Consider the following 69,959-nt stretch of genomic DNA (forward strand, 5'->3'; position numbering starts at 1 on the left):
AGGTGTATCTGCACGCGTGATTGTTCGCGTTACAAAGCGAGCGAGAACATCGTGTTCGTGGGTCGGATGAATTCTTTGTGAAAGCACCCTTCATCCCTCCTTCGTGTGATACCGGGTATAAAACGTTCGAGTATGTGGAGAACAGGATAAAGGCGTTGTGAATCTTTGCTGAATTAGACTCTGAAGGATAGACAGCGCGATTTTAGGATCAACCGCTGCTCGTAAGCGCAAACGTTCTCCCTATCATGCTCGTAAAATCTCTTCTCGGCCGGCAGATAGCGTCAAGCTCGTAAATAGTCGAATTACCTTTCACAAAGGTGCCTGTCGCATTTTCCCCTCAATAGTTACTAATCGACTTCAGGACCCTCCATAAAATCGCGCGTTCTTCTCCGCGGACGGAAGAAGGAACGAAGGAATGAAGGAAAAGCGAAATATAATATTCTTATCAAATTTTTATTCTTACATTGTACTGTTTATATATTTCTTTTCTAAGTAAGAGTTAATAATATTCAGTGGACACACCGTGTGTGTGCGAGTAGCGACGTAGGGAAAACGCGCGTTTCTTCACTCGGACTAGACTTTTTGATGCGAACGCATTGTCCCAGATAGCCACGCGTCGCGAGACAAAAGAGAGCAAAGTAGTAATCGCGGACACGTGAAACTGACTGGCACTGATCGTCCGCGAAAATGTTGCGTCGTCTGTCACGACGATGCCAAAACACTGGTCAGAAGAAAGAAGCGGCCGGGCGGAAAGCACGAATTTGCACGACGGCTCGCCAAGTGAAAAAACTTCACGTCGCTCGTCGTCATTGCAGCGCAGCCCGTTTCAAATCCGCGAGTCGAGCTGAAACAAAAGTAAGGCTCGCAAGTGCCGCGGAATACTAAGTAGAGGATGCCGCGCGGGGACTCTCAACGAGAGTTAATTCACTGAGGAAGTGAAGGAGCCGAGCACAAACGCGGCGTGCCGCGCTAATGGAGATCCTTGTGCCGCTTTTTCCACCGGGCGCGAAGTGCAGGCTCGTCGTATCATTGTCGCGAACACAATACCGGATAACTAGATCACCGGAGCGACATTTCGCGACGGGATAAAAATATTTAATAATTTTATTCACGTGCACATACTCTCTCTCCCTCGCGAGCTCCTCGCGCGATTCGTTAAAGCGCGCATTATACATCCGCGAATTGTACAATACCGCGATAAAGTGCCCCTTTTTTCTCCGCACTTCTCTTCCTCTCGTCGCGTTATTCGACGAACGCAACGTAACGTAATGAACAGCGAGTTCCTGCCACAACATTCACAACGTGGTCGTCTATTTTTCACCGCGGTTACTTCAATGCGGCTCCCGCTGACGTCGGTCGACATTCCCCACGTTCGCGTAAGTATCATACGTTCGCGGACGATACGGAAGGCGGCCTTTTCTTCTTCTTTTTCTACTTTCTTTTTTTTTTGAGGGAATTTGTCTTTCGCGGGTCAACAGTCAGCACGCTGGTACGTATAGTGAGAGGCAGGGACGAAATCGGGAAACGCCCGCCGCACCCGACTACCGCAATTGTTGCACTTCGAAGGATTTATACTTCATTCGCTAACTTGGCACGCCTACTACCCCAATAAAATGAACCGCCTTCCCGGCTATGTTCCCGGATTTATGTCTATGTCCGCTTGTGTATGTGTATGTGTGGAGTTAGGAGTATTACAATATATCTTTTTCAATTAGGAATACCCCCGCGCCTCGTTGCTTCATTTACTCTCGCGAATCCCACGTGCTACTTTCGAGCACGTGCAGCTTTCTGCAAAATTAGGGAGGAGACGAATGCGCGCGACATTTCTGCGTGCGATTTCCTCCGAGCGTGCAAGGATTCAGTAACCAACTACGTTCTTCGATGGTGGTCAGTGCATTAAAAATTAACGGACATAAAGGCGAACTTCAAATTTAGCCAGATCGGACCGTCTGAGTCCCTCCTCGGATTCTCGATTCCTCCGGCCGCTGCCGCAATCGGATTTCTCGCCTCGGGAGAGACGAGCCCGTCGTTATTTACGCGCCGCATCGCAAACCCGCCGCGTGCATTTATTCCTGGCGCACGCTTGAAAACTAAAGCTGTCGCGCGTATTAATAGCGCGGCGGCGATACCGCAGGACTATGAATACCCTCAAGGTGTCCGGCATGACAGACGACGGAGGCCGCGTCATTACGCAGACCGGTCTGACGACGCATAGTCGGCATCGGCATCCGGAAGTTGTCATACGTCGCCACGGAAAATCGATCGACCCCGATCGCGGGATTCGGCGGACTTTCTGTCGCGTCACTTCCGCTCGCTGACCTTTTCGCGGACTGTCTCCCTTTCTTATTCTCCGCTTTATTCAAATGCTTTATTCAAATTTATATCGGGCGTTTTATCTCCAAAAGCACACAGTCGTCCCTTCTCTCCGTTGTGTCCCCCGCACAGCTCAGCGTCTTTTCCGCTAACACGTTTTAGGGGGTGACTTTAGATATGCAGGGAAATCTCGGAAAGGAGTAGTCGGGATTTGGGAGAATGTATCCTGGACATCCCTCTTTTCTTCTTCTCCCAGTAAAAATGCGCCGAAGAAATTATTTTAGTTTTGGTTTATCAATGACATGTCGTCCCTCTCTCTCTCTCTCTCTCTCTCTCTCTCTCTCTCTCTCTCGCGCTCTGTTACATTATTTCTTTCTGCTGCTTTGAGCGAGTCATATGTGGTAGGAAAACCGAGCGCGGATACAACAAGAGATGAAAGCTCACGTACGCAAAGCTCACGTAAGCAAACACATGAAAAACGCCACACGACATAAACATGACGATCCACGAGCGCTTTTATGATAAACAGCCGTCAAGGGAGAAAAGTTCATAAACTGCGAGGTAAATTCGAAAATTGCCGTGCGCGTGTACGCTTTTTTACACAGAGATTATAACGCATTTAGAATTCCAGCTCGCAACATCGATTAGCTTGCAGTTTGCGTGCGTTCTGCAACCTTGCACGAACAATTAGCATCATCCTGCGACGCGCTAAACGTTTTTGCGAGAGAGATACGATGAACATATACCGTCTTTCTCGCTTCGTTACGGCATTTCTAGACCCTCTGGTATCTCGAAGTACCAGCGACAATTGCTCTCGATTAAAGGTCTCATACGCCTCGAGGAAAATCCATTACTTGATTACGCTTTCCGAAAGAGACACCGACGCGAGGACACACGGGACGGCGATTTTGGCAGCGGCAGCGAGATTCGAGCTTCGCTATCCGATTAATTAATTCACTCGCGGTTAAATACCCCTCAGTCGGCATAGCAGTTCTTTACCATATTTCACACTCACATCGGCACTTCGTGGAACCACCTGTGACATATTTGGCGCTCTATCCGGTCCGTTTTTATCGCGAGGAGTCGTCGGAGGAGATTATACAGAGTCACAAATATAACTCCCGGCTCAACGCGGCTATATCTCTCCTTCGTGTGTTTTTTCTTCTCTTCATTCATTTTTTTCCTCTTCCGGAGAGGAAGTTTAATTTTATCGAGCCTTTCGGTCTATCGCGGGAGAATGTATCAATACCCGGCGTGCGCGTGATAGCTATCGATATATTCAGCCCAATAACGATATGTTACTCCGAACGGCAAGGTCGGAAAGCAAAGCGATATATTTCTCAGCCGAGCATATCTTGCGTTTCCGTAAATGCCAGTGGCGAGAGACATTTAGAATCATCAGTGTCCCGTGTTCGTACAATGGGAATTTTTGCAGTTATTAATGCAGAGAACGCGCGCACGCGCATATTTCACGCGCGAAGCGGACCTTCCCTTTTCACCGTTTGGCCATTCATCTTATTTTATGGTCAAAGCAATCTTGTGTCAACGATGTCTCCCGTATCATTCCGCGCAATCAGATCAGCGATCGACCGCGACTTTGTCATTTCGCCGCTGATTGATGCGAAAGCGTCAGGTCGAAAAAATATCGTGCGCGCAGACTCGTTCGCGTTAATGCGGACGCGCGTTCAAGTTCTGCGTCGCGACCTTCGGGCATATTCGTCGCAACTGGTAAACTCAATGCCGCGCTTTAATTACATTCTATTCTCGTCATGTCGAGCTTTTACGGAGATCGCCCTAGCTCGCTCGCCCGTCCAAAAACGAGTGCGACTCGTTGAATAAATTATTTGTCCTCCGTCGTTTAATTCCCGAAATTATCTTCGAGCTTCAGGCAATCAGCTTTTTTATGCGACACTGATTAGTGATTTATAATGCAGAAGAGAATTATCTGTCCGATGTGCTTATGCATATTTCAAGCACATCCCGTGCAACGAAGCGCCGAGTAAACGCGCCATCGCCCCTCTGACGCGCCGCGAATTGAAATCGCGATCGGACGCAACGCAATCCGATTGTTGCGATTACGTTCCGCAGAAGTACATGAATGCCGGATCCTTGCTGGCTATACACACTGGAAACGTGCGCGCGCGCCGTTGGTATATATTTCGGTGAACTCTCCGGCGGTGAGTCTCGCCGGCACGATCTTAAATGCATGAATCCGGAATTCGGCTAATGGACGTACGGAGTCGGAGCTCCGTTCTTGCCGCCGGAATACTCTTCGCCGTTGTCTCACGAGGGAGACATACGATTCTCAAAGAAACGCGATCGCGTTTCGCGTATCCGAGCCGGGTATACGTGCGATGAATGGAAAATGTTCAATCGCGGCATATGAACGCACGTTCATGTCGCTGTCGTTCAGTCTCGTGAACAAAATGCGAGCATTATGCGGATCAGGACGAGAGCCGCAGGCTTCGCGAATCCCTCAGCAGTCATTAGCAGCTCCTCTAAATTGCTATCTCGCCAGCAATCCGCCCGTCTCTCTTTCTCTCTCTCTCTTTTTTTTGTATTTTACTACAATCCCTTGAACTAAACGCTACTTAAATGAACTACGCGCACACATACGAAGGTATATAATCAGGGTGCAGATTTCACGAGTGGCTCTTCTTGATCCTGAGATGCGTGGTTTTACCCAGAGAAATCCGACCGAAAAATCGCGCTCTTCAGTCCAAGAGTCCTCTGCGATGTGGATTATGGGTGGAACAGATAATCGAATTGAGATCGACGTTACCGCGGTGAGATACGTTCGGTAGGATATTAGCGACGTTACACGTACGATTCGTCTGATATTAATCGCCGCAGCGGTTAGTAATAGCCATCGCGGGTACCGGGAATGCTAATTAGCACTCGTACTTATTGAAGCCGAGACTGAGCTTTTTCGTCCACATGTCGCGCTCGCCATTCGCCGTCTGTTGCGGCGCACCGAGTTAACGACCAATTGCGCGTTCAAAGAGAACGATGTCGCACCTGGCGAGGTGCGATAACTTATTCGCCGGCAAAAAGCCCCCGGGAACACGGGCAAAGGGCGTTATTTACCGGCGGCAATTATGCCTGTCTCCGAACTTCATTTGGCGACAGACCACGCGGGGCAGCGTCTACTTGCCAACGCGTTTCGAATTTTACGCTATCTGCCGCTATGACATTGTGACATAATTAGTATACGGTGCGCGTCATTTCGACGCAAACAGTTCCGAGGCTTCAAGGGGATTAAAACTTTCATGCGGTTGCGTTACGCGAACGCGTAACGGCATCCGGAAGCGGCGCAACGACTACTCGACTTTGCTTCCGGCGATTTTACACGCCAAGCGGAGAGGATTATTGCCTGGGTCGAAATTTGCAAGGATATTGTAGAATTGAAATTCCGAGGTTCAGAATAATACATTTATTCTCGTAGTTGAATATATGGTCTCGGTATGCAAATAAAAACTGGTATTAGATATCCGCTTCTGTTATTTGAAAATATATAAATACAATATCGGATGCATAATGCATCAAGAGATATTCTCAAGAATATCAAGAGTCGGGCTTATCAATGTTAACGACGTTTATCCTACGACAGACGTGGGGGGACGTGGCTTTACGTAGCTTTACGTGGTCTCGCTCCGGTGACGAATTAATTATTGAAATGTAAGCGTTGAGAGATTCATTACAGCCGATAAAATCGCTCGCGCATCGATAATTAATTTTCTCTTACGTAAAGCCGAGCGACTATAAATTTAACGACTCGCGATCGCTTATCCCGCCATCAAGCACTTCTGCGCGTCACTTCAGCTCACTTGATCTAACACGATCGCGCGATGTATCGCGCGCTTGCACTTGGACGAAAGATATTCAACCAACGATAATCAACCGATATTGTCGGCGGTTTGGCGAAATCGCTATTGCAACTCCAAATTTCATCCAGTCACGCGGCCTTGTGCGTCGAAGTCTCGTAGGACTTACACCGAAGATCGATCACGAGCACCTGTTTTAGTTTAATGCTAATCATTATTGATCACACCCCGTAATTAAATGGGTTGACGTATTCATAGAGAAGCAATCTATAGGGAGCTCTACGCACGGGGAGGGGGGGGGGGAAGAGAATGTAAAACAAAATGTGTAAGAAGCGTGAGGCGGAACGAGCGTCCGAACAAACTCGACATCGCGAATTTAAGATCGCGTGTCTACACGCAAATTTTCTCTCCGAGACAATCTCCCGAGACGATCTCTCTCCGGTCTCTAAAACGCAAGGCACTCGCGGTGTTTATCGCTTCATGAAATCTAATCCGATACGGTGCACGTTGTACTTACATAGCCGATAATATCGAGCAGTACGAAACATAAAGACCCGTTTCCCGAATCTCAAAGCGCATGGAACGGAGGGTGAGCTCCCCCACAGAGGAACGCGAAAGCTCTCAGAGGCGAAGCTCTCGGCATCGACGTTTAATACCGCCGATATCGAGCACAGCGCGTTAGCGTAGGTAGGCTCTTACCGGTGTCGTACAACGGGCACGGCATGTATCCGTAGCGCTGTTCGGGCTGCACAACGGACTTGCTCCGCTGTCCGCTGGTCATCGTGGCGAATTTGGTCACGTACTGCAGGAACTTGTCATAGAAGAGCAGGAAGGTCGTGCGGATTATCGTTAACGACGGTCCCGGGCCTCACGAGGCCTCCGAAAGAGGCGCGCGTCCACTTCGCCGGGGCTCCTTGTCGCCGTCCGTTGCAGGTACAGGACAATTACCCCGACGCGGTCACGAATGACTGCATCCCGCGACTGACGATTGCCGCTCGATGTACCAGCGCGGCACGACGCATCGGCTGCGATCAGACGAGAGGGGTGCACACGTGCACACATATACGGCGAATTAACCAATTAACACCGGCCACCGGCTCCCGGTGCCAATTAACCGAGATGGTCTCTCTCTCTCTCTCTCTCTGTCTCTCTCTCTCTCTCTCTCTCTCTCTCTCTCTCTCTCTCTCTCTCTCTCTCTCTCTCTCTCTCTCTCTCTCTCTCTCTCTCTCTCTCTCTCTCTCTCTCTCTCTCTCTCTCTCTCTCTCTCTCTCTCTCGTGGTCTTTCTCTTCCTCTTTCTCCTTCGCTCTTCTGCTCTCTCGTTCGCTTAAAGCCGAATGCACGCGCTGCCGCTTAATTAGCGCCGAAATAATTGGTCGTCGCTGCTTGTGCGCTCCCTTTCTTGCTTTCTTGCGTCGCCTTCCGCCGTTTTTCCGTGGCCGACCGACGATGATGTGCCTTGTATTCCTCTCATGTGCAACAAGAAACACGCGCGGATGTTACATGAGTATGCACAGAGAGAAAGAGAGAAAGCACCTCTTGATTAATTAAAGTGTGGACCACGGTGACACCGTGACACGTGAATTGCAAAGTATTTCTCGGGGAATGTCGTGAATTTAAGCGCTTTTACATCAAACGATTCTCTCACACGGATGTAGACTCGAATCTTTTCATTGATAGACGGATGAATGAAACATTTTCAGTTTTATTACGTTAGCTCGATTTTTTACCTGCACCCGTGTTTTTTTATTTGCCGTTGCATTTCACATGCGATATAGATGCCCCGCGCGCTCGCATTAATATTGATACTGAAAGTGAGATATTAACGCGATCATCTATTTCAATTAGTTCCTTCCATCGTGATCATCGTTGTAATCATGGTCTGCAGATACAATTAATACAAATATCACGCACATTTTTCGAAAGGCAAGGATAAAAATTTAGCACGAATTGATACATGAAATTAATAAAAATTTAGAGAGAGCTTTCTCGCTGAAACGTGCGATGCGAAATTTGGAAATAAATCTACTCTAAAAAAAAAAAGGAAAAAGAATGGTACACCTTAATTCAAATTAAATATCAATTTTTCAGGAAATCTAACTTATGTATTTGAGAGATATAATTATTTTCTGTATGTTTTTTCATTTGTATCATATGCAAAATATCTTACACGAAGTGTTTAAAGCGAGATGTTTAAAACGAGAATACCCGAAATCTCTCTCTCTCTCTCTCTCTCTCTCTCTCGAATTTTCTCGTATGCTCGCGAATTAGTGCTCGGCAAACTTCAACTTCGCGATCCGGTTAAACGTGGAATCTCGAGTCTGAAGTCGAAGTCGATGGGATTCTTAAAACCTTAGTAGGTTCACTTCTCATTCGGACCGAATAATATACGCGTTTCTCCGCCCTCACGATTCGTTCCGCTCATTAATCCGTTGTTCCTCGTCAAACGCTTCCAAGTACCTTTGGGTCCTCTTAGTACGCTCGATGTCCTGGGAGAAGAGAGATTTATCCTAGTACAGAGACTTCCGTGTCTTGTAGAGGAGTCCACGTCGAGTTTCTTAAAAAATGACTGCAATCTTGAAAAGTGGAATTAATCCCAGGGCGACTTTCGCGCTTCCGAAGTGGGCATTCTGAAGTCTTCATGCAAGTCGCCGCGCGGAGAGCACTCTTCTCTTGCTCGCGTTTAATCTATAAGTATACCACGTGGATTCGGTCGCTCGATTCGGCATCCTATCGGAACAGTGCGGGCTCTTCCTCGTCGACTTGTCCACCAGTCGCGACGCGAAGACGTCTCCGCACGCGTCGCCGTTCGTTTGCGTCAAACCACTGCGAACAGTACCACCGGCTTGTGCACGCGTGGATATCAACGTGCGTTTCCGTACGTGTGCGGATAGGAAAGCGCGACGAACCGCTCGGTGCACGGTCCGACGCTGTACTGGACCGAGTGAGGTGAAACGGAGAAAGGGAGGAGAAAGAGAGTGAGAGACGAAGAGAGTGAGTGCGCGAGAGATGGAGAGCCATAGGTGCGAAAGCAACGAAAACGGATGTAAAGGGTGAAAAGGGGCGGAAGGGAAGAGAGCGCGGAAAAACAGAGAGACAAGGAGTCGCGAAGGGACGAGAGCGACAGAGAGCCAGAGAGAGAGAGAGAGAGAGAGAGAGAGAGAGAGAGAAAGAGCAGAAGAGGTAGCTAATAGCGAACAGAAGGAACGAGAGGAAGAGTGAGGGAGGGTAAGGTTGAGAGAGAGAGAGAGAGAGAGAGAGAGAAGGTGAGAAAGGGGGATGCTGCGGTTGCGGCGCGGAAAATCGGTCTGTCTCACTCTAGCTTCGCCGCAACGCGTCGCGGCGCGCATCATGCCCCTTTCCGAGCCCCGAACGACCTACCACCCCCGCCTCATCCACTGCCCTCTTCTCCGCAGCCGCGAGAACCCCTACACCAACCCCCAGTTCCATGTCGCAATGTATCCGCAGTCGGAAGCAGAAAGCCCGGTGACTTCGAACCGGCACCGGCGACTCTCCGACGTTTTTTCCCTCACGACGACATCGTGCGCCTGTCGCTGTCGATGTCGAGTTCTCCTTCATGCAATATTCCTTTAATACCTTCATATATCACTACGGAAGACCAAGCATAGATGGTCAAAGTGAGCCGGCAACGCCGAACATAGCTCGGCTCGTTGTTATATCTTTATGCGCGTCGATGGTCGAACAAGGCGCGAATTACGAAATGCATTCTCTTTTGGAGAAATTTGGCAAGTTTGGTAATCCTCGAGGAGTAACAGTCTCGTAATTGCACCAGCTTGATATCCCTTCGCGAGTTAAAGTGCAGTTTGTGCGGCTTCAAGGCTAATGGACTTGGACTTCACAGCACTTCATCGATGAAAAATGATATTACACGAAAAAGAGAGGGATGCAACATACAAACACACGAACACACATTATTGTGTCTCGATATAACACCCGACGTGAAAACCTTTTCCACACGGTTTTCAGACGCGCAGTATTTTGAAACGTGAATGTAAAAGCGTGTTTCGAAATAGGAAAGAGTTATCGCTCGCAAAAAGGCTCGACGTCCTATACACTTGACGTATTAAACGCTAGAGGGAAAAGTGAGATACCGCTATAAACATGATTCGATTTGAAGCGACGCCAAGTGCTTTTTGCTTTTTGCTCGGCAGCTTGTTATTGCGGCAAGTGAGCGTCGTGAGCCAATGGACAAAATTGGTGCGGAAGTGGAAAGATACGCGAATAAACAGGAAATTGTGTTAACGGAGATATCGCCGGTCGACGGAGTGTTGTTTGCGACGAATCCTCATTCGCGGCGCGATTGAGAAAAACAATTACAGCGGCGGGGACCTTCGTGAGTTTTACGGCCAATTCGATAGAGCTGGATAGAGAAGGTGGTGATCATGGTCGTTATGGAAATACCTCGTAACGACGACGACGAGTCGCGGGCCGTTAAGCAGCAGATTGCTATTCCGCGCCGATAACGCGCTGACTTTGCGCGCTCACGGTTAACATAATCATTTATTTTAGCGGAAAAATTAATCGTGGCGATATCTCTCAGTCGTTTCCCTTCGGTCGCTCGGGGAATTTTACGGACGCGACAATCGTGCGCTCGAGACGGTGAGACAGAGGGAAGACCATGTTCTTCTCTCTTCAACGAATCGGGGCAATTTCGAACACGTGTAACTCATTACACGATATTTGCAGCGAACGTACGAAGGTTTTTGCACGAGGTTCTTGATCTGAATTCACCGGAATATTTTCTCTCTTTCTTTCTTCCTTCCTCTCGATCTCTCTTTTGATATGGTGTGTCAGATTGAAAAGCGAGGGAACTCCTCGTGCACGCGCGCGCGCGCGCGTGAAATATCGCTGCAATTTCGCGGAGAGCCGCACGGTTGGAAGCGGCGGTTCTAAGGATACGCACGGCTCGGAGAAAAAGTAGCGAGCACGCTCTTAATGAAAGAAATAATTTATGCCCTTGCTTGGAAAATCCCGCGCTTTCGCGCGTCTCGCACCTTCGCACTTGTACCTACCTGCTCGTGGCGCGTGCACTTAAATCGCGAAAATATGTCATCGAGTGATAAAACAGCCGCTGAAAGTCTTCCCGCGAGTTAGCTTTTATACATCTTCCCGATGCCTGATTAAAAAGCAAAATTCCGTCGCTGAAACACGACGGAACACGAGCGACAGGAACGAGATTGGTCAGCGAACAAGGTGGAGAACACCGTTGTTGAGCGCAGGGCGGTAATTTATGCCCCGGCACGGCCGCTCTCGAAGCAAAAAAAGAAAGACGAGACCCTGTCGTTACTGACGAAGGTACAGTCGGCGACCCAGCAGTAACAAAGCGACGAACAAGACCGCAGATAACAACGCGGCTGGCAATTTTACTTTTATGGCTTTAACTGCACGGCGGGTGCACCTCCTAATTTCTCCTACCGCCCGCCGCTGAGGTTAAAAATTGGCGGACGAGATAATTGAGGAAGAACGAGAAGAAATAGGAGAAAGACTTTAATCGGAAGAGTGTACAGGCAATAACAGGCGGACCGGCGAACAGCACTCTCGTAAATAGTTCCCTTAGTACAGCAGCCGTGTACCTTGGGAGGCTGAAGGGACACCTCGCGATAAATACCGCGAATCACCGCGATCGGCTAGATTGGCCTCGTTACTTGCGAAGATGCTTCGTCTTGTCTGGCCCAACCCCCGGAAGCCTAATTCGAGTTCCCCGGCTTTACCCTTTATCGGACAATGGCCCCGATAAAGCGTTGTTACGCGTTGCCGCGCTAAGCAGTCCAACATTGACAGAGATATCCCGGTCGACGACGACGACGAGTCTACGGCAAACACAGCGTGCTTGTCCTGCCTGCTTGCCTAGCAGCGGTTCTCGCGCCGGACGTACGTCCGCTATTCCGCGGCAAATAACTCGGCGCGCCGCGTCGTCGCTCCCGACACTTTGCATATGTGCCCGGGGAAAAACATCGTTTGCATCTCGCGAAGGTTTGTGCGAGGCTCCGCCTCGGCCGCGCTTCGCCTCCGTCGCGCCTGTCGTGCTCGCGTATCTCTTTGCGCGTAAATATGTTTGCACTCGCGGTATCTCATTACAAAGGGGATCGACGAGCGGCGAGATAATTCACGATTTCGTGCGTCGCGCGCTGGCATGATGCACATCCTCCCAGGAGGCGGAAGTTGCTGACTTTGACGTATTGGCGAAGGTCTGTCACATGGGACGCCGACTGTCACCGTGTTCCCCGCGGCTGAATGCATCAGCCCGCGAGTCGCTCGAACGTAAATTTGTACAAAGTTGCCCGATACAGCGCGCGCGTGCGCGCGGCTTTGTGTGCGATTTTAAACGCACGATTAATTAACGCGCGTTAGTTCACCGACTCTTGTTCGCGGTGAATAATTATTCGCCGTTCCTCTCGCGCCGATAGAATTCGATGATTTCCCTCGATATTTTAGCCCCGTAGAGTTCATTCCGAGGCTCGCAGGGGAGGACGACAATGCGCGCGTACCGGCGCGAGCCTTGCGAGGAAGGAGGCGCAGTATTTTGCCAATATTTCGGCGGATCTTGCAGATGAAAAATTAGAGCGCGGTAGGTACGAGGGAGACCTCGACGACGAAACGATGGTATCTTCCTTAAGGCACTTTAATCCGTGGACTTATTGCACATGATCTTGTCCGCCACGACCGCCGAACGAGTCGGAATCGTTTCCGCGGCGCTCGGTCGAGTCGTCCTGCGAATAGAAAGTAGAGCGGATCGCGCGATCCCGATCTTACGGAAGACCTTTTACGTGCGGTGGAAATGAGACCGCCCGTTTTCCGGGCGCTCCTGAGGTTTCCTGAGATACGCGCGCACGAATCGAAGAGAATACTATGTAACATATACGTAGCGCAAGTGTCAGCGATTAGGAACACTAGGAACGGATTTCACTTTTGAGCAACTTCTTTTTTAAAGAACTAACGGATAAAACGCCACAACGATCATGAACAATGGGTACTCGAGTCGGCCGCTTTCGAAATCGACGGAATCCTTCGCGTGATTTCGCGCGACGCCGTCGCGGCGACCGAACGGAACGGGGCTCGTCTCGACGTCGAGAGCCATCTCCGAGGCTCATGTACGAGACATTTTTCACGGCGTTGAGGAACGCCCGCGCGAGGTGTATTACTCATAAGGATCGACGCGTGCTGGTCGTTGCCAGGCCAAGGGGGAAGATCGAACATTGTGCGCGTCTCGCGTCGAGACAAATCGTCGAGTCTCGCGAGAGCGAGCGGTCGATCGATCGCGATCGACGGGTCTTCCGTTCTGTCTCGCGTGTCCCGCAGCGAAGTGTTCCGCCGCTCTCGAAAGCGTGGATGGAATGACACACTTATAAATAACATTATATCGGAAGATACGCACTTCCCGCTGAGATTATTTTCGCGCTCGTGTGTGACGCGCACGCAGCAAGTACAAATGCCTTCCGGCGGCGCGCGGTTAACCGCTTAACGCGACGACGATGTCGTGCACAGCACGAGTGCGCGAGTCGCTAGGTTTCGAATTCATCTCTGCGACTCTCTCGCGGAATTACACACAAGAGTGTGAGTGGCTAACAATGCTTACAAATGCTTACGTAAAATCTCCTCATATAAAAAGGCTAAGCTATATGTAATGCGCGTGTGTGGCAGTTTGATTTCGGTAGAATGTACACGGAAGAAAAGATCTCGCTTTTATACATATGATACAAATTCACTTTCATGTATATAAAAAATTTCATTTTTATGCGCGTACATAATTCGAATAAAGACCAGACAAAACCGAAAGACTCGAGGGCGATATCTCCGTTATCGCGAGCGGAAAGCTTCCGCCTGAACATTCGGCTGCTTTCAGACTCGGCCGGGAAGGAACCGAGGAACAATAGACTCCACGGAGGGAATCTCCTTCCGCGGAAATCTTTCCGCTCTTGAAATCGAGTGTGTACACGTGCGTGCGTGTGTGTGTGTGTGTGTGTGTGTGTGTGTGTGTTCGTCTGGCCGCTGGAGATAACAGAAAAGCAGTTACACGATCCGAGTACACTTTTCCCGTGTACACACGTAACATTATGCGACAAACAAACAGCGCGCACGTTAAGCTAGATCGATGTTATCTGTGAAAAACAAAAAGCTCTTGGCTTCTTTCGGGAGGAATATATGAAGTACGAACTAATTGGTAGCCGTAGCTCGCTCGTAAAACGACTTCCATCCGTTATGTACACGACTCCGCTGTCTCGCGCTCGACCCGCGACGCGAGTCCGCGAATTGAGTTTCAACTTGTCACGCGAAAACTCGAAACACACGGAAACACTCGAAACGCGAAACGACGAAACACACAGGGCGCTTCGTCTCGCACCCGCCGACGGCGGTGAGACGGCGAAGACACGGAGGGAGATTAGCATAATTGAATTCGCGCGACAAGGCGGGACGACAAAGGTCCCGCCGAGGCGATCGACCCTTCTCGTTCAGTCGACAGAAGGTCACTTTTGGTGATGGAAGGCACGTGTTCGGCACGTGAAGAATCGGCGCTGCTCTTTCATCGTTATTCTTCCTCCAGGTACACGATCTGCTGATTTTGCATTTCGCCCGAGCCGCGAGCGGAGTTCCTGCCGATCGCGCGCGAACGCGAGATCGCTCGTTTTCCCATGGACGTGCGGCGCGCCTCGCGAGCGTGCGATGACGATTGTGTTGTCGACTCGAGAGCGCTCGCTTATAAATTATTATGCATTAATATGTACAACATACGCAGCGCGCCCGATCACGCGCGCGCTCACGTCTGCCGAGTATGATCTCTACGGTGTGTGGCGTTTTGCGCCTTCGATCAGGACTTGGAGGGATCGCGGGCGGCCGGGTTCTGCTCGCCGAGCCTCTCCCACGTGTTGATCCTCTTGAGCGGGTAACAAATCACCGCCGACACGAGTATCAGGCTGCCAGACAGGTAGAACGACGCGTCGTAGCTCCCGGTCGCATCCATGAACGCACCTGCATAACAGAGTCGTGGTCGTTGAGCGAGTTCACTCGTGACGAAGGCATCGCACGCGTCCGGCGATGGGAGGCACGCACCGATAATGAATAACTCTCTGACGAGTGGCATAAACAATTCCTAGAATCGCGGAAGGCGCGTCGTCGCGGTTGCTTCTCACGTGAGCGACAGATAGAGATCGGATTAGAATCGGATGAAAATTCCCGCGATAAGATTCACGTCGGTGACGTGGCGCGGCGCGTCTTGTCACCTTTAATTAAAGCATCCCGCGCCTTGTCCGGCGGGATTTTCGTCCGACGGCAACGCTGTTTGCCGAAGTACATAACCCGAAGAGTGATCGATATTTTCTAATTACCTGCGAGAGGCGCGCCCATAGCCGCCGCCACGCCTTGAAACAGAAGGAGCAGTCCGAAAGCGTTCGTCAGCTTTTCCAAGCCCAACAGATCCACCACGAGGATCGATCTCAAAGAGGCGAACACGGCTGTGCGCACACAAGGGAGAATAATTAAGTATATATATGCTGTGCGCGCCATAAATCGCCGTGAAACTGTCCGGCGCGAGGAGTCTAAGTGAAAACGCATCGTAAAATGAGTCGCGGCACGATAAGTCGCGTCTGCGGCAGACTCGCGGCGGAAATTTCAGAAGTTAACGCTCGCGGACTTACTATAATCGCCCACTTACATATACTCAGGCCGAAGCCGGCCGCATAGAAGAATTGATATCCCTCCGTCAGGGAGAAGCCGGAGAATATGGTGAGCAAACCGCCGATGCTGATAAACACGTTGTTCACGACCAGAGCGTTAACCCCGGGCAGGCTGCTCGCTAAGCCGCAAACGATACGACCGATGGTATTGCCGATGCCGATTACCGAAACGAGGAACATCGCCGTCGAGGCATCGATGTTGGCCTTTATGGCTCGATCTGCAAATAGGTCGGCTAATGAGCGTCGATTGTTTGGCGTGCGGATTAGAACAATATGACGATTAAAGGTTCAACGATAAGATAGAACGATAAGAATCTCTCTCTCTCTCTCTCTCTCTCTCTCTCTCTCTCTCTCTCTCTCTCTCTCGCTCTCTCTCGCTCTCTCTCTCTCGCTCTGTTACGCTTGTCAAAGAGACTGCATATCATGAGTGTAATCTTATCTGAATGTTATGAATCTTCAATCGTCACGTTGTCGAGAGAATCGCTCGCTGGGGAAAATTGCTCGGCTCTGAGAATTCCCTGGGAGAGATCGTGCTCTCCTCGTCAAAGAGATTTTTCAAAGGACATGTGTATTACTGATCAGAGCCGATACACGTACCCGGCACATACATGAAAGGCGTGTAAAAGCCCATCATGGTGAGCCCACCGGAGATAGCGAGTATCAGGAAGGATGGACTCTTGAGGAGGCTGAGGTCGAGCATCGTGGTCAGAATACGACGCACGCTTTCGGGACACAGGTAGCAGCTTCCGCTTTCCTCCTCCGCGACGTCCGTCGCCGTTGGCAGCCGCGTCACTGACATGTGATAACCGACCGACGATTGCTGCGAAGACGCAATTTCGCGATATCTTAAGTAGAACAGTTTATCTGCTATCCGGTTGGCAACGTTAGATTCATAGAACCGGAATTAGCGAACGGAATTATCGCTAGACCTTCGACTCGTGGATTTTATTTTTCGTTTCCGCAAAAATTATCTGAAAAGTTTCTTTCTTTCTTTCTTTCTTTCTTTTTTTTTTATAATGAACACTTGCAAGAGCGATAGTGAAAATTGCTGTGCGATCGATCGAAAATTGCTGTGCGGTGCTCCTTCGTGGGAACATTCGCGGGATAGTTACCTGCGATCTGTAGTGAGGTAATCTATTTAAAGAGCCGCCGTAAAAGATGTCGTCTCTGTAAAACGGTCTCTGCGGGTCCTTACTCGCTTGATTTCGCTTGCCCGATCTGAGAGACTTCTGACTGCATTCCGAATCCGTTCGCAGGCGTCTGCCACTGATGGTGTGCCGGCGGGTCTGAAACATTGGTCGAAGTGCGTTAAAGTGCACGGACCTTGCGCGATACCTCGCATCGCCAGTCGTGCGTATTATCCCGGAAAATATGTCAGTCATAGAAAAATACGAATTAATATCGCGTCGGGTCGCGCGATCTTAGAACGATAACGCGTCAAGTGTCAATTGCGTCGTGACGATTGTTTTCACGGACGAGTACGACGGAGATAGAGACGCTTAGGAACCCATAAATAATTCGTGACTCGATTTGGAAGATTTTCCAGGTCAGAGAGTTGACGTTTATAGCCTCGGAAGCACTAAATTCTCCGCTCTTGGCAAAAGTCTCGGACTAGTCTCTTTTTCTCGTAACACGTCGCGTGATACATTCTGGATGCTCTTTGAAAACAACAAGCGAGAAGAATGAATCTCACGAGAGAAGGAGGAAGAGAGAGGGAGAGAGAATGAGAGAGAAAGGCAGGACTAACAGCGGTCTTGGATCATCGATCAAGTTCAACGCGATGTCTCAATATTTTCGCTAACTTTGTAGTTCTTAATCGACCACCACGTGAACGATCGTTTAACCTTTCGCCGCGACGGATAACCCCCGATCGAGATCGAACGAGTAGAGAACGAACATCGTCCGGACGCGCTCTCGCGCGTCGTTTTCTGGTACCGCCGATATCTCGGGCGCTACCGAGCGAGAAGTTATCTTCCTTAATCTTTGAATTTCTAATGAATCCCACTCGACGGGCCAACCGTTTCGACCCGACACGGCTATCCCCCGGCGAGGCCGGCTCGAAAATACGGCTGAATTTTCCGTCCATCTGAAACACCTTACGTATCGATCTCACCGTCGGTACTTTGCCGTTCAGCCGCTCCAAGTCGCCGCTGAGCAAATTGTTCTCCTCGGCGATCTTCTCTTCGTTATTTATGACATCCAAGTCGGGATAGGTCGGCACAGACAGCCGTTTCTCTGAACTGCTCACCTTCTTCTCCAGGGCCTGAGCCTCCACGTGCATCTTATTCAGCGAGTGCAGGGACTTGGACGCGCTGAAATCGAAACCGATGAGCCTTGATCTGCACGCGCGTGCGAGAGAGAGAGAGAGAGAGAGAGAGAAAGAGAGAGCGTGACTACCCCCGGGGCTCATTACTTTACTATATTTGGGCTGCTGCCGAGCATCTCGGCCGCCGTCGGATATTCCGTATTATTGTTCGTGCCGAAGAAGCGGCTTCTGTTCGGTTGCACGCAGTGCAACGAGGCCGTCGACACGCCCTTCCCCATCAGCGTGCTTTTCACCTCGAGCGTGGCGTTCTCCGGGGTGGACTTCACTTTTATCCTCGTCGGCTTCAAGGGTCGGAACATGGCGCCGAATATAGCACAATTCAGCAGCATGCCTGCAAACGCCACCCGCGAGTCACTTCTCCTCGTCCATTCAACTGTTATGCCATTTTGCTTAAAATTCGCGTCGCCGGCGCGATCCATCTCTTCGCGCGGAGAATTGCGTTTACGAGTTGCGTGACAAGTCGCCAGTCGCCGAACGCCGCTCGCTATTCATTGTATAGTCCCGCGAGATACAGACTCCCTCCAGGTGTCGCGAGGATAATATATTTGACAGTTGATTACACGCACATCAACGTATCGCCGGTCACGGACTCGAGACGCGGCGGAAAGCGCGAGCGTTTCGCGCGGTTTCGCAAGTGACTTTTCAATTAAACGGCACCTCGGTCGCGAACTTGTCTCGCGCGCGGCAAACGATATGCGCGGCTTAATCGCATGTTATTTCATCAGATCCGCGGCGCGAGCCTTTATTACATTATCGAATCAAGCGCCCGCGACGCAGCGTGTTATTAGCTGGGGAAAAGCCGCTGCCGCCGTTTCCAACGATGAGAGAACGCAGATAAGAATGCGAGACACAGGGAATTTGATTGAAAGTTTAATTGGGAAAAAATTCCGGCAAGGTTGCTCGCTGCGCCTTACGCTTGCGCAAGGCGCGGATGACTGCGCATATCGCTCGCGCGATGGAAAGCTGAATGAACACGTCCAACGGCGTCCGCGGCGAGGAAAATGTTTCAGCAGCAAACGGACCGTGAGTCCTCCGCGCGAAACGAAAATCGACGATCTCGACCGTATCATGAGGTTCATGAAAAGCATGTATTCTAATCGAAAGAGGGAGATCCGCAGCCCTTGAAATACGTCCGACGCGGTCGCGCTCGATGAAGTAATACTCACCCGCTTGGAAGAGCAGCGCGCCTCTCCAGCCGAAGTTCTTCACGAGCAGATCGGAGATCGGCGCGAGCAGGAACGCGCCGATGCCAGATCCGCACACCGCGATACCGGTAGCCAGGGCGCGCCATCTTTCGAAGTAAAAGCCGGTCGTAATCACGGCCGGCACGTATATCAGGCCCGCTCCAATACCGCCTGATTTCCCCGGGAGAGAATGAAAGAAAAGGAGAGAAAATCATTTGCGATGCAGCTCGAATTTCGTGGGTCGCGATACTCCTCTCAGGGTCTCGACGTGCGCCACTCTGATCATGCGGAAAGCATTCCGCATGATCACGAGAAAAAAGAGGAAAGAAAAAGGGAGACCCGAGAGCATGGGGGGAAAACTGCCCACACGCAGAGAGAGAGAGAGAGAGAGAGAGAGAGAGAGAGAGAGAGAGAGAGAGAGAGAGAGAGAGAGAGAGGAACTTACCGATGCAGCCGTAAGAGACGTAGAGGAACTCGATGGAAGTGCTGAAGTACGAGAGGACGAATGCGCTGCAGCTCACGATACTTCCTAATATCGCGACCAGCCTGAAACCGTATCGATTGGCGAGAGCGGACACGAAGGGACCTGGAAAAATTGGTAATTCGGTCGTCGCGACGGAGTCTCCTCTCCTCTCCTCTGTCGTCGACTGCGAGCTCTTCGCGTTAACCTTCGAGTAATCGATGTGTGCGTGCGTACGTGTCGCAGACGGAGACGTGTAAATCATGCTCGTTACACCTTGATTATCGATTCCCTCTTAATCGTTACTTTACTCCACCTCAAGCTGTGTTAACCGCTCTCGGTCAGGCGGTATGCCAACCTGCGGTGGGAATCTGTCGCGCGTTTGTAAAACGCGTCCATAATTGACAGTCCGACAATCAGTCGAATTCGCGGGGAGAGACAGTACGCGCGCGTACTGCCCGCATGAGCGATACGGACACAATGGCCGCGCCAAAGCCGCCGCGTTGCATAACGAAAAGTGGCGACGGCCACGTACGTATTTTGCAAGTACAAAAAGCTACGTCGCTAGTAATTGTTACTTGCTGTCGCCTATCTTGCAGGAGGTTAATTTTTTAATTGCGCGTCAAGTACACACACGAGGCCGCGTCCACGTGTGCCGCGCGCCGCTCTGCTCTTAATTCGCGGAGCAGGGGTCGCAAACAGTTTCCGGAGTATTAAGGATAAATTGCGAGAAAGTAGCTTACATTGCTCTTCATCATCGCGGGGAGTTAAGCGCTAGTTAAGCGCAATTTTCGCGAGCATTGCCGGACCGATTACAGAGGCGCGTGTCGCACGCGCGCGAGGGATTCCCGCGGTGTGTAATTTCCGCGTAAATGAACCGCCGGCGCCGTCGTTTCGCCCCCTTTCGGATCTTACGCTTACGTGCGTATCACCGCGCGACGACAACGTCCGGCTACGCACTTGACGCGCGGAGCGCGTCCACACGTCGAATCGTTCATTATCGATGTCCTTTCGTGAATTCGGAGTCGCGCGAATCGATATTGCGTCAGCCCGAGCGGAAATGTTCTTTCCCGCTCGTTTCTTTCCCGGACTTTTCGCAGCTGCGAAAATCTCCACCCCCCCCATCCTCTACCGCGCCCCATCATGTCGCTAACGCGCGTAACGCGTGTAATTTTTATCGGCGCGATAAGCATCGGGAAGATTCCGAAAGCACGACGACGAGAATATTATGCCGCGAAACATTTTACAAACAGACTTATCAGTTCGGCGCACACTCGTCGGCTATCGTTTTATCACGTGTTTTGGGAATTTTGTAAGAAAAGAAAGAGGAGAAAGAAACATACTGCGCGCCTGCGATGGGCGCAGGGAAGAGAGGTACGTGTCTTCGGAATAGATATCTCAATCGCGCGAGCGAATTCACCGATTAACGACTAACCGCCTCCTCACGTCCCCTCCTCGCCGCCGCTCGGCCTCTCCTCCTCCTCCTCTTCGCGCCTTATGTTTACGCTCCGCTGTCTCTAAGAACAAATCTGGCGGAATCAACTGGCGAAGATACACAATCTCTGTTTGTATTGATTGTTCATTATGTCGCATTTACTTCGCTATTACGCAGCAGCAGCGCGCCGACACTGATCAAATACATTCTCCCGGATACAACTGTGTCGTTATGCAAATCCTCATCCGTCATCTGATCGTTAAGTTCGCCGGCGAGGAAACGCACGCTCGAGATCTCGCGTGCCGTTGCGGCACGAACGGCCCGGCGCGGCGGGGCCGTTACGTGTCGTGCAGTTCCGAATTTTTCTATTGTACTTTGGCTGAACACGTCGCGGGCTCGGCCGATTGCCGAGTTGCAAGCGCGGGACGATGATCCAGATTTAATATACAGGCGTCGTGTTGTGATCGGTTATTATTACGCTACTAACCAGCCATGAGGTAAAATCCAGTTTGCAACGAGCCGACGAGAGCGACTCTCGCTTTCGACACGGCGAACGCGTTCGCGATGTCGTTGAGGAACACGCCGAAGCTGAAGATGATGCCGTCGACGAAGAGGTTGCACATGAAGGAGGCCGCGACGATCACCCAGCCCCATCCCCCGTCGGGTGGCACCACCATTTCCACCTCGATGGCCTGCCGACAGAATGACGCGCTCGCGAAATTATCACGATCGGGAGGAAATATGTATGTAAGGCGAGCGAGCTCGTCTTCATCTGATCGTGAGGACGACGAGTATCTCGAGCGAGCGCGACGCTCTTTTCCTTGGGATTTACATCGTCCGCGTGCATACTTGAAATATCTCAAACGCGATTAGCATTCGAGCGTTTTAAAAGTCTACTAACTGCGATTCTCTCCTCTCTTCTCTCTCCTCTCTCCTCTCTCCTCTCTCCTCTCCTCCTCGTTTGAGTCTTCCTTTGGAGGAACAGGTACTTACGTCCGTTTGAAAGAAGGAAGGCTAGGTCCGGTGTTCGCATTTGCATATAAAAATAAAGCGGACTGACGATCGCGCGACTCGGAACAGCAGATCGGAATCCGCGCCGTGATCCAATCCTCTCGGAAGCGCGAAATCAAAGAAAACTCGCCGCCGGGCTTCGAATTTATACGGGCGAGCTCGTTAATGGGAATTAAAAGCCTATCGTTTCTAATTAGTATGGAAATTTGCGCAGCCGACGTGCGCCTGATTGTGAAAGAAATCGAGGCCTTGTTTAAACAGCCACGAAATCAGAAGCGTTTAAAATTAGAGAACGCGCCGATATGCGTTATCCGGCGATAAGCTGGCGATAAACTAACAGTTGTTATTATCGCGTAATGTGTGTCAGAGTTCTAATTCGCACAAGACAGAGTGGATCGCTTCGCGAGAAGCCGGCCCGGAGGTTTGTGTTTCATGAAACTGGCAAAAAGAACACGCGCTTAATGACTTTCTCGTGGAAATCGCCGGAATTGCCTCGCTCATAATCGCGTTTAGCAACAACTGCGCCGTTCTCGTTCTCGCAAAGATTCGGAGGCTCGATTGCGTTGGCGTGAAAATCCGCGCGCCGTCGTATCGCGCGATTGCCCGAGTGTTAGGAGCTCTCCTCGCAGCTCCACTATCGATAAATTTCACGGGGGGATAATCATCGCGTGGGAGCTGCTTTTTCGCTCCCCGGAAAACACGGATACATACGATGTATGTATAACGAGACTAGTTCGCAGCGGCGGCTCGAGGTCATTTAATTCGCGACGACTGTCCGTCGAAATTTCGACATCAGCGTTCGCTTCATGGAAATTCACAAGGTGCTAAGGTCAAGGCCGCTCAGAAAGTCATCTCCTTAGTATATTTCGGTCGATTCGTCGTGACCCAAACTTCGAAAGTTATCAATCCGCCGCGAGCGTCGTGGTGTCGCCTGTGAATCGTCGCGGACGGTGAAAATTTGCCAGCGATGGCCGCGACGCTGGATCATAAAATAGCACTTTTTCGTCCGATAATAGTCCGAGGGGGAAGCGAAATAACGGTGTAACACATTAAGCGATTGCGCATATTATCGTCGTGAGGTCGTTTAAGAAAAAGAAAGGAGGGAGGAAAAGGAGAGAAAATATCATAACTCGAAAATAAACGTTGCTTCGTGCAAGCGAATGCACTACGATTGCGCGTTCTCTTATCGTTTGTGAAGTCGCTTGAGAAAAAGAAAAGAGGGAGAGAGAGAGAGAGAGAGAGAGAGAGAGAGAGAGAGAGAAAATATCATAACTTGAAAATAACGTTACTTCGTGCAAGTGGTCTTTCCTCAATGACCTGAATCGATTAATTACGGAGACACGAGGGTAGGAAAGTTTATCTTTCTCGTCTTCAACGCGAGGCAACGCTCGTCCCATAATTCAGGAAATCGTCGCGAAAGCGGCTCGTCGACCAGGAAAACGTGCTGTCCGTCCAGGCGTTCGAGCGCGAAATGCCGATACCAGGTTCTAGGCTCGCCTGAAAGTCCCATTATTCGCGCAAGCGACGCGTATCGTTGTCGTCGGTCGACGACACACACATACAGAAATCGACGGGCCGGTTTTATTTATTATCGCTCACGATGCGAAAGCAGAGACCGACGCGGGGGCGTCCGCGCTTGACTTCGAGAGAGGCGAGAGGATTGATAAGGGAAAAAATTGAGCACGGAACGCGGTATCCGCCCCTGGGATGACCCACAGCGCGAGACAACGCCTATCGGTCCATTATGTGTCGCAAATAAGGCGATATCGCGCTTTTGCACTTTACGACGAGAGCCGCCCGTCGCTCTTAACTCGAGCACACTGATCGTCGCGCAGCGAGACGACACGGCTCGGGCGAGTCGTGCGATGCGACTTTTTGCAGCTTTGCATTTTGACACACCTACAACGCGCTTACTTGCTCGCTTGCGAGCATGCGAGCGAGAGCGCGACACAGCTAGGCCTCTCTCACCTCGTCATTGTTGTTGTCGTTGACGTCCTCGAGCTGCAGCTCCTCGTTCTTGGTGCAGCCGCGGCCGTTTTGCTGCGGCTTGCCCGCAGAAACCTGCTCATCCACTTTGCTCTGCGTCGTCGACATCGTCCTGGTCGAATGTCTGAAAACACAACGAGACGCAGAATATGAGACTGCGAAATATGCACGTAATGAGGACGGACGGAGTAGTTATACGCGTCCGACGGTGGAATTCAGTTACTACAGGATGCTGACAAGGCGCGTTCGGAATTTGAAAGTGAGAAGAGTTCCCGTAAAAATGGGTCTCTCGCTTTCCCTCTTACTCTATGTTCCTCTCTCTCTCTCTCTCTCTCTCTCTCTCTCTCTCTCTCTCTCTCTCTCTCTCTCTCTCTCTCTCTCTCTCTCTCTCTCTCTCTCTCTTTCTCTGAAGAGCTTCCTTTTGTTACACGAAAGATCGGGAATCAGTTCGCTGCTTCGCGAACTCCGAGCGGATTGCCACATGTTTCAGGAGACTTGCCGCAAGTGCCGATGCTTTACGCAGCATTAGCAGAGAGAATGAAATGTAGAGACGGATAAAGAGATTTGTCGATCTTTCTTATGACATTCCGCGTTTCCACCGAGACACACCAACGATCGTGGCTCGAAGTAACGTCGCTTGAAATTAGCCCGAGCAATATTCGAAGCGACGCACGGCCATACTTGATTACGAATCGTAACATGATCGAAGTTGAACGCGCGAATATATCGACGCGCGTCTGATCTGTTCAATAGAGTTTATTCCGTAGAAGGAATGCAAGGCGACGTTTCGGATAGCTCGTCTCTCCCTGTCTCGTCGATCTAAAGTGTATGAGCGCGAGTCATCGTGCGAAATACATCAATCATCAAGACTGTACCCACAAAACATTTCAAATCATGTCTACCTCGGCGAAGGAAAAGATGGGATACGTTTCGTAGATGAAAAGCAACACCTCGAATCGCGGTACGCTCTTCTCTCGGTGCCGAAAGAATCAAAGCCACGTGTGAAATCCGAGCACTTTCCTCAGATTAGCAGGATGTCGTGGAAACACGGATCTTTCTTCTCAGGGAGTTTTCTCACGAGCTTCGAACGTGCGTAAAACAACCCGTGGATAGAATCAAGTTAAAGCCGAACTGTCTCTCGGTGTGTGTTTGTAAACCGCTTTGTAAACCAAAAAGACATTCACGAATAGAGCGAAGAGAGAATCCGCGAGAAATTCGTGGAAAATTCGACGAGGATTTTGTCCTCACGCTCAAACTTTGAAATTGAAACGCGTCTCGTCAGACTTTCGTCGTCTAATTAGAATTATCAACCGGCTACCGACGCGCGCAATTGGGTTCAAGTAATAATTATTGTCCATGCTCTTCTTGCAATCGATTAAATGACTGATAATTAAGAGGAGTCATTGACTCTCTTCAATAGCTCAATTCGCGTATGATTGATCGAATCGATTATATCATCGGCACGTGCGATCTCAGAATAAATATCTCAACAATGTGTCGTTTCTTATTTAGAACCTCAAGATGACATCCGCGTTATATGAAAACACGTAAGAATTAATTCGATATTCTGTCAAAACACAGCAAGTATTTTGCACGAGGAAATCACTTCTTGTTTGCGGAATTTTTAAGTGGTATATTTAGAATCGACTTTTTATATCAAAGACGTAGAGGAAAGTCGTCACATGTTTTCAATCCTTCTCACACTTCAAATGTGTTTTCGCGCGTATATCGTCAATATATCAACATTTTAATCCGGATTTAATGATATTAAATAACGAGCGAGTTCTGCCGTTTGTTTGCGATTTGCAAGTTGAAAATAAGTCCCGTGATTTCATGCGTTTACACGGCTAAATCACACAAAATCGCGTCTGACCACTGATGAAATATCGATCCTCTAAATCGGTCAATTAGTTTTGGATCAAAAGACGATTCGATAAGTCCGAGATGATCTGTGCGGGCGAATGAGGAGAGATTACAACGATGATACTCACTAGCCACCTATCTGATGGACGTTTGTGAAGAAACGGCGAAGTCGACATTATAATGATGTTTAGCACGTCTGAAGTGTCGAACCGTGTATCTTGCGTGTATCTCGCGTCTTACAAATTGACGATAAGATACGACCGAGAAAATATTCCTGATACAACATACAAACAACCTCTTAAATTCCGGTGCGTTCGGTTTATATTCGGTTTATATTGCGCTGTTTTATCACCGATCTCGCTGTTTCTTTCTCGCCGCGCTTCTTCTCCTCCTTCTGTTCCTTTTTTCGGGATCTTTTATTGGGCCGCGCGATGCATCGCGTGATTATGATAACTGTCAGATAAAGCGTCGGGGGCGATTAAGAATTACGACCAACCGCGCGAGCGACGCGACGCGACGCGACGCGACGGAGGAGCCTGAATATTGTCGTGCAATTTCCACAGCTTTGGCAGCTATCATGCAAACAGGATTGTGTAAACCTTGCCAATTGATAACGGATATGTTTATTTTTAACATGGCTTCGCTCTCTCGGGAGCCCCGCGCTTACGATAAATGCCGCGCTTGCATGAAATGAACCGAGCGTATCAAACGCCAACGGCGTGTCACCGCGCCGGCCGATGGCAGTCTGCACAGAAGGAGAAAGTAAATTCAGTAATCGAAACTGTAACTCTCCGTTCCACTTTTCCCCCGGCTGTCCTTGATCGATTCTGTCTCGTCGAGAATGACCTCCCCATAACGCGCCTCGCTAAATTCGCCGCGGGACCCTGAGACCGATAGAAATTGCGCGGACTTTGGGCGGCGCGCTCCGGAACGGAACAATGTAACATAACAGCACTGCGACGTGTGTCCATAGCTATTAGCTGTCTGAATCTTTCGCTGTGCCCGTCGCCTTGAGTTCCCGCACGCGTGTCCTCCGCCCCGGCAAATATTCTCCATTATTACGCAACGATCTCGCGTGCGCGCACTCTTTCGCGCGCGCGCGAGATGTTTTGATCGCGGCGACGATTTTTGCGCAGCAGGCGCGATAAAGCGCGCCGTTTATCCGGGTTGGAAAAAGCGCGATTGCAAGCGCGGAAAATATTTTCGCGGAGTACCAGCCGTGCGCGATATTGCGTCCGTGACAAGTACGGCCGGTAATTACGAAGCTATGCGCGACGATAGGGAATGTAGATAACAACGCGACATACTTAATTCATGAGCTGTGCGATTTCAGATTTTAATCGGAAACGCGCGAGCGCGCGTGCTGTACTCCGCAGATTACGACCGCGCTGTCCGTACCTCGCGACGGTATTACATCCGCGACGATTGGCTTTCACAGTAAAAGATCGCTTAATCGCGGTCGGTTAATCCCGTTATCGAGCCCTCGGCATCCCGCTCGGATTACAAATCCGAGCCAAAACATCAAAGCGCGCAGCTCAGAAATCCGCGCGACGTCGAATTTGAAATCGTTCCTCTCAGCCAGAGGACGAAAGAGGGAGGGAGGGAGGGAGGGAGGGAGGGAGGGAGGGAGGGAGAGAGAGAGAGAGAGAGAGAGAGAAAGCGCCCAACAGAATAACGAAAACTCATTGTCATTTTAATGCAAAAGACCCACGTGAGAACGATTACAAAGTGACTCACCGCGGCGGAACGGAAAAATGGAACGGCGCGAGGAGCGCGAGCGCGAGTGCGAACGTGTGTCCTCGCGATAATCGCTGCTCTAGAAACGAGCAAACGAGGAGGGTGAGGCGGGGAAAGGGGCAGAGGAGAGGTGCTGGTTATAACAGAGCGCTGATTACCTCCTTAAGTTGCCGGAGATAAATCATTATTACCGCGCCGGACAATGCGAGATTCTGCTAAACCGCTGACGATAAATTATCCCCACGTTGACTGGGGATACGCAACCCTCTCGTGAAGCGCGCGACTCGCGGCTTTCTCCACCCGATAAAACGCTAATAAAATAACGCGGCCGTATTGCAGCCCCGCGCACGTCGTGCGTAAACAACACGTGAACGGCATGAAGCGCTGCGCCGCATCGGGACTGCAATAAATTATCGCCGCGCTTCAAAGGAAATTATCGTTCGCGGCCAGATAATGAGAAAATCAAATGGCCCGTCGGCGCGATAATCGCGCGCGATGTGTAACCGGCTCTCTTTCTCCGTTCTCGTCTGGCATCGTCAAACAACGGCGAGCTCGATCATCTCGCACCCGTCGTCGTCTTCCTGGAAGGAAGGGTTGCGACGCACTGCCGATTAGCGCGTGTCCGATTAGCGCGCGAACAACGGTCGGCATTGTGATCGATCGTTTCTCCAAAGGGATGCAAAGAAGAAAGAGATACGATGGAAAACAAAGAGGAAAGGAAAAGAGAGAATCTCCCGCGCGAACATGCACGCCGGTGCAGCGGCGTGCCACGTTGGTATCTGAAGAGTAAATAATTACCGCGGAACTTGTCGACTTTGCGCGTAAATTATGCAAAAGCGTCAAAAGCGAATGCGCGTTGCGCTGTTTCCCGTTTCCCACGGACGATAAGCGTGTCTTTTGTGTAATCGTTCGGTCACTTTGTACGTTCTGACATGTCGCACCGTATTACCGCGTAATCTTGAGATGAAACGGAGGTCACGCACAAATTTCTCACGGCGGCCCGGCGCGGCGTCTAGACCGCTCCAGCGGGCGAGGGAGGTGAAGAGAATTGTTAATCCGTAAAACAGCGCGAGGAGCATTCGCGAGTGATTATTAGCATCTGAAAAGCGGCCGCGAGCAAGCTTTACGAGGCTGTGGGTGCTGCCCGCGCGAGCTGCTGGCCGCGTGTGGGCGGCCGTTGAAGCGCGGCTAGAAGTTGGACGCTGGCAGAATTGTTTCCTCGATCGCGATCCCCGCGATAGCCAAATGCGCCGGCGCCGCGCTCGAGAGAGTTTCTTGTAAAATGACTTTTTAATGGATTGCGTAACGCCGGCCACACAGACGTTACATGGTGGCGGGCGCGAACGAACGGCGCGTTTTGCGATAAAAGGCACTCCCGGCCGCCACACGTCGCCGCACTCTCCGCTTCGCGCCGCGCATTGTTATTCCACACCTTCACTCCTCCAATTTTTCCGCCGGCGCGGCGCGTAAACCCGACAGGACACGCATGCAAAGATCGCGGGGCGCCGATCTCCAACCACCTCGCTCGCTCGCTCGCTCGCTCGCTCGCTCGCACGCCGATAAATATTGATATTTGCGCGAACGAATGTCCTCTCGCTGTCCACTCGTGATAACGCAATTATCGCGAGCCCGGCGACTTCAATTTCGCAAGCGACGTCACGAAAGGTCGGCCGCTCGTTCGCGAGACGGAGGGAAAGAAGAAAAGGAGGGAGAGATACTGACTTGCATATGGTCATCGGAGATTATCGCTGGCGATTGAACGATACATCGCGAGGCGCACAGATTTATGCGGATTATCGCGCGATACGTTGCGTAACGTATCGGAAGAGCGTCTAATTTCGCATCGATATTCGCGATAACCGCGTGTGCGAGAAGATTTTCCTCCGCGAATCGTGGGTATCAGAAAACTTTCGCCGAGTTCCGAGGTCGCTATGAAGTTCATTAGGTACTTCGAATTTGCGAGATCGTCGGGATTTCATTGCTTAGTCTTGTGAATGGAACTATGAATGGAACGTCGTAAGGAAAAGAGAGAGAGAGAGAGATAGAGAAAGAGACAGTGAGAGAGGTGGGTCGCATCGGAACGAAGGGTCACAATAAAACAAAAGATACGTATATGTATGTATATATATATATATATATATATATAGATATGTGTGTTTCCTCGGCGATAACGTGGGGATCGTTCAACGTGTATGCCATTCGATTAACATAATTAACGCACGCGGAAAATCACCAGAGTTTGCATTATACAACGACGCGGTGGCGCGGAGTGGCCTTTCTATTTTACTCACGTCGCGGTTTCGAAAAGCATGAGAACGTGACGCGGGAAAGAGCGGAAAGCGAATCTCTCGTTTGTTTTTTATTCGCGCGGTCGTGGGGGCGGGGGATGCGACGCCTTTTTTCTTTCCGTGCGAGCGTGCGTCAAAACGAACGTCATATCGTCGTTTTCCTCGCGATATCCGCGATACACAGACAGCAATTTTTCCGCCGCTAACGAGTCTGCCGGTCGGACGATGTGTTTTGTCGTGTCGTCACGGGAGGCCGATGCGGTGCTATAAACACACGTCTCGCCATTGATGACGGTAAAGCACAAGCCGAGGCGAGGCCACGTGCTGAGGGCCAAAGTTCGCGGGAAGTTATCTTGACGTGCGCTCTGCATTTATTTACCAACATGTATGCACGATAACGCGTTCGCCGTCGAAAAGCCGGACGAAAGTGCTCCAGAAATAGCCGCAAACAGGCCAATAAACCGCGCGCGCGATCCTCTCTCGCTCGCGCGGCGCCTTTGCGCCGCCGCCGCCGTCGCCACCATCACCATCACCACTCAGCGCGCCCTTGTTCTCTTTATTTCACGGCGAGACGAGTCACCAGTTTTCCCGCGGACGCGCTTCCCAAAATGGAAAATGGAAAACCCGCGGGGCAGCAGCCTCGTCACGTCGAAGCCGCTGTGCGCGTGCATGGCGTCGTTGATCGCTCGACGACGCGGGGATTTGCCGCGGTCGTCGAGCGCGCGACTCGCGTGCGAATCGCACTTGGACGAGCCGAGCCGAGGAAACGCGGCCGTGATATATTAACATCACGGGTCGCGCCCTCTCGCCCAACAGTGCGGCCGCGGCGGGCCGCAATCCGTTAATTACCGAGCCGGCTGCCGAGTTAATCACTTAAGCTACGCCGATGAGCCCCGAGTCGCGAAACTCATTCAGCAAATCGAGCGACCGCTGGATATTCGGAAACCGACGCCGTTTATCACGGAGACGACGCGGTCGTCGCCGTGATTAATCGCGGAGGAACGATAAATCTCCTCATTCACATCGAGAGACTTTACTTATTCGCTCGCGAGCGCTCGCTGCATGGACGTGCGAATAAACCGCGCGTACTCCGGGCGTGATTATCCGGCTCTGTTATTCGACGCGACCGGCTGAGCGCGGAGCCGGCCGTTAATAGACATAGATGGAAATTCGATGGATCCTTCTATTTAAAGGCCGGAACATGATCTTTGCGACGCGGACGGCGAAACTCGCCGTTGTCTCGCCGTTGCCGCGTGTCGTCGACCGGCCGGCTGATCGCCGGCCGACTCGCTGCCGCCGCTGACGTCAGAAGTACTCTACTTTTAGTACCCGGGCACAGGTGCGAACACGCGAAATGCTGCCGCGGTAGGTGCTGGCCGGCTGCGGAACCGCTCCCCGCCGCGAGAGGCGCGCCCTGAACGGGGAGACCGCGTCTGAAGAAATTCATGAGCGAATTCCAGGACAGGTGTTCGCGCACGTAGGATGCGATTTGACGTCACTGGCTGGAGCACGAGCTGTTCGATGTCGCCGGCGGCGACTTTCCCAGCCGGTGAGACCGATCGCGGCCTCGCCGCCGGCGCGGCGCGGCGCGGCGCGGCGTCGCGAAAGGTCGCGCTCGTCGACCGAGCGTTTCGCGGCGAATAAACACGCGGCGAGTGTAACGGCACCGGCGCGGGCATCGGCGATTTTCCGAAGCCGCTCGGCCTCGCGACGCGCGCCGGCGAAAAAGATTTCCCGCGGAGCACGTGCGTGTTATAATCGCGGAACCGCGGCACCCACGTGCAGCAGGACAGCCGCCACGGTGCGCGTGCGCACCGCCCGACCACGCGGCGGGAATCGCTCGTTCGTTCGTTTCGTTTCTCTCGCGACGACGAGCACGAGAACGGCGGGTTTTTTTTCTCTATTTTTGCCTCACGTGTACTGTTGTCGCGGTATTGTTGTTTTCGTGCTGATGTTTCCACGCGGAGGTTTCGCTTTTCTCTCCTTCCTTCTCTCTCTCTCTCTCTCTCTCTCTCTCTCTCTCTCTCTCTCTCTCTCTCTCTCTCTCTCTCTCGCTCGCTCGCTCGCTCGCTCGCTCGCTCTCTCTCTCTCTCTCTCTTTTCTTTCCCACGCACTGTACGCACCCACGAGCGCACGCGCGCGCGAATGCTCACACGCGTACGCGCGCACCGTACGCTACCGTTGCTGTCGCAGCTGCGATTTCCGGCTGATTTGCATGCCCACGGCGAAACGTAGCGCGACCGGCCAGGCGCAGAAGCGGTTTACCTGTCCTTACGAAGTCACTGTCACCGACTGCCGAAAAATGCCAACGTGCCACGAGGAAAAGAAGAACCGGAGGCGGGACACACCACGCGCGCGCGTGTACATAGGTGCGTACGTGCGCGTGTACTAAAGCGCGACGCACAATGTGGCTCGAGCGGAGGACCCTGTTCGTCGAGTGCCGTCGCCGCCGCCGCCGCCGTCGTCGTCGCCGTCGTCGTCGTCGTCGTCGTCGTTGTCTTGCTCCGGTCTTGCTTCGAGGCGGCGCGCTGTGGTGACGTTGTATATACGTGTTATACGTTGTGCTCGAGTGAGTGAGAGAGAGAGAGAGAGAGAGAGAAAGGGGGAGAGGGGGGGAGAGGCAGCAAGAGCAAGAGGAAATGGGAGAAAGAGGCAGATGGGGAGAATTCCCGTCGGTCAGCGATAAGGACCGAATGCTAGATTGGCCCGTTGGGAGGAGGAGTTGCGACCACGAGTGACTTCGTCACAGATGTTCGTGGGATTTCTTTTTACGCGATCGTGCGCGCGTCGCTGCGCGAAACGCGCCTCGCTGCGATGATCTTCTTCGGGAACACTCGACCGTATGAGCCGCAGGGAATTGCGCTGTTGAACGGCGAGATCAGCCGACTCGGAGGGCCGATCGAGGGTGGACGCGGATGTCGTAGATTTCGCGATGCCACGAAGTTGCGACGTCGCGAGATTCTTTCTCTCGTTGCGACGTTTTGCGCGATTAAGAGAAGATGAGTTTTGCGAAATTCGCAGCCGCTAGCGAGTCGCAGCTTACGACGGCGTCGATCGAAACGAAGGCGGCGTTCTGTCGGATTAAAAGCGCTTAATCGTTCGTAATTGGACTTAATAGTTCGATCGTCGTCGCACCCTCGCACGAGGAAACGCGCGTCGTCGGGGAACACCCGGAGAGCGGTCGGGGCTGGAAAAGCGCGAACATTCGGAAACCTCGTCGGTGATGCAATCGCGCCGGAGCCGCGCGAAAGCTGCGTGTCAATGGATAACTGTATCTCACGGAGAAAGAGCCGAAGCTCGCCAACTGGAGCTAGACTGGCGTCCTCGATTTGTATCCACGTCGTGATCGTCATCGTCATCGTCGCCGCGATAACGTTCGAATGATGCAACAGTCGTAGAAAGTTTTCGGAGCTGCGGCAATTCGGCGCCGACGCGGTCGCCATTTGCGCGAAAATAAATCGCCATTTACGGCGACGGTTTTGCACGACTGATCTCGGTCCCGAATCTCAGTGATCGTGAGTTCACCCACGAGATCGCGAGCGCGAGTGCCGAGACACCTTTCACGATCATGATAACTGCGGGAAAAGATTGAAACGATCGTTAAGCGTATGCCATACTTGGGAATTTTAACGTCTGAATACCGACAACCCTCTTCTGCAAAGTTTACGTCGTGTTGATTGCACAGGATCGCTTGCAACCGCTCTTACACAATGGAAGTATGTGCAAAAATAAATTGCTCAATATATGACGAAAGCGATAAAAAATTTCAAAATTAATATCTCGAGCTGTCTCAGCGTAAATATTTGCATGATACAGAAGAATGATACGAAAGTCCTGCAGCTTGTACTCGCCGAGCGGGTGTTTGCTCCGTTCAGGAAAATTTCGAGAAGCGTTGCTGTACGTTTACGGCTGAATTTGGAAGCTTAAAAATGCGCCATATAATAGAGAAATCTCCGATCATGTTTCTTGCTACGAGCAACGCATTTACAAAGCAGCACGCATTTAAACGAAATCTGAATATGTATATGAGAAATACGAGAAAGATAGCGCGATCGTGTTAATGCTTATCAAACGTGACGTTTTCGACGGTTGCCTTTGTGTTATCACCACTTTTGGAATTCATTATCCACTTTATTGGCATTCTTTTATTAATTGCGTTATCTCGAGCCGACCTAAAAATAAACTCGAGAAAGCAGAGATGAGCTCCGCACTGAATACACATACACACACATACTTCATATGACTTTTTGCTAATTTTATTTTACTTCAGCAACATTAACTGCTTCTCTCTCTGAGGAGTATAAAATTGATTCTAATTATATAATACGGATAATATGTGAAAGAGACCGCGTTCAAGTTTTGCAGGCGTATTTTTCGACCAAGTTTCACGGCTGATCGAGCCCGCAGATTCGAGAGATTGATAATTAGAGAATCAATAGAAATCATGACAGACCGGTGTGTGTCTTTAAGCAGCTGTAGAACGTCCTACTTCTGTTCTCTCTCTCTCTCTCTCTCTCTCTCTCTCTCTCTCCCCCTCTCTCTCTCTTTCTCTCGTCGCTCGCCACAGATTTTTGCGGCTGTATCGAATCGTTAAACACCAAATTAGAATCCACGCACGCGATGAAAAAAGGCGCGATAAGGTTTAATGAGCCGCTATTGACACGCCATCGATGTCGCTGATATCGCTGATTACGCGAATGCTATGCGCTGTGAATCTTAATTAGAATCGGTTACGTCGCGGCCGTGCGACGGCGCGAGGCAACGGTACTGGTTTTCGTTGACTTTCTATCAGGGCTGTGGAAAACATAAACAAGTAACGATCCGAACTAACGGGCCGAAGTATCGTTTATTTATCGACACGTGTAAAACTCGACAGCGCACACTTCTCGCAGACGAGGCCCGGCTCTTTTGTCGCGTTCGCACGACGCGAGCTCGAGATTACGCGATGATACCTCGGACGATGTTGACGATTTGAGCACTTTTTCCCCGCGCGCTAATCATGCGTTTTCATCAGAAAGCCCGCCATTTCTCGCGGTTCAGTGTCAAGTTCCAAGTTTACGTTTTATGTTTCAGGTTTTCCATTCTATGCGCGCGTGCGCGCGCGCGCGCGCCAGCACGCACGCACACACGTGTGCAAATACGTGCGTGCGTCGGCTGTGCGTTTACCTGTGGCTCGCAAACACGCCCCTCGAATTCGATCAAGTGCACTGTGCATAACTAAAACGTAACGCGCCGCGATCCGCTGCGACATGCGACTCGCGTGTATATAAATACACGCACGCATATATACGCGTATATGCTTTCCGATTATGCAAAATTTAACCTTAACGCTTGCCGAACGCGCGTGCTTTCAGAAATCCGAACGTTGCGCTCGGCACTCAATACGGCGGACCGCCACTCGTGTGAATAAGACTTCGATTCGTCATTAAAGTGATAACACTTATTGTGTCGTTTAGATGCGACGGACGTGACTAATATTCCGCGGCATGTCTTTTGTCTCCTTTAAATAAAAGGTGAGTCGGATTAATTTATTACAATTCCGGCTCAGATCTCCCTAACTAATTCGTCGACCTTCCTCCCTGCAGCATTTTCTGCGTTCATGAAATTCGAGGCAGCGACTTCTGCGGAAAATACAGAACTCTCACGCATTGCAGAGTAAAAAAGTTCCTCCTGCGAGAAGTTCGCATTAACACGCTCGTTGTCAACACAACGTGTCACACGTGTGTGACAGACCATCCTTCCTCCTTCCCTTTTCTTTGTCCATATGTAAGTAAACCACAAGTCTGTTGCATCACATGAAAGAAAGATACAAAGTGGCTCGTGGGAAGGTCGTGTGGGATGAACTCTGGCCGCGAGCGTGTTGGGCGAACCGAGGAGCTTGCGCGGGAGTTCTTTCGAACGGCAATCGATTATCGTTGCCTCGTTCGAGGCAACCCCTCGTGGCAACCCTCGAAATCCAGAGGCACGGCGACGGGTTTGGCACGGCGCGACGCGAGTGCCGTCGATCGACGATAAGGGATTCCGGAGGCGACCGTTCGATAACCCGTTCCAGAGCGGGAGATTGTACGCACGGGAGATTGCCGGCACTATCGCCGCCGAACGCAACTCGTTTTCGACGTTTCCGAGCGCGGCGCAGCGCGGCGCAGCGCTGTGAACGTGACGTAACGATGTAGCGCGACGGCGACGACGACGGTGAAAAGATCTCGGCGATCTCTCGATCTCGAGCTCGCGATCTCAACGGGGATGCTGAATCTTCGCGCGGTTCCCCATCGTGGGAGACCCGGGGACCGCGTTGGCGAGCTCCTCGCCATGAAAGCGGGAGAAAGAGAGGAGGAGAGTCGTTAACACAACTACGTGCCTACGCGCGTGCGGATATTACGCGCGAGGATATCACGCGTGGCTGCGCAAAAGCGCGCTGCGATTTTCAGCGGCGCTTCAGGCTCGGAGCCACAATAAGTCCTTCGGCTCCTTTTGCTCCAAGCTCCGGACTGCCACTTCATTCCACTCCGGCGAAAGGCGTTTTCCCGCGCCACCAGAGCGCAGCGAAGCCTCAGCCTGAAGCGTCGCTGCGGCTTTCGGCAACGGGGAAGACGCATACTCTTTGGAACTTACAGCGGAAGATCGGAAACTTCCCATAGACATTGTAGAGCGGATCTTAAGCTCGACGCCTTTAAGCACGCGTTTTTCTCATTAAAGCGATGATACTTCGTTCGAGTATCGTTCAAGTCCGAAGGATATATGACTATTCCGCGGCATGTTTCTTGTCTCCTCTCCTCGCAGTAAACAAACAGTGAGTCAGACTAATTTATTATAATTCCGGTTGAAATCTCTTTGTAACTCGACATTCCCCGCGTTAGTGAAGCTCGAGGAAGCGACTTCCAACGGAAAATATAGAATTCTCACGCGTTGCAAAAGAAATGAGGAAAGTTCCTCCTTGCACGCTTCAGCCGCCTGGCGCGCGGAACGCGCGACCGCATCTGAGCACCTCGCGTTTAGATTCGATCTCGCGAGAGATTACGCTCGCGTCATTCGAGGACATTCGACTCCGCGTGGTCTCGAGGACGAAGGAGAGCGGGAGGTGAGGATCTCGGTATCCTCGGTAACGCGCAGGACACAGCGCAAGGAATGCGAGAGAACGAGGCAACCCCGGGGCGACCGCGTCGTCGGCCAGCTCGTCTCTAATCTCGCGCGACGAGCGATCGCGAAAAACGTGCGCGCGCCTTTCTAAAAGGGAAAAACCGCCCACGCCAGGGCCAGGGCCGACTTCTCCGCGGCGGCATGAATAAAACATGAATCGTACACCGCGAGTGATTTCAGTCGCGGCGAGCAGCGAATTAATTACTCCCACAGCGCGCATACGTTACACCGTGATCGCGACTCTGCAACAGTCACGCGATCACTCTCACTTACCGCTCGTTCCGTCAGACGACTTCGCGCAGCTCGCCGCAGCTACAACAGCTCGGCCGACAGCCCGGACACGACGCGTGGCTCTTCTCGACGACGACGTCTTCTCGACTCCGCAGCGTCTCCTTCCTCTTCTCCGTCCTGTGAACAGCCGCTCCGCGTTCGGGCGAGTGCGCGGGTCGGCCGCGGAATCGCTCGGACGAATCGCGCTGCCGCGTTATCGCCGCGGCAGGACGTCTCTCCTCGCGGTGACAATGACGCGCGAGTGCCAGCTCCGATGTGCGATTTCCACGGAAGTTCGCCGTTCGTTTTTTCGCCCGGGCTCCTTATCCGGACACTCGAAAAGATACGCTCGGTGAGAATCGCGCGCTCGCCGCCGTTCATGCGCGAGTAGCTACCGAGCGTACGCGCGCGCGTGCGCTCTCGATCGAACGCGCGTTTGAACTTCGATTGTTGCGGACGCGCGAAATTTCGACCATGCGCGCCCGCGCGTTGCAGTAGCCGACGGCGACGCGACGTCACGTTCTCCGGACACGTTCACCGTGTCTCGAGGCTCGCGATATCCTCCGGCTGGGTGAATCCCCCGACCGGCTGAGCGACGAACAAACGAGCGGACCAGATGAGACGCGGCTTGAAAACAGAGCGAAAGGATCTCGCGCGCGCGCGCGCGCGTTTCGCAGCGACTCGGAGAGCCGGCGCCCGGGAAATAATCTCTCCCTGTCTGTCGAGCCGTTGGCTAACCGCTCGACGACGACTCGCGCGCGAAGCGGAGGCGTTCCTCGACCAACGGACCGCGCCGTGAACGTGCGATTTCCTCGTCGACGTCGACCCCCCTCCTGCGTTCCGCTTGTCCGCGCGAGTGCGGGCGCGGTAGCGCTTGAACGAAAGTGCGAGGTGCGTTTTGCTCTCGGTGCTCGGCGGCCACCGGCGCGAGGAACGCGCTTTCGCTCCGCGGGTCCACTCAGTCACCAGGTGAGAAGGAGGAAAAGGCGAAGAGGCAAGGACGAGGATCGCGGGATTCGCCGCGCGCGCGGATCGTCCTCCGGCGGTGGCCGTTGCCGCACGTGCGGCGCGGATCCCGCAGCGCGTGGCCCGGGACATTTCCTGGTCGGGCTCGAACATTCCGGTTTGCGGCCAGCGCGATTTCCTCGTCGTGGAGGCGGTAATTCGCCTCCTTCGCGCTTGGCGCCTGGCTCGCTCGAAATAGCGAGCGCGCGCGCGGTGACTCGTGGACAAGTCGGGATTAAATTATCGATATAATTGCATAATTAGCAAGTCTGTGCGCGGATACGTGAACGGACTGACAGAGAAGCAGTGAGACCGAGGGAGACGACCGTTCTCCCTCCCGTCCAAGCGGGGACGCCCCGAGGCGAAAACCGGGAGGAACCGCGTTTCCAGTCGCGGGCGGATTTCGCAATTCGCGCCGCGGCCGAATTCGTCCGAGAGAGAGAGACTGGGAGAGAGTCACCGGCGCGTCGCGTCGCCCGTTCCTCCACGAGCCTGATACCGATTTATCCGCGTCGCAGAACTAAACCCGCGCTTCTGACGTCGCGATCCCACGTGACCGCGGCGACAAGGAGGAACGATTCGCGCGAGGCACGAAAGCGACGCGGAGCGGTGTTTCGCGATGGCGGCACGTATCACAACAATGCAACATCGCTGGCATGAATAGATACAATAATTTATTGCTGACACTCCATTTCCGACCTGCTATTTACATGGCGATGTGGTAACTCGAATATTTACATGTCGGGCGTCGCCAGGTCGACGAGAGAAGGCGAGAGTGGTGGACGATCGAAGGTGGACAATCCCCGCGATCGGATTGACTTACGTGGGGTAAAGTGTTACCATGCAAGAAATCAACGCATGTGTTTCAGTAATAAAAATTCATAATTCCTCTTTCACAATTTCGATAAACGTTCACCTAATACATTTGTTCCTTTTTTTTTTATCATGTCGTATGTTTCTTTTTTCTTTTTTTCGCGCGACGCACGTGGTGCGACGTGCGACGTTCCTAGAGGCTTCGTCGCGCTCGTACACGGAGAGAATAGTGTGGCAGTTAGCGGCAATGTGCATCGTGTTAACGGGAGCGAGGGTCGGAGCGGCGTTTCGCATTTCGAAAGATTTATCTGCGAGAACAACCCGAGAATATGCGATTGCGTGTTAGCGATTGCGCGTTTTAACAACGTGTCGGTATCGGATATAATAATAATGTATCCAGCCATGATTATATATTTCGCTAAACGCTCTATCTACTGACAGCACTACGCTCTCGCGCGACCCTGAAACACCACGTGGGGTCGACGAGAGAATCGCCAATCCTCTTAAATAAAGACGTTAAAAAATGTATAAAATCAACATTTTAAAATGTTGACTTAATTTTTTGTCTAATGTCCTTTGTTTACTATCGATTTGTCTCTCTCTCTCTCTCTTTTTCGTTCACACACACACACACACACACACACACACACACACACACACACACACACACACACACACACACACACTCTCTCTCTCTCTCTCTTTCTCTCTAAAATCTCGAGACTTCAAGAGAACTTTAGTCGTTATAATTGACAAAACGGCGAGCGGTCAAGCTCGCAGCATCCGTCCGACTCCAGTGTGATGTTTCAGGTTGATATTTGCAGCGCATGATGCTCGACACAATGAGAACACATCTCGACGATGAGAACGCGCGTGCCCATAGATTCCGGTATCTCGATCAAGTCGCGCATTTTAGAAAGGCTTTTGTCCTACAATTACGCTGAAAACATTTCCTCAGCATACGCTACTCGCTCTTTCGTGCGTGTATACATATATTTTTATGTACAAAAAATTAATAGCAACAACAGCGTGCCTCCTGATCGTCTTGGCGTTATCGCGAATGTGTTTCTCAAAAGGAAGCAAGCACTTGGAACTTCTGACTTCATCCTTCCTAAAATGATCGGTCGATACGTCGAATTATCAGTACATATTCATTAATAAGTGGATAACATTTTTCATCATGATATATTCCACAATATCGACATTCACAATCAACGCGAATAATCCCTTCTCACGAACGGCGCTTCGTCGTTGCGCCGCCACAGTATTTTCTCTGCGTGTGAACACGCAAATACGCACGCACGCACGTTGCGCGCACACATGTTTCTCCTTCTCCTTCTCTCTCTCTCTCTCTCTCTCTCTCTCTCTCTCTCTCTCTCTCTCTCTCTCTCTCTCTCTCTCTCTCTCTCTCTCTGTTTCTTTCTCTCTCGCTCGCTCGCTCTCTTCCTCTCTATACAACTAACGTACACAAGACGTTCCACGTTTTCGCTTCGTAAAACGTACGACGCACATACATATTGAACATGCGCGCGTGCGACGTGTCACGCGAGCACGCGCGCGTCGTGCGATGCCGTTTTTTATATAATCTAATAATATGTAACTGTGTAGGATTCGTCGCACATCGCGGCGCGCGTGCACACGCACGTGGCGTCACGCACCCTATTACGCAGGTGGGCATATACGTATGCTACAATCGCGTTTGATTGAAACCGCACATACACACGACACATATATACCACACACGCACATGCAGCAAACGCAGTTTCTCCCCTGCACCGAGCAATCATAAAACGCAACGTAAGTTGTGTGCTTACGTAATTGTACTACGGTAATATTGTAATCATGATAGGTGGTAATAGCGATACAGCAGCAGTGGTGACAGAGTAGTACAGCGCACTGCATCGATATCACTGTCGACTTCTTTTATCATCGATATATATATATATATATATATCAACAATCCCTTTCCTGCTCGTTCTCTTTATTCTTTTCCACTGATCACGTGTATCGGTGATCGTAATAAACTATAGTCACTATGACATCGGTAAACATCTTTATACATGTATATACAATGTATATACATACATACATGCTTGTATGTATATACAATGTACGCGGTGTAATAACGCGTGCGTTTGCCACCTCGATAAAAGATTTATCTCAAGAGCTTCTCCTCGGTCTACATAAAGTTTTACATACGTTGTATTGCGCCACGAGACACGTATGTCATATATGTTTATTATACACGCGCATGTGTGTGTGTGTATTTGTGTATGTGTACGTGTATATATCTGTAGGCATATATTTGCAAACGCTAATTACAGATATCGATCCGATAATGATCCCCGCCGTCGTACCAATAAAATTAATTCCTTACGTGTAACTCGCACGACTCTTAAACGCTTACGACCGCTCGTGCTCGGCGTGTAGTCGCGATTGGACACGCCAGCCCGAATTGTTCTCTGTGCTCCTCATTATACCGTTTCGCCGGACGATCGGCTTCAGCGCACTAGATCGACAATAATCAACTTGAACAAACTAGCTGTAGCAGACGAGACGCTTTTATACATATATATTAATCAAATAAGTATATTCTCTGCTTCGTGTGGTCAATATATTAATTAATCTATCTAACAATGCGTTAATTGTCCCTTAATGAATACATTAGTCGCCGGGTCCCGCGGCTAAAAGGCGGAACATACGGCGGAAAACTCGTAACTTTGCTTACAATCTTAAACGCTCTAGAGTTTCGTTATTATCGCTTTATATAATTCTCTATAAATTATGTACAATTCTCTCATTCTGCAACAGCGATACATACGAGTTGCACGTGAATCAATAATTCACATACGATTCTTTCTCTCGCTCATTCTCACTAACTTTTCTCTCTCTCTCTCTCTCTCTCTCGCTCATACTCACTAACTTTTCTCTCTCTCTCTCTCTCTCTCTCTCTCTCTCTCTCTCTCTCTCTCTCTCTCTCTCTCTCTCTCTCTCCCTCTCTCCCTCTCACGCTCGCCTATATACATATTATCATAAGTATGCAAGAAAATATCTCTCTCAATTGTGAATAATTCAAGTTGTATCTTTGGATGTGGCCAAAAATAGATTTAACTAACACGTGTCGCATAGGTGGGATCTAGATCGATCAAGGATGGTCAATCACATTGTACGTTGATCAGACTGCAAAAGGATCGTCATAGACTTTCGTCGTAGAGATTTCGTACGCGACTTATGTCCGTGATATAATTAGAAAGGAAATGCGCGCGTTAGAGCGTTTGGTGACCGATAAATCGTCAATGTGTAGCATTGTTGAACGCGGCGATTAAGGACGAGCGTCCAATCATATATTGACCAATCCTTGTTCCAAATTGATATTATATTTCTATATGATGCAGATTAATAATTTATCCAAGATTACTCGATATGCACGTGCAAGAGCAAATTTTTTTTAATATTTTTTTCCTTTCTCTCTCTATACTGTTCGATCGATACTGATTAGGTTAATTAGAACGCTCTATCTATCACTCGCTATTACACGTAGGCAACTAAGTATTTATACCTGATGGCATTTTCCTGTGTCTACATGTGTGTGTCGTTTGACAGTCCGATAAAAAAGAAATGAAGATGTCGTATATGCGCGCAGTTTCACGTACACGACTTAAACCGTAAGTACGAATTGTGAAAATCCCATCAGGTATGTCGCTAATTTGTGCTTCGTCGTTTAAGTGTGTTACAAAGAAGTACCTTTTCCTTTGAGACATCTCAAAAAAGTAGCAGCCCTATCACAGTGTGGCTCGGAGTGAAGGCGATTTTGTTTGTCCGTTTAAAAAAGATCAGAAGTACTTATAAAACAGACTCTATTTGCTTGATCTCCTTCTCGGGTGGCTCTAAGGGTGACGGCGCGGTTTCTACTATCTCCGGTATATCTTCCTCGTTCTCCTCCTCAATATCTTCGTCAATCGGAGTCAATGTATCTAATATCACAGGTTGAGTCTGCAACAACGAGTACGGACGCCAATTTATCAAGAGATAAAAAATATTTGAATAAAGTAAAAAAAAAAAAGAAGAAAATTGAGAAAATACTCGTAGACGCGAGTAATATGTCGAATTGTGTGACGCACCTCCGGTGTAGTGCACCGTTTCATAAAAGGGGCCATGAAGCTGGTAACAGTGCTCACAAAGAAGAAGAACCCTGCCATGAAGAACGGGATACTGTAACTTTGCGTCGCGTCGTAAACAGCACCCGCTAACGGTGAACCGACTATTGCGGCAGCCCCTCTGAATAAAATTAACAGGCCGAAAGCATTCGTCAATTTGTCGAGTCCCAAGAGGTCCACCAGGATAATCGATGTCAACGAGATGTACCCAGCTGAAGTCACAAGATCAGAAAATATTAATATCCGACAATCATCGGGAGAGGAGAATTCTCCTGATTGAACAATTCTGAATAATAGAAGACTGATACACTTACATATTGCTATTCCAAAAAATATGCTCATGATGATGTAAGCGGCGTAACTATGGCAAAATGGCGTAGCAGCTACTGCGATCGTGGATATAATCAAGCAGATATTATTTAACAGCAAGGAATCGACTTGCGGAAAGTCCGCGACGTATCCACAGGCCACACGACCTATCGTGTTTGTTATTCCGATGATGGATAGCAAGAATGACGCGGAATTGCTTTCGATCCCCTTCGAAGACAGAAAACGCCGATTTTAGCGTACGACAATCGCATGACTGTTTGATAGTGGGAAACATTAAGAGGTAACTTACATCTAATTTCGCAGCATCCACCAGATATACAAAAGGAACATACAACCCAGCCATTCCGAACACGTTGCTGATACCGATTAGAAGGAAAACTGGATCTTTCAGCAAGGACATATCCATCATCGTCGCCAGAGCTTCCTTGAACGAGTCTGGCAATACCAAGCAAGGACACAGAGGTTCTGAAAAATAAAAAATCATATTGTCTCCTTCGGTACATTTTTATAGCACGATTGATTAAACTGAATCACGATACAGCAACGACATGCACTTACGTTGCGGCGCTTTCTCAACATCGACATCCTTCATATCTCCGCGCACCGACTTGGGGAGGGAAATAACACTCTGACGATAATTGGCGAGAGATTTCTGGCTTTGGTATTCTGGTAAATTCACTACGCTACCGCTGTAGAAAATATCCTTTCTCGACAAGGGACGGACCATCATTGGTTTTTCCTTTGGGATACTAGTTTTACTGGTAGTAAAGGTAATACTCTCACCATCCTGAAACGAAGAGACGTCAAGTCGCGGTGAAATTAATCGCAATCTCTCGCGCAAAGACAAAATGTTCGAGTCGACAAACGCGACACTTACATCAACCTCAGCATTATTGTTTCGTGACCCTAACACACTGCTCGTGGAGAGTCTCAGGTGCAGACTTTTGCGGATGTCTCCGTTGGAATTGAGTGTCGTTCTGGAGTTCTTTATTGCACTAAGGCTAGGCTTGTAACGTTCGCCAGTACTCGTCTTACGGATCCTATCGAAGAATGGTACGGAGCCGTTTTTAGGCAAACCTTGCACGTGAGTCGTAAAAGCAGGCTGCGACGCGTTCCTGGGGATAACAGGCTTATTGAACTCATTCTCGGGCTTCTCCGCATCCTTCGTGTCTTTGGTTTCGTCGATATTCTTCTTGCTTTTAGATTTATTGGAGATGTTTTTCAAATCCATACTGCCGCTATTGCTAGTCGCTCCGCTGGAGGAATGCTCTTGTACCTTCACTTCAGATATAGTGGGGAGGGTTGGCACCGTTGGAACTGGTGTTAAAGGAGTTCCTTTAATATTACGGGTATTCATTGAAGTACACCTTATCATTTCAATACTTGAGGAATGCACGCACGCACTCGTGATTCATGACAGTGACATAAGTCCCTTCTTAGGTAATTAGACTTACCAAAAAAAATTCTTAACATTTTAATTTTCCTGTATCGACGACTTAGGTTACTCTCACAATCACAGGAACACGTTCGAACGAATACTTTTCTCTGAAGAGTCCCTTACCAGGCACTAATTGGTCTAGGTTGAAACTGGAGTGAACACCAGGATCTATATTTATGGGCATTTTCATCCTCTTCTCCATAGAACCGTCAGGCAATTGTACCATAAAATATGAACCACCAATACTACCCCGTTCCATCTGGAATCTCTTCTCCTCAGCCATTCGTTGCAATAACGGCTTAACGGAAGAAGCTTTTGGATATTCCAACGGCCTCATCATCGCACCGAATACCTAAAAATCATCTGTTACAATTATCAAATATACGATGCCATATCGATCTAAAGAGTCACCCTTGTGCGCTCAAAGCGATAGATAACGAAAAAGAAAGAGACAGAGAGAGAGAGAGAAAGAGAAAGAGAAGGAGAGAGAGAGAGAGAGTTGTGTGTGTGAGAAAGAGAGAAATTCCACAGTTTACTTACTGCACAATTCAGTATAAGGCCAGCCAGGATTAGATTTGCTCCCTTCCAGCTGTACGCTTCTAACAACATGGTGGCGAGTGGAGCGAACGCAAACGTTCCAAATCCGGATCCACATACGGCAATACCCGTAGCTAAAGATCTCTTAGTTTCAAAATAATAGCCCACACAAACTACCGCGGGTAGATATATTAAACCGAATCCGATACCTGAAAGAAACACGCGGAGTGACTTTATAAAGAATCCGTAAAGCTGCAAAGACGAGTACCGTCGATTCTTATATATGGATTACATACCTCCCATGATGCCGTAAGTCATCATAAGTATATTTACACTGCTCGAAAACGTCGAAAGTACAAATGCGGCAGCGCCTAGGAAACTTCCCGCCATACACACTGCTCTACAGCCATATTTATTCGTTAAAGCACTGACGACTGGACCTAATGAGAGAAAAATACAAAGAGAATTAGTACGCAATACAGAACTAATAATATAACGATCTATCTTGATGATCACTTCGGCGTATTTAATTGAAAAAAAATTCAGCATTCATTTTATTCCAACGCGCCATCACTCTCTTTCTCCCTTTCTTATCTCACAAATATAGCTCACCGATGAAGACGCAATTCAATTTCTTTTCATTAAGATAAAGTGCACTTGAGGGTTGATTAATAGATAAGACAGATTTAATCACTCTCGAGCGTGTCAATATTGAAACTCAATAGTATTACATCGTAATAGCGCATCTTGTATCTTCTAAAAATCGCTGCGAATAGTCAGCTGCAGTTTACTTCTTTCTTACCAGCACTAAGGTACATTCCAGAAAGTAAAGAGCCAACCCAGGCGGTCTTGCCCTTTCCTTCGCCGAAGTATTTCACGAATTCCCCCAGAAAGACACCGAAGGTATAGGCGATACCATCCACTATCATGTTGCACATAAACGATGCGAATACAACCACCCAGCCGTAGCCGCCGTCCGGCGGGGGCGGTATGTCGTGATATTCGCATAACGAACCGCCCTCGTCCTCCGGCGAGGCTTCATCAGCGCCTGGTCCATCAGTTAATCTCGTTTGTTCCTCCACAGAGTATTCGCTCTCCGTCTGGAAAGAGATACAGCAGAATTTCCGGCAAGCTCGCACAACAACATCTCGTTCATTAAAATACAAAAGTTGGGTCTTGCAAAAGGAGGAAAACTGGTGAAACAGACGGGAAGGCGGCAAGAGGAGATTCGACTTTCATTTTCCGTCATCTCGACTCGTGATTTTGCGAGGTAATAACGTTCGATTCTCTCCGAGGCGATTCTCTCTCCCTCTCTCTCTCTCTCTCTCTCTCTCTCTCTCTCTCTCTCTCTCTCTCTCTCCCTCTCTCTCTCTCTCTCTCTCTCTTTCTCTCTCTCGGCGATCGGTCGTGCGAAATGTTACGAATAAATTACGCATCGACGAAGCTTGTAAATTGTCCGTCGTGACGCAGATATTTAATACCGTGGCGATAATAATTGAGCGTGGACGATTACACGCGTATACTTGAACTGTGCACATCTCTTTTAATTCGCAGAAAAATACCGGCGAACGCATATAATTGAGGACTATCCTATACCTGGCGGCGTGCACTCGCCTTGAATGAAATTGCCGTTCACCTTGACTGAGCGCGGAGAAAAAGTTTTCTTTCGTGTTGTTGCACAAACAAGTACTCATTCTCTTTAATCAACGGCTTAACGGAATGATGGCCGATTAGTCTCCTTATCATTCGGATCACGCGCCAGCGCCGATATCTTCTCAGTGGACTTGAGCGAAATAGATATGGGCGACTTTAAATCGGTCAGGTCGGCGTGTCCGATTGGGCGAGACAGAAAGAATCGTCTTTCCTCCTCCGGAAGCGGGATCCGACCGCGTCGAATTGAGCGTATTTATTGACGCGATCGATCTTGGAAGCGCGCATTCCGAATCCGTCATTTCGGGGATTTCTCGCAGACCTCCGAGAGGAAAAATAAATCCCTCGTCCGAGTCCGCCTTCCGCTTGTCAAACGCGGAAATGTAACGAAACGTTTGGAAGAAGCGGCGTTAAAAATAGCACGCGCGATTTTATTCAACCGCGCTCTCCTATACATCGATTCCCGAAATAAGATCCCCCGATTTCCGCGCGACCGAGGGAAATCCGAGAATTCGCGTGCACTTGCGAAAAAAGACGAGAGAAAGAAAGAGAGAGAGAGAGAGAGAGAGAGAGAGAGAGAGAGAAGAGAAAGGAACGATTGCAACGACAACTTGGGCGATTTCGTTAAAACGAAACGACGAGGACGAAACGCATATCGCGAAATTTGTATCGCGATAGACGTAACGCGAGAACAACGCGTTCGCGCTATAGGATGATTTCATAACGCGCAAATGCGAGCATAGATATTAAATAGCTACACCGCTGTGATTTAATCAGTTCTTAAGGCTACGTTCGACCAAGGTGATGCGTCTTCGTGCAGAGCGTAACGCCGAGATCGAATTGAGTAGCAGGTTTTCAATTCAGGCCGCGTTTCCCGCGAAGATGCGCGCTTAGATTTATCGCTCGTTAATTACGCGACTCGTTACACGGGACACAAACGATATGAGAATGAGTCGGTGATTCTTGCCAACTTGTTCGTTTCTCCGCGCGTCATTTCCCGTGCGATCCTTCGATCGCGTAGTCGTTATTCCGTAGTCGTTCTCCGCCGAGAAATATCACAATAGAACGAGGTAATTCGCAAGAAGAATAATTTAGCGTCCAACACGCCGAATAATACGCTAAAATTACCTCCCGTTCGAGCCGATACGATCGAGAGCGCGCAATCGTGTAGGATCTCGTCGAGGAAAAACAGCTTATTAATATCGAGATATTAATAACGTGGCAATTGAGAAGGGCAAATATCGAACTGTACCCACGCAATTAATTGATCCCGCGGGAAGAGTCAAGTTAGCGGCTTTACCGATAAAGGTAAACGCGATATCTCGGAAAGCCGGTATTTTAATAATCGGAAGAGTTAAGTGACTCCCGATGATTTTTCGACTAACGGTGGATAATGTCGGCGAAGTAAGGGATGATACTCGTGCCATTTTGCATTTTGCGATACTAATTTATCGACGACGATCCGAGCGAAACTCCCAAAAATATAGAATACCGCGAGACTCGAGAAACTACTTATTCTTCACAGTTTTCACTGTCGTCGGGAGTTTAAAAAGAAAGAATAGATAAAAATAAACACCTACACCGCATGAATAAATCACGTGCGGCCCTCGCTTCCGTCGTCCAACGCGGCTGTATTAACGAGCGGAAGCCTCCAGTCATAAGTAAACTAATTGTCCTCGACAAAGGAGAAAAACGCGTAGGATCTCTGCGGGGGAAATGTGAGATGTGGGCGAGAGAAGGATGCCCGAAAAAATCGTACGAAACGACGTTTTCGTTTTCTTTTTGTTTGCTAATCTTCCCGATAAACGACTCTCCGCAGGATCGCTCGGCGGACCAAGTCGCAATCTCGTTTCTACCCTCTGCGTACGACGAAGCGCGGGATGAACGGGGATGTCATTACTTGAGAATTTGGATCAACGACCTCGGCCGCGAAGACGAATTTAAATGCAGCGCGCCCGCGGCGGCCGTCGCGCTCACGACTCCGAGCTGCGAGCGGAAGGTCACAGCTGATCAGCTGATCGCCGTTGTCATTCCGTGATCGCGCCACCCCGCGACAGCAGGCGCGAAGCTCACGGCGGCCAGCTTGCCAGCTAGCCAACCAGCCCAGCTAGCGGAGGACGACGTGCGATTCGCGTTGTTTTCAATGTGCGGAATTGTTATTAATATACACACACACACACACACACATATACATACACACGCATACAGACACGCGTCCACGCGCCATTGTCGCGAGCGCGAGCGCGCGCGTTCGTGCGAAAGCGCAGGCAGCGGCGGCGAATCTCCGGCACGCGCGAGCGTGAATCGAGTCGCCTCGACTGTCAAGGCTGAGTCACGTGTTGTCGCCTTCGCGAAGCTACGCACATGCACCGTTGCGCCACTCTACGCCAGCGAGCGTACAAAAGCCGCGCACAGACCAGTCCCAGATTTTTTCCCCGGCGAGGACGAACCCGCTCCATTATGAACGCGAATTACCGGTACGAGGCGCGCGCGCGCGCGCGCGATCGTGCGAAAAATCGATAATTTCCCTACCGTGAGCCCCATCGCGCAACCCGACCCGTTAGCCCTACGGGACAATTTTACGCATTAAGAGATGCCTCTAATCTATAAACCAAATTCCCTGTCTCACTCAGATAATCGCTCGCCGCTGTTACGCCGGAGATGCGAGATTATCGGCGCGTTCCAATCGCCAGTTGCGGAGTAGGGAGGACGGCGGGGGACGAAAGCAAGCAAAGAAGAAAGAAGGAAAGAGGGAAGGAAGGAAGATTCGCGGATGTAACCGGGAAGAGAATCGCGGAGAAGCAGCACACTGTTCCAGTCATCGACACGCTCGTTGCACGCTCTCTCGCACTCTCCATACAAACCCGTACCGAGCTGATCTTGCGGACGCGACGCGAGCCGTACTGGCTGTACTGCGACTTGTTGAGCGACACGCGCGACATTCTACGACCGCCTTCAACCGTCGGACACTCTTCTCTCTTTTTCTCTTTCTCTCTCTTTCTCTCTACGGCGCTCTTCTCCCTGCCGAGGTCTCTTATCCGCCACCTCCTTCTCCTCTTCTTCTCCTCCTCCTCCTCTCTTTGCACTCGTTGTATGTGCGTACGTATGTGCGTGCCTGCGTGCGTGCGTGCATGCGTCGTTCGCTCGCTCGCTCGCTCGCTCGCTCGTTCGCGCGTCGCCCGCCCGCTCGCTCGATCCTTCGTTCGTAATCGCAACCACGTTCTATTTTCGAGCGCGACGCGGCGCGCTCGACGCGACGCGACGCGACGCGAGCGACTTCGGCGTGCTCGCCTCTCGCACGAGAGAGCGACGCCTTGATCCCGCTCTCGCGCGGACCACGGTGTTCTGTCCTTCCGAGCGCGCGCGGCCCCGCGCCCTTGCTCACTGCCTGTCACTCTCTGTCCCTGTGCAGTCTCTCCTCTCTTCCGGGCCGCCGCGATCACACCGCACGACGACGATCACTCTCGTCGTAGTCCGCTGCCATGTCGACCCGCTGCACGCTCGACCACCGCACTGGCGCGCTCGCGTCGTCGGAACTCGCTTAGCGCACTGTCGTGGAGCGCAGCGCGCGTCGCGCCGCTACCCGGCAACTCCGAACTGCGAGAGTGGGAGGACGATCCCTCGATCAAGGATCAAGGAGAGCGCCCTGCGACGGACCCCTGCGAGAACGATCTCGCGGTCTCGTTGCTGCGGTACGCGGCTAATTTTCACGACGTGCTCCCTCGCCTTCCCTCGCTCGGCCGGCCGCGATTTTGCCTGTAGGAACTGCTTCTCGATTCAACTCTGTTCCCTCCTGCCGACGGAAAGCAAACTACGTGCTCTCTCTCTCTCTCTCTCTGTCTCTCTCTCTCTCTCTCTCTCTCTCTCTCTCTCTCTCTCTCTCTCTCTCTCTCTCTCTCTCTCTCTCTCTGTCTCCCTCTCTCTCCCTCTCTCTCTCTCTCTCTCCGACGTCCGCGCTTCGGGGATTATTCCTTGAATTGAATTTCTCTAATTCGAGAATATAAAATTTTCCTCTCACGCGGATCCTCGCGTGAAGGAAAGCTCTCGCGTCGGCCCATGAGGCGAAATCCTCTCACGTTGCACGTAGACCACGGCGGCGACTAAAGTCGTACTGTTGGTCTCGAGTAATCGCAATTAAGTTGTCGACCAAGAGTTAACTTCAGCCGTCATTAGCGGAAAAGCGCGAAGCTTGCGCACGTGCGTGGTGACTCACGTGCCCGCGGCAACGACAAAGGCGGACGCATGCACGCGCAATCGCACTCTCGCTTTGTCTCCAGCGGCCGGCCGTCCCGTTGTTTTCGACTTTTGTCACGGACGACCGCGATGTTCGCGTGGTCGCAGAGCGCGAGCCGCAGCTCCCTGTTGTCGCGCAGAATTGATCCCGCGTTCCACGCGGTGTCGAGTTCGCGAACTCGATGTCAGCGTCAGCGGCATCAATCGGCACGATCGCTCGGGACTTTCCTCGACGAGAAGCGCGCGCTCGGGCGACCTGCTGCTGCTGCTAGTCTCCTCCCGCTCGCACATACGGCGATAACTGGCGATCGATTCGATAACGCGGAGGCGCGAGCGCGAACGCACGTGCTCGCCTCGCGATGCAGCTGCGATGTGGACGAGGACGGAGTAGTCAGTCTCCCCTTGAATTCGCACTCTCCGCCGAAGAACGCGACGGAGTACCGTCCGATGCGCACCGTACGTGCGAAAACTCTCGCAGCACGTTCCCCGCGTGCTGCCGCGACACTCAAGTCGAAGAAACGGCGAGCGACTGCCGCTACGAGACGCAGCAGAGAACTCGGAGTCTCCGTTGCCGCGGATATTCGCCAAGGCGAACGACGACGCTCATGCGTCCGGTCATGACGTCAACGAGACATCACACATGCGCTCGTGCGTTGTCCAGCGATGTTCAGCCTCCCCGCGCAGTTTCGTTTTCGTGATCGAGTGGACGAGGCCGCGTACGGCCTGCTCCTCGGATCTCCGCGCGCGCGCGCGCGCCCGCGTGCGATCACCCCCGCATATCGTCCTAGAGTTCCTCGGCCGCGGAAGCACTCGCGAGGCGCGCACCCACGCGTTCTCCGCTCGCTCACAGACGACGATTGTGTCGGTCGACTCGTGCCTCTTTCTCTCTCTCTCTCTCTCTCTCTCTCTCTCTCTCTCTCTCTCTCTCTCTCTCTCTCTCTCTCTCTCTCTCTCTCTCTCTCTCTCTCTCTCTCTCTCTCTCTCTCCCCCCTGTCTCTCCCTGTCTCTCCCTCTCTCTCGGTACTCTCCTCTGCTGCGACTAATCCGATCAGCCTCGGGACGGCCTCACGATGACAGTTTCTGCATTGTCAAGAACGACGCAGTGTCGGCGTGGCCGTGGAAGCGCTATATCGAGGATATCCGCGACGCAGCGCGCGGCAGGTTCTATTTATAAAGCGAGAACACGGCGACTCCCGAAGCTCGTCGAACTTCCGCGAACAAAGCGCGTCTCGAGCCTGCTGCGTTCTTCGCCACCCTCTGCGTCTCGTTCCCCAAGTCGAAGCAAGCCGCGCTCTTTCTCCGTCCGTCTATCTCTGTCTCTCTCTCTCTCTCTCTCTCTCTCTCTCTCTCTCTCTCTCTCTCTCTCTCTCTCTCTCTCTCTCTCTCTCTCTCTCTCTCTTCGGCATGGTCACGCGCGTCGAGCGCGGGAAAAGCGATCGTCGCGATGACGCGCAGCGGACTGAGCGAGCGGCCGGGATCAATCTCGGGTCGATCTCTCGCGAAACGAGTCGCCGGGTGCTCTCCTTTCGGAGCGTGATGCTGCAGAGGAAACGATCGGCGGAAATGCGCGCGCTTGAAGCACTTGAAGCCGCGGCGACTCGGCCGCGAGTCGCGGAGAGAGAGAGAGAGCGTTCTTCATGATGCGCGCATCGGCGCGCGAGTGCGCGTATTTGCCGCCTTCGAGCGTGAAGAACGCGAGGAGAGACCGTCCTCGACGCGAGCGGGAGAGAACAGCTGATTAGAACGGACCCGCAGGTGTCGGAATCGTTCGCGGCGTTAAAATTGAGAACATGATTGTCTCGAATTTACGAGAGATATCGGATCGCGTATTCGCGTGGGAGAGGATCAGCTGGTTGGGACTGACGCGCGAGTCATCGTCGCGAGAGCGTCGGGCTCGTTTCGGGCTTTTCTCCAGGTTATTCCAATTCCTTGAGGCCGATTGTTCCAACTTCTTGGTAAGTTAACTAATAGTTAAATCGTACGTATATCTCTCTTTGTCTAAGTTGAAGGACAAACAAAGACAAACGTATGATTTAACTATCAGATTTAACCAAGAAGTTGGGACAACCGGCCCTTGGTAAGTTAACCGACAGTTAAATCATATGTCTGTCTTTGTCTAAGTTGAAGGAGAAAAAAACATATGATTTAACTATCAGTTAACCTACCAAGAAGTTGGAACAACCGGCCGATCAGTGATGATCGACGGCATGATTTGCTCGAAGATGAAAAATCATGATGCGAGACCGGAGCATACGGTCCTCTCGATCGACGCGGCACTGCTCGCACTGCATCAGGCTCACCTACGAGCACTCACGCAGCATCGCTGCGTACGTACGCGTCCCCCCCCCCCCACTTTGCGAATGAAATTGCGTGGCACGCCGCGGTGCGTGCCGCGCCGTGTCAAAGGACGGGCGCACGCGCTGCGTTTTCCAGCGCGGCGCGCGTCACTCGAGTGCGCTCGCCTCCTCTTCGCTGGGGGACCCCCCTCGGCTCTTCGCCTCGTGCTCGTAAAATGAGATTAAACGCTCTCTAATAATCTCGGGAATAGTTTTGTTTGGGACATGAGAATGAGATAAAGATGCGGGAGGGAGAGAGAGAGAGAGAGAGAGAGAGAGAGAAAGAGAGAGAGAGAGAGAGAGAGCGAGCGAGCGAGCGAGACGCGGAGAAGCCGAGCGATGCGGCCGCGAATGAGTCAGTCCGCGGACCTAATTTCGAGGGAACAAAAGTTCGAGACGCGCGCGATCTCCGTTTCGACAAATGCGTGATTCATTGGAAGTCATCGTGCATCGCGGTGAAGCGTCGGAAAACGAAGTTTCGCGATTACGACGCTTGAGAGAGAACGTCATCAGTCGTCATGAATCAACGATTATAATTCAATGAAGCGAAAGATTCGTTCTGACAGACGTCTGACGGACGACTTCAAGTATTCGAATCAATGCGTCTCCCCTACGTCTCTCTCTCTCTCTCTCTCTCTCTCTCTCTCTCTCTCTCTCTCTCTCTCTCTCTCTCTCTCTTTTTCTCTCTCTCCTTCCCGCATCTTTTTTCCTTCTCAATTTCGACCCGGAAACCAATGATGGAACTTACGACGATGCACTCGGGATGCTGCTCCGAATCATCGGCCATCGCCGGTATCGTGGCACAAGAGAAATCTTTTCCGTCGGACGACTCCTCGCGTCAATAACAAGTCACGTCGATAATACGCTCATTAGCCTCAGCTCTGTCGTACGATAACGTACGATTAGCGCGCGGTGCGATGTGAAGCTACCACGAAAATAACGTCGAAAGTTAGCGCGAGCGCGCCGCACAGCAAGCTACGGTCACGCGAAGCACTGTGCGGCGCGCAGCGCGATGCTCGTGCTCGGCTCTGATGACGCTTATGAATTAATTAGATAATAACCAGCGACAATTAGAGTCGGAGGCACGGACGCATGAAAACACCATCTGCTTCTCATCTCCGCGGAAAAGTTTCCCAGCGAAGTCGCGCGATGGCACGCCGGCGCGAACAAACGCGCCGGGGTATTCGTGTTGTTCGGCGTTGCGCGTCCCGGCGAACGGACGCGCGAAATTGTCCGAAAAATTCTCAAATCCTTTTATATCACCGACGATCGACGATCGACTTGATTTCCAAGAGAAAGATTTGACTCCCGTGAAGTAAAAACACAGAGTTGCATACGATTGCGGTACGATCCCGCGGGGAAATTTTCACAAAGATTTCAACCTGCCGCGAATTTGGAACCGGATCCGCCGGCGAATGCACTTGCGTGAGAAGCAACAACGACGTCTTAGCCGTCACACTTTACCTAAAAGTCGTGAAAATCTTCCGAGGACCTTAGCGACAGCGCGTCGACGGCTGAGAGATAGCGCCAGGATAAATCGCATAATGATCGATTATTCTCGCGCGAACGATTTCGCAATCATTCACTTATCGGCTCCGTAATTTGTTCGGGCAGCCATGGAGCTGATAAAAATCCTCGAGTGGGCATTTCGAATGATAAACGAGCGATCGACCGTGCTATCTTCCTGCGCTGAGTTGTCGCCACGATAAACTTCTCTCGTCGCGGATTCCCAGCTTACGCGTTACGTTTACGTCGTCGTCGACGTACACATTAGAGAACTGCGATGCACGGAGCCACGATAAACGGCGCGCGTCCCCCCGAAAGGAAGAGCAACGTTCTCAGATACATTCGATGAGTCACATCGGTATTGTTTGCGTATGCGCTCTAATTACTGCAACCTTACTGGATTGTACTACCGCTTTGATAACGACGTCTACGCGCACTTCCGCGCCGCGTTCCCGACGTGACTCGGCGGGCCGATAGCCGCCGCACAAAGCGTGCGTGTGTCACGAAGGAGGAAACTTCAGGAGAGAAAGATGAAGAAGCGGCTCCTGCGGAACTTCTCAAAATCGCGGAATGCGAAACGACGATTTAACTTTCCTCGGTTTCCCCGAAAACTCTCTCTCTCTCTCTTTCTCTCTCTCTTTCTCTCTCTCTCTCTCTCTCTCTCTCTCTCTCTCTCTCTCTCTCTCTTATATCGAGATACTACCGCAGCGATTTCTTTTTCTCACACAGGAAAATTGCGACACCCGTTGCATTGCCTGTACGCGTAGCCGATGATTTTCGGCTGATTTTTTCCTCCGCGTGTGTGTCGCGTCTACTCCGCGAGTATTCTGCCTTGCATAATCGGCAACGGTCAAGTTATCACAACGCGACCGGTGACATAATCGGAATAATCAGAAATGTATGAGAAGACACCGCGCTATCTGATATCCAATTGCGGTAGAAGCAACAGCCATAACTCGGCGGCGCGTTCGACATCTCGATAGAGGACGATAACAAATTGAAAAAAAAACACTCAAAAGATAAGGAGCCTCGTATACACAGAGAAAAATAGATCTCGATCCAGGTTGTGCACAAGTGCGTTGTAAAATCGCTTGTGATAAAAGCTCGAGTTCGCGGCTTTCCCGCCGAGGCGATCGCCGAGTCGCCAGCCTCGCGTTCCTGCACGAGTCACGAGTTCTCGCGATTTCGAGAGTCGAGAGCTCTTAATCGGTTACATCCGCTGGGAGATGGCGCGTTTAAAAGCGCGCAACGCCGGCCGAACCGAGGCAAGGAGAAAAAGCGCGGCGAAACACACGCGCGTGCGGAAATGGCGCGGCGTATCGTTTCGTCCGCGGACGCAATATCATATTTTGTCGCACAGCCGCGGTGTCGCATTATCAATTTCCTCGTCGCGCGGCCGACAGCCCCCTTCCCCCTCCCCCACTTTCACTCGCGACTGTTTCGTCCGTGTCGCGCGCATTTTCTTCGTCGTTCACTGCCGAAAGAGAGCGGTTCATCGCCGAAAGCGCGCGCCGCTTACGCGCCCGAGAACGAAACACGTGGCGTTTGGCACAACCCACATATCGATCCCGGATCGTGATCGATAATAAGACCGTCTCCTGTCCTTTTCTCGCCCGGTATTTTCGATTTCGTCGCGATCTCGCAGTTGTCCGACCGCGCGCAGTCACTCGGAAAAATTCATATCCGGTTATCGAATACATTAGCGACGAGTAACTTCACGTCGCGCTCGAAACGCCAAGTCACTGCAAAAGCAAAACTACGATCGTAATTACTATGTAAAAACTCGGACACACAACGACGGACTGACGCGACGCTCGCGAGACTTAATTTCGAGAGGTTTCGCGATATTTGTCGCGTCGCTTCGAGACATTTTACATATCGTACATTAGATAATCGCGGCGAAGAACGAAAGACTAATTTCTTCCCGTCGACGAGTCTCGTGTCGTAGCGACAAATAGCGGACGAATAGCGGAATTCAATTCACAAAGAAGTAAGAGAGACAAAGTCAATGAAATGAATGTTACGTTCGCCACGGGGGAGGTGGCCCATGATCAATCGCTATGATAAAATTCCGCGACAAACGGGAAATTGGATTACGCCCACAGAATAATCGCACGCTGTCGTCGGCTCGTTATCAAATCGAGTCGAATTCCTGCGACGCCGCGTGACAGAATCACTCGGGACCACGTGGGAGCGCCACGTTCTCTCGCCACGAGACTGTGACACCCTTCGCGCGAGAAAGGCGCTGTGAAAGCCGCGCGGGTGTTACCTCGTGGGTGTCACTTCACGTTTCGAGGGACGCTGATCTGTCCAGCGTCCTCCGCCGCAAACGCGCCGTTGATAAAGGGATCTTTCCACGTGATTATGACACATCGGACGAACATTGTCGAAGCGACAATGTTGCTTTGAGCATGCCGCTATTGCAGCGCAGCTCTCCCCCTTATTTCGTCCGCGCGTTCGACATCTGGAGCGAGAGGGCCGGCGGCTTCGCGAGAAGCCGGCTGCTGCTTGAGTCCGCTCGAGGAGCGAAACTACCTTCATTTAGGCAAACGCTCGCGTGGTTATGTAATGTAATTTAAAACCTCCCCGCGCGCGATTACGTAAGGTTGTTTAAAAAGCGCTCGCGCTTGTGTTACATAATCGCGTCGCGTTTAACGAACGCTAACGAAACGATCGTTCGAGAGGATTAACGAGAAAGCGTGACTCTCTCGTACCCTCCGCGAGAAACCGCGCGCACTTCGACACCTCGTTGCCACTTACCTTGTTTTTCGGCGGCATCGCGCTACGGAGCGGGCGACCAGCGGTGCCCGCTCAGCCGACGGCGAGACGGCACCCTCGCGAGCGACGAACGACGAGCGACCGGGGACGAGACTAGAAGAAGAGTCGCGGGCGAGACGTGAGGACGCGCCGGTCCCGAGCGAGCGCGGCGAGGAACAAGAAGGTGGAACAAGGGGGAGGGAGGGGAGGTGGGCACCTTCCCTGTGACCCTGTGACCCGGAGCGGAGCGTCGGCGACTCCCAGGCGTGTCGGCCGCGAAACGCGAGCGATCCGCGGCGAAATGAGCGGCTGCTCGAGCATCGGTCGATTTAATCGCATATCGCGGACGAGGAGACGTGCGTGCACGACACGTATCCGTCCGTTTCCCCACTCTGGCGAACCCGCATCTCGCCGCGCGCGTTTTGCTCTCTACGTGCGTGACACACGTACCCCCCTGGCTCGCGTCCTCCCCCTCGTTTTCTGCCGCCCTATCGTCCTGCCGCCTCTTCCCGCTGCACCCACAATCTCAGTCGTCCGTCCGTCGCCTACTCCCCGTCCTGTCGCTTCGTCTCGCCGACAACCGCCGCGGTATTACTCACAGGCCGAGTGAGCGAGCTGACGAGCGAGTGAAACGAACAAAGCCGTCGCAGCCGAGTACAAAGTTCCGCGCTCCGCGCGATATACAATTTTCTCGAGTGCGCGGGCCCCGCGCGTGAACGCGGCTACGATATCGACGATTTGTAAACGACGATTCTCTTGCTCCTCCTCCCCCCCCGCCTTTCCCCCCTCTCTTTCTCCCCTGCAGCGCGACAAAGGCTGCGATCGCATCGCGCCGATACCAACGATTATCTGATAGCGACGCGTGAACAGCCGCGTAATAGTCGCGCTCCGCGAGATATGGAAGCTTTAACATGGTCTCGACGATACGAGATATGTGTAACACACCGCGGGGAGAACTTGCTTTATCGTATTCCTCGCCGGGTAACGCGAAGCTCGATCACGTGGATGTTTAACACAGAGAACGGAGCGGCTCATTACGAAAGAGATAGAACGTCCATGATGACGTTTTTTTCGATGACGTTCTCCTCGATAAGAAATTTATGCGCTGGCCGGTCGCCGGAGAATAATGCGGCGGAAGAGCGATTGGGAGAATACGACAATCATCGACGCGATAATTTCGAAGGAACGATGGAAATTTCAGCCGGCGATAAAAGAAACGGCGAGATAATCGTGAGCTTTGCTTTGTGACCTTTAGCAGCGGCGTCGCGCGATCTACTTGAAGGTTCGATAGTACTTTCGCGATTATCATTATCCAGCGTAACACCATCATTTCTTTTTAATCCATGACAGTGGCTGCCTTCGTGCCAACTTCGATAGCGTTATCTTAATGATACTGCCCGCAGCTTTCGCGAGCGTCACAGATGATCTCACCCGACGTCGTCGGCGCTTCCGCGAGAGGATGCATTTCTGCATGAGATATTACATTAATTTCGCGCGTCGCGTCGGTCGAATCCGCATGTTTATTCATCTACAACGTCTTCATCGTGGTTCTTCACTCGCACCTCCGAACGAGAGAGAGAGAGAGAGAGAGAGAGAGAGAGAGAGAGAAGAAGAAGAGAAGATCGAGAAGCTGTCCAGAGGATATTGCTTTTCGAAATGGTTTGAGCACCTTTTTTGCTTGCGATCCACGGCGCAGTCGATGATCCAGTGAGAGAACTCGTTTCGGAGAAATTCCCACAAGTTCGGTTCTCCCATCGCGAGCATTCGCCGCGTTCCAATCTGCATTCAAAAGAAATGTTCAAACCACCATTGAAAGCCGGGGTACATCGAGCCGACTCGACGCGCATTCTCAAGAGTCCCCTTTTCACTCTTCTCACAGTCAGACGCGACGCTTCAGAGACGTACGCTTGCAGAACGGCGGTAAACAGCTACGCGCTAAAAAGGGGTAACACCGAAGGGTTAAAGACCGCGGGCGCGGGGATGCCCTTCGCCAAGCCGGAGTGCGTTCGGTCGGGCCGGTTTATAGCGCGAGAGAAACGAGGAGAGACGGAAAAGCACACAATGGAGTGTGACGGTACTTACGACGTTGTTCGCCACGATCGCCGTCTTCGCGTGGATCTGCAGGCCGTCGTCGTCGCCGATCTGCTCGCCGATCTGTTCGCGGCTGCTGGCCGGTCCCATCTCTCAGCGGCGCAAACGTCCGTCCGGCTTCCGCTTCGAAAATGAGGCGCCTCGACCACCTCTCGACCGAACCCTTGACGGTCGACGCAGCAACCCGGGTCGCGGCGCGGTTCTCACGACGCCCCCATCGGCGCCAGCTCGATCGAGATCGAGATCGCGGAAGTCACGGTAGCTGCTCGTGGGCAGCTTCCTCGGCTAGCACGTCTACGTCCATCTGCTCCTCGCAAGAGAGAAAGAGAGAGAGAGAGAGAGAGAGAGAGAGAGAGAGAGAGGGAGAGAGAGGGAGAGAGAGAGAGAGAGAGAGAGATTTTGCGATTTCCGACTTCCTCGTGTGCAGCGGTGTCGTCCTTTAATGTGCGCTCCGCACGGTCACTCGTTCCCGTGTAATCGTGAGGACGTTACTTGACGTTGGCGTGTTACTTGGCCACTCGGCCGATTGGATCCCGAGGCATTGGATACCCCAGGCGAAGAATCAGATCCCGGGGTGTCTGCCCCATGACTGGCGGATTTCACGCGGTTGACGGCGGTTGACGGCGAGTTTCGAGTGAAAAGTGGAGGCGGTAGTCAATCGATTTCGGTGGACCGTGTGGAGTTCTTCCTTCGTGCGTGTGTTCACCCCTCTCGGGGTGAGAATCGTCTCCTGGTTATCGTCGTCGCACTTGGAAGGCTTAACGAATTTAACGTTCCTACGTGCAGGCGACCTTTGACTTCAGTTACCTCGCTCAGCTGCTTGCCGACACATCGCGTTCTCACCACCGCCGCGAGAACCCCGCGAGTGAACGCCGGTGACCTCTTCGTCGCTATCTCCACGACGACGTGCGAAGGAGGTATCTGGGGCAAACGGCGTGAACATCGAGTCGATACACCTCGGTAACCTGCTTGCACTCACTCGGACGACAGTGTGAAACATATGACCACCGATCGTCCTCTTGATTCCGCTCGGGATTTCCGACACTTCTCTTCCTCGCAGGACGACTTCCTGGTTACCGTGTGTGTCTCTTCTCTCTCCCTCTTTCTCTCTCCCGCTCTGCCTCCTTCTTTCTTCTCACATAGGTCCCCCGCGTAACCTTCGCAGATACCGCGCGTAGCTTGACAGTTGCTCAAGACTTATGTCACGTTGCAACACCGCCGGGACGCGGATCCGACGAGAAACTTTTCCGATGGTCCTCAGGTCACTGGTTCACCGGTGCCCGCCTGTGCGATAATCTCACGATGATCGATCGATCTCCAGCTTTGCCCGATGCTCTCCCCGACGCGTTGGAGTCGCACGACCGCTACCAAGACTTGGTACCGACCGCGATGTTCCGACGATGACGACGACGACGATGAGGACGGTGACAACCTAACGCACACACCCAGTCAGCTCCTGGGAAACCGCGCCGCAGAACTTAGGCGCAGGAGGTGAAGGTTGACGACGCTCGAGAGAGGGATCCCGCGGCGCCCGAGGAATAGAGCCGAGGGAACGCGTGCCGCCGCCGGTTTCGACTCGCTACGCCAGGAAAAAGGGACGAAGAGAGAGATCCTCCTCGCCGGAGAGAAGTTTCTCTCCCGCCGCGGGTGGGTAGCGCCGCGGCGCCCCGGGATCAATAAAACGACCGCCCGGCCGTCGCCTTCCCTAGGTCCTGCCTGCCTGCTCGCCGAGGTCTCCTCCGTGAGCTGCTTGTGCGCGACGCCGGACGCAGAGACGTCCCGACGCGTGCGCCTGCCACCGCCGCTCTACGCGCCGATCCCTGGACGCGACGGCAGCGTCGGCGACGACGCGGAACCGCGTCGCGCCGCGCTCCGGCGCGAGTTCCACGTGCCGCGCGCACGCTCGCTCGCGTGCCGGACTCGCGCCGGGTCGATACTCGACGCCGCGGCCAGGAGCGTCGACGGGGAAATCCGCGAAAAGTGCGTTCGCGGAATTCGCGTCTGCGTTCCCCCCCGGCGGAGCGAGTGACGGACCTCGAGCGTAGGCCGAGGTGCGTTGCTCAGGGGTGCTCGCGGGTGAAAATACGCATGTCTTCTGCTGAAAAGAAAATAGATTTTAATAGCAAAGGGAGAAACGGGAATACAATGAGAACGATGATTATTGTATGATTGACGTTGCTCAAAAGAGACCGAGAGAACCAGAGTAGCGCAGAGTACGTGTGAATTAACATCGGCGGATAACGTGGAGTTTGCGTCGCTTACTTGAAAATGTGCGACGACCGTGACGATGTCCGAAAAGGGCGCGCGCTTTGTCCGAGCACGAGACGTTCAGCATAAGAGGCTGCGCACTACTCCGCAGAATTGGATTCTCGTCTTCCCGGATACATCCCTGTGCATGCTATTTGCCGCATAATCGTACGTTGCGGAAAAATTAGGGATGTTAGTTTTCTCAGAAATCGGCTGTACAAAGCAAGAGAGAAGGAGAGAGAGAAAGAGAGAGAGAGAGAGAGAGAGAGAGAGAGAGAGAAAGCGAGAGAGAGAGAGAGAGAGAGGGAGAGAGGGAGAGAGAGAGAGAGAGAGAGAGAGGGCGACGCCTGTTATATAGAAATCTACTAAAAAGTACAACACATTTCGTTTCGTTCTTCGTTCACTGCGAGAAAAACGTATGATTTTTTATCACTTTTTCTGTCAGACATTTTTAACGCGAAATATACCCTTGTACGCTGTATAATGTAAAAGAAAAAATTTACATTCAAAATTTGTTGTAAATTTACACATAAAAGGACAGCAAGGCTCGCATGTAAGATATTTAAATTACGGTAATTGCGTACGATGGTATCGCGAGGTATTATCGAACATCTACGGAGGCGCACGCAAAGTTTTATTTGGAACGGCCGGTCATTATCTCGGTATAACCGCTGGGCCAGCTGGGTGCAACTGACGTGTCTCGCTTTCCCTCGTGAATAATTCGTTGCGAAGGGTAGCTCGGAAAATCTCGAGTGCATTAATTGTCAAAGCCGATAAGTTCAGGTGGATCGCAACTGCACCGTTATAAATGCAATCAGATACAATCGCCCGGAATTGTTATTACGATTTGTCGCTGTCGACCGGCTTAATGACTCATCTTCTCATCTCGCCATTGTCGTGTGACATTAATTCATCATCGTTGGCACGTGTGCCGCGAGAATAATACTCTTATAACTCTTAAAACAACGACTCGCCATTACATACTGGCACGTATCCTATGCACAATCGCTTCATTTTATTCCTGCTCTTTGCAGATCGATAGTCGACAACCCCCCGTGCTAGCCACGAACATGTGTTCCAAGGATAGTCTGTATAGTCTGGCAATAGTCTATTATTGTCTGTGCTATGATAGCGAAGTGCAACTTGCTAAAAGTTTAGCACGGAGTAGGGCATCGAATAGCGCGAACACTTGGCGCAATCTCAATCACGGATATTCGGTATCCAATCGAACCGAAATTAGACTGGAATTTAGTATAAGAATCCACGCGTACTTGCGTCGTTTATCTAGTCGCTTACATTAGGAAGCTGAATATAATATTATGTGGTATATATCTCGTTTCACATTTCTCAAGACGTGTAAGCCGCGCGTTTGCAAAAAGTACGTTGAAATTTACGTCATACGTTTTGCGACATCACTGTACGATATTTTTCACAGTTCCGTAGGTGTTTGATAACTTGTTTCGCGACGTTGTTTAGATTGTCACTCTTCGACAACGCCATGGTCTCGATCATATCGATCGGAATGGTCGCGTTGAGATCTTCAATGTATTTCGGCTCCGTAAGATCGTAAGTGACGGACTGCAGAACGCGAAGACAAAGCACTTGTGTTTCTTCCATGGACGATTTATCTCGTAGGCAATGTCTCAACGGGTCTCCCACTCGCGATTCCAGCAGGTATTGCAAACCGGTCTTATTTATGCTCACGTTATACAGAACCATTAGCATCAATCTGTAATGCAACCGCACTCGAAATATTGCCGATGCGCGCAAGGTGCACGTATCTCATTAGAACTTTGTATCAAAGATATAGAAAAACTTCTTTCTCGAAAGACTGTTTCACCGATTTGCATGATAAATTATTTAATTAATACGTATATTTTAATAGAAACCTGCAGTAACCGCGGATAAGAGCGAGTGTGGAAACTGTGTGTTGAAAGTGTACAAAATTTTACTTTTAGTTGCAATAATTTTATTATTTTAATTTTAGTTGCAATAAAATCATGTACCTCTTCAAAGACGACGATCCGGAAGCTGACGGTAATTCCGGGATCAGTTGAATTATTTTCTGCACTAACTCCCTGCCGCTCGAATTTGTGATTAAAAATTCACGACCCTCCGGGCTCGCGGACAAGTTGGAGACGATACCGAGAAGTCCTATTACGAACTTGTACTCGACGTTGCTAGTCGGCGGGAGTGACGTTTTGTAAGTATTATTAAACGCGCTGAAAGTTCCGTCCGCTATCGACAAGAATTCTCCTAGTTCGTTCTGAAACTGAGAGAGAAACCGTAGCACGTAATTAACACATGTGTATTCACATCTTTTGTATATTACAAAAGAAAAAGAAATAAGTGAATATTATAAAAATTATATTGTATATAATTTATAGTATAGAAAAGATTTCGCATCGTGTGATGCGCTCATTCACTTATTATGTTTATATATGTTTTCATTATACTTACGGATAACCAGGCATCGATTGTCTGTGGAAATCTAGAAGCACGCCATGTCAAGTTACCTAACACTGCACCGAGAGTTGCGCAATAGGTACTCTGACTTAATATCTGAAAAAAAAATAAAAAGGCGCATAAATATTCAAGAAATGGCATTTTAAGAAACGGTTTTGCAAAACAGAGATAATGAAGACAGAAATATCGCACTATGCCGCTTGTTTTGTCATTAGCGCAATTTTGAAACAGTCTGCGTAAAACTTAAGAGCTTTAAAAAAGCAAGAGTGGAACTTGAATAAAATGAACGGTGATAAAGATTAATATAAAAGCGAAACGATAAAATTTTACTTGATCTTTCAAACGTCTTATTTCTTCATGCGCAGTTTCCTTTTCTGTCATCAAACGTTCAACTTGAACGCTCAGCTCCTCGCATTTTGACTCCAATGTTATCATTTCTTTCGCGTTATCTATACGAGGAAAGTAACGTCTAAGTTTTGTCAATCGCACATTAATCCGCCGTCATCCACGCTCTGCTTTTAGCATATTCACTCGCTTGCAGCGGATATTTTACTTTTTCGTGTAATAACTAAGAACGGATTAAAGGAGAAAGTTGCGTAACATAACCTTTTAAAATAACGGACGACGTCGAAAATTTATTGAAAAGCGTATGGATTTTATCGCCGTTCGTTTCCTCGCTATGAAAGCCTTGTTCGAAATTGTCAGTCACGAGGATATTTGGTACATCGTCTATGAATTCGTGGAAATTGCCCTTAGAGCTTAAAATTGTCTCCAGAGAATCCTGAAATCACGAGACACGGAGGAAAACTTGGCGTTACGAAATAAACATCATTACTCGCTGAAGATTATATTATAATTTTGCGAAATACGCACGAAGAGTTTGCGATCGTTTTCGAAATTGAATTCGTCCATGTCTGTTTCCGCTCTCGTATAACCAAAAAGAGACGACAATACAATTGGAGGATGCGAACGCTTTTCGAATTGTTTACGAAATCCCGCTGCAACGTGAACAAACACAATCTCGATTATGTTTCACATCTTTAATTCGATGATTTTTTACCCTGTAATTTGTACGAGTCGTTGATTAGATGTAACCTCGCATTTACATATATTCTCGTACACAGTTATATCAATTATTAGAAATTCTCTTGCATAACAATATAAATTCTTGTTAATATTCAGAGATCATCGGTTTCTAAAAAAATATCAGATTAAAAATACCGTGTGGAGCGCCGTTAAACTCAAGGTCTCGCTATAATGCAGTTTCCGTTTATTGCGATAAGATAAGGTGCGTTCAGGTCGGAAATTCGCGCTGCGACGTGCACAATGTTATACGCGCATCGCATTACACACACGAGAGAGAAATTGACTGATCCCCGCTGTGAGCGGCGTGGTGCGAAGTTCGTGCGAAGAACCGTTAACGTAACGATAGATCGACTTCCCGCGTGGCCTCTGTCGGATGTCTTTAGGAACGCATAGCGTGCCTATGATGCACTGCGCACGACCCTTTCCCCTTTCGGTGTTATGATGCTCGAGAACGATATCGGGTGTAACCTCACGACTTGTAGAAGTTTTATTATTTTTCAAGCTACGTGGATATTTGTGGAACAGAGTCGAGATCGATCGGAATTGCACAGAACGTAAGTCACATGACGAATGCTGTTTCAGGCGAAATGCAGTTGTGTTTAATTCACGATCGAGAACCGACGATGTTATATACCACATAACGCTCTACCGTTGCCACTCACTTTCCTCAACATACTTCTTTGATTATTATCCGATATATGATACGAATAGAGAGAACTTTATTGTTTAAATGATGTGTGAGCTAATCGGACGAATACAGACGATTCTTGAGTTGATCCTAGGATATTTTGTTTTACAGGTCTCGCAGTGATGTTCAGTGAAGGTGAAGAGGTACTTGCCAAGTTGCCGAATACTTCTGAATATTATAAAGGGAGGATTCTCAATGTTAAAGGTGATCAGTACAAGATCAAATTCGAAACCGGTGCTCAGCATACAGTCAGTGAAATGGATATTAAGGTAATCGTTAGTACCGGGTAGAAATGAATACTGTCCAAAATTATACATTTGAGAATAAAAAGTATCAAGAGAATTTTTTATCCTTCAACATAATATACATGTAATATGTTATTTTTATTTTTTAAGGTTGAAAGGAGAGGGAGGACTCCAACTAGAATAAGCAACAGGATAGCTGGGAAGAGTCCTATGAGACAAAGATATTCTCCCAGCAGGAAGTCCCCAAGTAAGCGATCGCCTGCCAGACAGTCGATGTACACACCGACTAAGAAATTGCCTGTTCGTAATACACGTCTTGCAAAAGTATCTCTGTCACGTATAGATATCGAAAGTGGTAAATATATTACTTCCAACTATACGTTTGTTAAATACATCAGAATATATAATACACAAAGTTTTCCTTATTCAGATAATATAAATAATCACAAAACAGAAAGCGATATGAAAAAAATTGACGAGAGCCCGACTGAAACAATGCCTCTGCAACAACGTTTAGATGAAATCAGAACTACACTGATGCGTAGAGCACGAATGTCGAGCGTGACGAAAATTGAGAAAGAGCGTACACCAATTGTATTGGTCAGAGATATTGACAGAGCTGCTTCGCTTCCAATAGAGAGAAAAAGTTATTTATTCGATTATTCTCTAGCTGAACGAGGAAGAGGATATTCTATGCAGCGAGATAAAGTAATTTTTTTTTTAATGATATCATCAATCTATTAGATTCAATTTCTTTTAATAAATTCTGTATGCGATGCTCTGTTTATGTGGTAACAGCTTGTGGAGTGTATCGATAATTAGTTTCAGGATCTGACAAAAGTTCCGCTACCACAGGAAAGTAGAGAAGAGAAACGAGTGACCTCGATACCAGTAAACCGCGATAAAGGAATAATCAGAATTGATCAACCTCAGGAATGGGGTGGTTGGATTGGGACGTCTTTCCTCATATTTTTATTGCCGATATCCATAATTCTGCCGCAATTTCTATGCTGGAAAGGACTATGTCAATCTGATCGTGTACAATTTTCTACCGACTGGAGGGCTTACATAAATTTGCATGGATTTTTAACTTATATTGTATATCTAACAGTATTGGCTTGCGTCTCGGTTGTACCGATTGGAAAGAACGTGGACGGGCAACAGAGTAAAATCGGAAAATTGCAATATCGCATAAATGGTATGTAGGTGTGGGAAATTGCTATATCGCGTGAGAGGATTACTTTCACTTCCATTCTTAGTACTACTAATATTCTTCCGGATATTTTTCAGGATTCGTAAGTGCTACTTTAGCAGTAGTATTATTCGGTTTATGTGTATATAAGAATGTTCCAATCTCTGATTATATTTTGGAAAATTCCCTACAATTGGCAATCAGTGGCTGGCTTATTGGGACAATTTTAGCCTTGGGATTGTATGTTAAGGCAGAGAGAGCTTCAATAGCTAACCTAAATATATACGCGTCAACCAATAGCAAAATATATAACTTTTGGCAAGGCAAAGAAATTAATCCACGAATTGGTATTTTGGACGTCAAGTTGCTGTTGATACGAGCTTCTCTCATAGGCACGGTAATTACTTCGTATTTCGTGACCGGCAAACTCTGATACGGAAATTCTCAGTATAATTTCTAATTATATTCTTTATATTTTGCAGTTGATTATGAACATAGCCATTGCCACTAAAGCTATCGGCAACGTGAGGACTTTAAATATCGAACAACTTGATGTATCTACGTTGTTAGTGATCTCCTTGCAGCTTTTCTACATTCTAGATGGATTGATATACGAAGCCACTATCTTTACGTCCTTTGCGGTAATGTACGAGGGAACTGGATACATGACGTGCGTTAGCCACTTGCTATATCCGTTCTTGCCAACTCTCACGACGAAATTTATGTTGTATCACAAGTAAGTATATCTATCATATATACTTGCATGCATATATATATATATATATATATATATGTCCCATTTTATTATATTATATATACATTTTTACAAATTCTATCATAATAAGTTCCAGTAAATCTTAATTGTTATTTCACACATTTTTAGATTACAATTTAATTACTACATGGGCATATTCGTTTTAATTTTCATAATGGGATATATGTTATACAGAAGTAGTAATTCACGGAAAGATGAGTTCAGGAAAAATCCTGTCTCCCCGACAGTGCCTTGTGAGTGTAAAAATTAATAATCGCTATATCTTGTTTTGTTTTCTATAATCAAGATAAATGGACATATATTTATTCCTATGGAATTTGCAGACTTGGAAACTATCCCAACATCACGTGGGAAGAAGCTCATGCTGTCCGGTCTGTGGGGTTACGTCAGACATCCAAATTATTTAGGTGACATCATGATGCAGTGGTCCATTGCGGGTATCAGTTTAGCGATCGACCTTCTACCGTATTACGCGGCTATCTGTTGCACATTAACGTTGGCTTATAGAGCCGTGAGAGACAACAGACGTTGTCAAACACGTTACGGATACGCATGGGAGGAATATTGCTCGCGCGTAAAGTACATGATTTTAAAGTGCGTGTTTTAAAGCAATAAAGGCGCAACATTTTTAAGCACCAAATTCCATATCATAAAGAGATGCTCAGTATATCTTATAAGAATTTTAAATCATATACTTCATGATATTTTTTCATTATAAGATTATGGCAATGTATAGTAACATATAGTATATTTTAAATTCTTTATCTACATATAAGATCGGACATGACAAGATTGAGATTATGAACCAAAAGTATTTTATTGATATTGAAAAATTTCATTAGATTAAGATTATAGGATAAAACTTTTTATGGACGACAATATT

The 69,959-nt window shown here is 50.2% G+C and overlaps 4 protein-coding genes across 14 annotated transcripts in view; 1 reads left to right on the top strand and 3 right to left on the bottom strand.

The window, feature by feature from the left end:
* Positions 1-13,063: 13,063 nt before the first annotated feature.
* Positions 13,064-38,349, bottom strand: LOC105186745 (monocarboxylate transporter 14). Of its 5 annotated transcripts, none has more exons than XM_011147159.3 (12): positions 37,528-38,349; positions 24,212-24,353; positions 21,720-21,924; positions 19,783-19,923; positions 19,320-19,508; positions 18,241-18,484; positions 17,941-18,139; positions 16,940-17,113; positions 16,425-16,647; positions 15,806-16,045; positions 15,480-15,605; positions 13,064-15,123 (listed from the first exon to the last, which is right to left on the bottom strand). In XM_011147159.3, the coding sequence occupies exons 2-12, from the start codon at positions 24,335-24,337 to the stop codon at positions 14,963-14,965; spliced, it is 2,028 nt and encodes a 675-aa protein (XP_011145461.1). In that variant the 5' UTR covers positions 24,338-24,353; positions 37,528-38,349; the 3' UTR covers positions 13,064-14,962. The 5 variants fall into 5 exon arrangements, with proteins under 5 accessions (XP_011145461.1, XP_011145458.1, XP_011145462.1 ...); XM_011147156.3 differs by lacking the exon at positions 37,528-38,349 and adding an exon at positions 32,297-32,624; XM_011147160.2 differs by lacking the exon at positions 37,528-38,349 and adding an exon at positions 32,241-32,620.
* A 4,307-nt stretch (positions 38,350-42,656) lies between these two features.
* On the bottom strand, positions 42,657-60,724 carry LOC105186746 (monocarboxylate transporter 3). 6 transcript variants are annotated; one of them, XM_011147163.3, is made up of 11 exons: positions 60,369-60,724; positions 46,607-46,904; positions 46,101-46,244; positions 45,808-46,013; positions 45,391-45,619; positions 44,707-45,146; positions 44,388-44,616; positions 44,119-44,294; positions 43,814-44,036; positions 43,464-43,711; positions 42,657-43,335 (listed from the first exon to the last, which is right to left on the bottom strand). In XM_011147163.3, exons 1-11 carry the CDS (start codon positions 60,465-60,467, stop codon positions 43,186-43,188), a joined length of 2,442 nt encoding a protein of 813 aa, XP_011145465.1. In that variant the 5' UTR covers positions 60,468-60,724; the 3' UTR covers positions 42,657-43,185. The 6 variants fall into 6 exon arrangements, with proteins under 6 accessions (XP_011145465.1, XP_011145464.1, XP_025159794.1 ...); XM_011147162.3 differs by having other exon boundaries at positions 44,707-45,164; positions 60,369-60,467; XM_025304009.1 differs by lacking the exon at positions 60,369-60,724 and adding an exon at positions 58,290-58,495 and having other exon boundaries at positions 44,707-45,164.
* A 2,228-nt stretch (positions 60,725-62,952) lies between these two features.
* LOC105186747 (heat shock factor 2-binding protein) lies at positions 62,953-66,455 on the bottom strand. Its single transcript, XM_011147167.3, has 7 exons — positions 66,312-66,455; positions 65,964-66,088; positions 65,697-65,871; positions 65,421-65,539; positions 65,085-65,186; positions 64,631-64,896; positions 62,953-64,353 (listed from the first exon to the last, which is right to left on the bottom strand). Exons 2-7 carry the CDS (start codon positions 66,000-66,002, stop codon positions 64,020-64,022), a joined length of 1,035 nt encoding a protein of 344 aa, XP_011145469.1. The 5' UTR covers positions 66,003-66,088; positions 66,312-66,455; the 3' UTR covers positions 62,953-64,019.
* The window catches only part of LBR (lamin B receptor), a 5,383-nt gene continuing 175 nt past the window's right edge, over positions 64,752-69,959 (top strand). Inside the window, exons 1-9 of one of the 2 annotated variants that reach the window (XM_019843024.2) lie at positions 64,752-64,827; positions 66,976-67,133; positions 67,260-67,464; positions 67,540-67,817; positions 67,932-68,307; positions 68,400-68,698; positions 68,784-69,037; positions 69,185-69,309; positions 69,400-69,683. In XM_019843024.2, coding sequence (XP_019698583.1) covers positions 66,987-67,133; positions 67,260-67,464; positions 67,540-67,817; positions 67,932-68,307; positions 68,400-68,698; positions 68,784-69,037; positions 69,185-69,309; positions 69,400-69,683 — 1,968 coding nt within the window. In that variant the 5' untranslated portion in view covers positions 64,752-64,827; positions 66,976-66,986. Of the gene's footprint in view, positions 64,828-66,607; positions 66,731-66,975; positions 67,134-67,259; positions 67,465-67,539; positions 67,818-67,931; positions 68,308-68,399; positions 68,699-68,783; positions 69,038-69,184; positions 69,310-69,399 lie in introns of those variants that run through there. The other variant, XM_011147168.3, reaches the window with a different exon arrangement.

The sequence above is a fragment of the Harpegnathos saltator genome, unplaced genomic scaffold, assembly GCF_003227715.2.
Source record: "Harpegnathos saltator strain DR-91 unplaced genomic scaffold, Hsal_v8.6 scaffold585, whole genome shotgun sequence".
NCBI classification, from domain to species: Eukaryota; Metazoa; Arthropoda; class Insecta; order Hymenoptera; family Formicidae; genus Harpegnathos; species Harpegnathos saltator.

Coding starts and splice junctions, on each gene's coding strand:
- LOC105186745 (XM_011147156.3), bottom strand. CDS start 32,334: ATGCAAATCAGCCGGAAATCGCAGCTGCGACAGCAACG. Junction 18,485..19,319: donor CGCGCTGCTCTTCCAAGCGG/GTGAGTATTACT, acceptor TGGCGTTTGCAG/GCATGCTGCTGAATTGTGCT. Junction 16,046..16,424: donor GCCTTTCATGTATGTGCCGG/GTACGTGTATCG, acceptor ACCTATTTGCAG/ATCGAGCCATAAAGGCCAAC.
- LOC105186746 (XM_011147162.3), bottom strand. CDS start 60,467: ATGGGACCGGCCAGCAGCCGCGAACAGATCGGCGAGCAGATCGGCGAC. Junction 46,905..60,368: donor CGATCGTGGCGAACAACGTC/GTAAGTACCGTC, acceptor ATCTCTTTCCAG/ACGGAGAGCGAATACTCTGT. Junction 44,295..44,387: donor TGTTGAGAAAGCGCCGCAAC/GTAAGTGCATGT, acceptor TTTATTTTTCAG/AACCTCTGTGTCCTTGCTTG.
- LOC105186747 (XM_011147167.3), bottom strand. CDS start 66,002: ATGGACGAATTCAATTTCGAAAACGATCGCAAACTCTTC. Junction 65,872..65,963: donor AAAACGATCGCAAACTCTTC/GTGCGTATTTCG, acceptor TCGTGATTTCAG/GATTCTCTGGAGACAATTTT. Junction 65,540..65,696: donor GTCGTCCGTTATTTTAAAAG/GTTATGTTACGC, acceptor TTCCTCGTATAG/ATAACGCGAAAGAAATGATA.